Source organism: Dryobates pubescens, chromosome 4 (genome assembly GCF_014839835.1).
Source record: "Dryobates pubescens isolate bDryPub1 chromosome 4, bDryPub1.pri, whole genome shotgun sequence".
Taxonomy (NCBI): Eukaryota; Metazoa; Chordata; class Aves; order Piciformes; family Picidae; genus Dryobates; species Dryobates pubescens.
In genome coordinates, this window is record NC_071615.1 from 24465287 (window position 1) to 24531261 (window position 65975).

The 65975-nt window shown below is 40.9% G+C and overlaps 1 protein-coding gene across 1 annotated transcript; it reads right to left on the bottom strand.

The window, feature by feature from the left end:
• Window positions 1-2443: 2443 nt before the first annotated feature.
• LOC104298314 (solute carrier family 12 member 7) lies at window positions 2444-59587 on the bottom strand. Its single transcript, XM_054160959.1, has 26 exons — window positions 59434-59587; window positions 44457-44551; window positions 42839-42961; window positions 40282-40428; window positions 39584-39638; window positions 38221-38351; window positions 36404-36645; window positions 34152-34363; window positions 29881-30048; window positions 28665-28763; window positions 27943-28000; window positions 25854-26028; window positions 22910-23028; window positions 21479-21577; window positions 20120-20239; window positions 17515-17619; window positions 16622-16790; window positions 14345-14540; window positions 13343-13512; window positions 13060-13191; window positions 10627-10734; window positions 7932-8048; window positions 6131-6312; window positions 5167-5181; window positions 3742-3875; window positions 2444-2569 (listed from the first exon to the last, which is right to left on the bottom strand). Exons 1-26 carry the CDS (start codon window positions 59537-59539, stop codon window positions 2478-2480), a joined length of 3369 nt encoding a protein of 1122 aa, XP_054016934.1. The 5' UTR covers window positions 59540-59587; the 3' UTR covers window positions 2444-2477.
• Between the last annotated feature and the right edge of the window lie 6388 nt (window positions 59588-65975).

The window sequence follows — 65975 nt, forward strand, 5'->3', positions numbered from 1 at the left end:
GTAACATGAGAGTGTTCCTGTTGCTGCTTTGGGGTGTTGATCATCTTCTGTTGGGCTGGCTGTGGGTCAGGGGGTGGGAGGGTAGGTTGCTGCCTTCTGCTGCCGATTCTGCATTTTGCTGTGCTTTCCTGGAAATAGGCTAAGGGGTAGTTGTGTATGGTATTATCTCATTTCTAGTACAGCTCTGTGTCTCAACCCAGAATGTGGGGTTTTGTGTTACTTTCCCTTCACTTCTGTGCTGGGGGAGGAGGGCTTGTGAGAGTGGGCACTTTGGCACCCAACCTGGGGCTTAAAAGCAGCTAACAGTTGATTGTGGCAGGAGACAAAAGGGTTGAGAGAAGCAGCAAGATAATGAGTCATGATCAGCTGCCTCTGTAGGGGAAAAAACAGACAAGGAAAGCAGCTCCTCTGGCAAAGGATGAGGATGAATCAAGGTCATCAGAGGAACAAGAGGAAGAGGCAGAGGTAATCACTTGGTCTTTATCTCTGTCCTTGGCCATCTTCCAAAACCAAACTGTGGATGAAATGAGTAGCAGGCCCAGGCAATGCAAGGGAAATCTCTTCCTCTGTCCAGGCCTGTGTTGTAGCTGTGAAGGAACTATCCCAGGAGATCCATCAACTCAAGAAGAACATGCTCCATTCCCCACCTGTATAGTCCCCTGTTTCAGCTGAGGTACAGGTGCTTCCTTGCTTGAGGGGGTGAAGCTGGGAGGCACACAACACAGTCTACCCTGTGGATTTTCTGACATGACCATGGGGGGAACATGAGGAAGCAGGACAGAAAACCCACTTCAGTCCTAGCTGCACAAGTCTGTGACTTACAAGGAAATTCTTCCCAGAACAACACTCCCTCAGTTTCCAGTGGAAAGTCACCCAAGAAGAGCAGACAAGCTGATACTGCTTCTGATCCTCCTGAAGGGACTCCCAAAGCATCTTCACAAGATGCAACTGATTCCAGCCAGGGTGCCTTCTGGGATGTAGCATGCTATTCCAAGTGCTTATTTGGTGTGCCCCAGCAGTGTTTAAGAGCCATCTGAAGTCCCCTGAGTATCTTTGTGTTCCCTCTCTTGCTGTACATCAAACTACAGGAACAGGTAATAGCTGCTTTCAGCTTTTTGTCCATTTGTAACATCTATTTTGCTTTGCCTGAGGGAGCAGTGATAAAAGTGCCAGCCTTGAGCCAAGTCTCACATTGAGCAAGAGACAGTGACTGCGTTGTAAACTAATAGTTTACATATGTTTATGTAAAATAATCCTTCTACCCAAGCACTTTAGGTCTTCAATATTTACAAAACTAAAGTGTCCAAAAAGAGGGGCAGCGTTCCAACAGGCACAGAAAGTTTCTGTTGAGCACCTGAACTAAATGGTTCAACAATTTCAAATGAAAAACCACTTAAGAGCTCGTTCAGTTCAGAAAAGCAGATTTTAAACAGCAGCACATACATTCAACATGTTCAAAATATACATATTTGAGAACAAGAGACTGCACTTTTTTAAACCAACTTGCCGTGGTTTATCAGTTGCTACAATTCTATCAGCCATGAGGTTGAGTTACTGCATCATAGACTTCCTGTGAATTGGGTGCTCTTAGTGTAATTGTACCATAGACTAACTGCTATTAGGTCATGAAAAAACCACCCAAGCAAAACAAATCTCCTACCCTACAGAACTTGTCAATTTACAAATTACTGTCAGCTGGAGGTTTCAGCTACCTACGTATTTTAAATAGAGAAATATCATTTAAAACAAAGGTGGCAAATAAAATGAACTTTGGGGAGACACTTTATGCACATAATATACAGATTTCAGTGGCTGTATACATTTCTGAAAGAAGTTTCCTGAACTAGCCCCAACAGAAGCAATAAAGCAGCATCTTGGTAAAGGAGGAAGCCAGCTTTTCCCAATACCTTTCCCTTTGGATGGATTTTAATCTTTGTTCTGCATCTAAGTAAGAAGCTGCTCACAAATCTGTTTTGAAATGCCCTTGCATTGCTATTTCTTTCCTTGTGTTTCACTACAGTTTAAGTTTCAGACTATGCTACATATAAATATCCTAACCCAGCCACCATTAATTCACTACAGAAATATTTTCTACATGAACCTATCTTAAAATATAACTCTAAATATAAATTTTTACTAGAAAAAATACCCCACCAGAATGCATCATCAGAAAATTCTGCCTGCAGGTGATTTTCCATGACCTAGGATTCTTAATGAAGCTTCACAAATTACAGCAAATAATTAAGTCTGTGGTTGTTTTTGGACATTTGTGGTTTGGGGCTTTGTTTGTTTGTCTGGTGTTTGTGTGTGTTTGTTTTTGTTGGCTTGGGTTTTTGTGTGCGAGTGGTTTTTTTGCTGGTTGGTTTTGTTGTTGCTGTTTTGGTGGATTCCCCCCCCCCCCCCCCATTTTGTGTTTGGGGCAGGGGGAGTTTTTTGTTTGTTGTGTGGGAGACTGTTGAATAAAATATACAAACAGGTTATGAATAAATGGTGATCACTTCACGTCCACTGCCTCGGACCAGGAGAACTCTATCCAGACCTTCTGTCAGAACTTCCAAAAACTCCATGTCTGAAACATCAATGTCAAGGAATTTATTCAAAAGACACAAAACAACCACTAATCTCTCAGAAAGACTGACATAATGAAAAACAATCAAGTTCAGTAATTTCATCAGGGAGTTTGCTTGGGTCACCCTTTACTTTCCCATTATGTAACCCACCTGCTTGCTCGAGTGGAAACAAGACCTAATTAGGGGAAAATTTCTAGTCTTGTCCTACTCGTGTACAGTAAAGATAAATTAGAGATGTTAAAAGAAATCAAAAACTGAGCATTGCTTTGTATCAGTTCAGTTAAAAAAACCAACAACAAAACCCCAACAAACACCATCAGCATTTCTTAAAATTGTTTGTGGAATCAAGTCCTTTTCCTAAGGGCAAACAGGATAAGCATATCAACAAGTAACCAATGGCACAATCACAAAAAACAAACTCCCATTTTCATAGAATCAAAAAGGTTGGAAAAGACCTCAGAGATCATCAAGTCCAACCTGTCACCCAACACTTCTTGACTAACTAAACCATGGCTTCAAGTGCCACGTCCAATCCCTTTTTGAACACCTCCAGGGATGGTGGCTCCACCTCCCTGGGCAGCACATTCCAATGGCAAATCACTCTTTCTATGAAGAACTTCTTCCTAACATCCAGACTAAACCTCCCCTGGCACAGCTTGAGACTGTGTCCTCTTGTTCTGGTGCTGGTTTCCTGGGAGAAGAGACCAACACCTACCTGTTCACAACCTCCCTTCAGGTAGCTGTAGACAGCAATAAGGTCTCCCCTGAGCCTCCTCTTCTCCAGGCTAAGCAAGCCCAGCTCCCTCAGCCTCTCCTCATAGGGCTTCTGCTCCAAATCCCTCCCCAGCTTTGTTGCCCTTCTCTGGACACGTTCCAGCAACTCAACCTCTTTCCGAAACTGAGGGGCCCAGAACTGGACACAGGACTCAAGGTGTGGCCAAACCAGTGCTGAGTTAGGGGCAGAATGACTTCCCTGCTCCTGCTGGCCACACTATTCCTGATCCAGGCCAGGATGTCATTGGCCTTCTTGGCCACCTGGGCACACTGCTGCCTCATGTTCAGCCTACTATTAACCAGTACCTCCAGTTCCCTTTCTGCCTGGCCGCTTTGCAACCACTCTGTCCCCAGTCTGTAATTTCAAGAAATATGAAAATATGACAGTGGAGGATACAGTTTTCATCCCCTTTTCTGTTTTTAGGGGGTCCAGGCATATTCAGGAGAACCAGGTGAGCGTGCTGTGATTTGTTAAGCACTACTCCATTCAGCTTCACAGCCGTGTGCATTCGTCTCACATTTGACTGATTCCTACAATGGAAACAAATGTTTGAAGCATGATCACAATACTTAGACATCTGAATTTGTAAATCCCATCTATATGCACACAGAATAAGGTATTTTTCACAAGACAGTGATAGTTGTACACATTCAACTTGCGAATTGAGTTGTACACAAAAATTAGAGAAAAAGGAATACCTAGGTTTGAAATCTGGTGGGTTTGGGGGTTTTTTTTTCCCCCTTTGAAGAGAACATTAAACTCTAACTCAGACAGTTCTAAGAAGATTGACAAGGTGCACACATCTTTCAATTATCAGTTCTGTTTTACAAAGAAGAGGCAAAAAAATTTTCAATAGAAATGAAGTAAAAATCACCAAGAATCCTGTTTACTGAATTATATTTAAAAGTAACTGGATTTGTACAAGAAATTCCAAACAAAAGTGTTACAAGGACACAATGGAAATATTTCAGTAATTTTGTGATACCATATGAGATTTCCCTTATGCTCTTTTGGAAACAGGAAAGGAGGCAGAGGGGAAAGAAAAAAAAAATAAAGGAAGAAAGGAGGCAGAGGGGAAAGAAAAAAAAAATAAAGGAAGAAAGGAGGCAGAGGGGAAAGAAAAAAAAATAAAGGAAGAAAGGAGGCAGAGGGGAAAGAAAAAAAAAAAAGGAAAAACGGGGGGAAAAAAAGGAAAAAAGAAAAACTGGTAGAACTGGAAACACACAGGGCATTCAAAGAGAGCTTTCTAAGTTTTCATTGTAAGCTCAGTTTGTTAAAATCAATTGGGAAAAGGGTTTAAAAACAGGCAAAGCAGTCACAGGTCAGTTCCACCCAAGAACAAAGTGTTGCAGTTTTTGCATGCTGTCACACTCTGTATTATCTGAACGTATGTTATTTCTACACATGCATGGATTGGTAGAAAAGAGGCAAAACCCAGCATTTGATGGAATATGAAAGTTTGCTTTGTGAACAAATTAATCTTTCTTTCCCAAGTAGTTATATTACATGAGGGCTATTTTTGTGTGACTAATTAGAGAACTAAATATGACACTGGTGCAGAAGAGCACTGTCAAGTTTGGCATTGTCACAGGAAAATACACACTCTGTGACATACCTTGAATAAAAATGCAATAATATTTAGAAGAAAACAATAACAGGATGTCACAGTGCATATTTTTCAGTAATAAATGCTAAATCACAGTATATGAAACAAAACATAACACATGCACTGCAAATCATGATTTAGGATACACATATGCAAGACCACAAGAACCATGAACACTGCCTATGTTGCTCAAGCAAAATGAAGTGTTGACTTACAGATTTCCCCATTCTCTAAATGGAAGGGAAGCAAATGCACAGGAGGGAAAAAAAATGCCATCAGGTACATTGATTCAACAATATTAATGCAGGCACTGCAAGTCTGAATTGTAATTTCCACCCACAGCCACATAGAATAATATCTGAAATCTGTCCTGCACAAGTCTAGGGAAGCAATAGGAAATATTTCCAAGATATTAACAACCCTTCCACACTTAAGGATTCAAATATCACGTAGCCCAGAACAAAAATGGCATTTACAGCAGAATGTGAAGTTGGGAATTAGCAGAAGACAAAACATTTCTTAGAGCTCAAAGCAAATCTCCAAAGCACCTTAGGATTTGAAGGTGCTCACTCTAGATGTGCCTTCTAACTCTGTCTACAAAGTCCTAAATTGAAGATGCTTCCTTTAAATATTAACATTTCCCTTGAAGCCACAGCTTCACTTCAGGCATGTGCAGAAACCCTAAGTCATGCTTCTAACTGCATTCTTCCAGAACTCAGACATGAGTGTGTGCCTGAAACACAGCATGAGGAAGCAAACAAGCTGATGCCTTTTTGTCAGACTCTTTCAAGACACTTAGCTTATCTGCTGCTTTGGTTCTCCCTCCAGCTCAACAGATAATAAAGGAGAAGGAAGTGACGTACAGTAATTTGTTATCAACAGGAAGAGAGAAAAACAAACCACCATCAAGCATTTTAACACGCATGTTTACTGATACAATCCAGAAGTAGTTTACAGCTTGGACTCTGTCCTATTTAAGCTTCATTCACAACATTCTTGCAAATGACTCTTTACAGCCATTGTTGTCCCACCCAAGTCCACGCTAGTTTCATAAAGACAGCACTTAAGTGAAGTGCACGGAAAAACTCTCTTAAGAAGAACAAACCCCCGAACCAACAAAAGCCCCCAGCACTCAAATACAATTAAATACACGGCTCCAAAGACTACATGGATACTTACGGCTTCATGTTGAATATATCTTTAAAGCCAGACACATTCGAATCTTTGTTTTTATGCTTTTCAGCTACAAACTTTTCTTTAGTCCAGGTCATGTGCACTTTCTCTGGTGCAGCAGCGGCCACGCTTGTTTTGACTGCTGGAGTTGAGCGTGAGGCAGTGTTTCTGTCATGGATCAGCTGAGCCTGGCCAGAAAATAAGGAATCACTTCATGACTCGGCCAAAAAGAGCATTTGTGCATTACATGTCATTAAAATTTGGAAAAGGAGTTTCACAGCAGTGTGAAACAAATGCACAGACAAACGACCCTTACTCTCTGAACAAATACCAGACTGTTTTTCACTCCCAACATGAAATAAAGCTGCTTGTAAAAACACAGTTGCTTACATCTGCACGATTACATCTGGGCTGGGATGTTAGCCTGTAGAAAAGGAGGCTCAGGGGAGACCTTATTGCTGTCTACAACTACCTGAAGGGAGGTTGTAGCCAGGAGGGAGTTGGTCTCTTCTCCCAGGCAACCAGCACCAGAACAAGAGCACACAGTCTCAAGCTGCACCAAGGGAGGTTTAGGCTGAATGTTAGGAAGAAGTTCTTCACAGAAAGAGTGACTGGCCACTGGAATGGGCTGCCCAGGGAGGTAGTGGAGTCACCATCCCTGGAGGATTGGATGTGGCACTTGAAGCCATGGTTTAGCTAATCATGAGGTGTCGGGTGATAGGTCAGACTTCATCTCTGAGGTCTTTTTGAACCTTATTGACTCTACAATTCTAAATTATTTCCCAGGTGCCTATGCTTGAGGATTCCCAAGTCCAGCTGTTCAGGTCTAAAGGTTCACATAAACATCTATTTGATGGTCTTCATACCTTCTCAGAAGATTAAATCACTAGTCAAGACTATGAATCAGAAGTTACTGTGAAAACAGTTCTATCATGAGAATGGAAGTGTCATACAGCCGTATCTAATGAACTAACATTTCAAGCTAAACAACGGTAAGGTGAATCCAGTACAATGCATCAACAGAAGAAAGTTCACCATTTTTTAAAAAGACAGCAAGGTTAGGTGAAATTCTGGACCTACAGCACTTGCTTACAAAAATGCAAAGACAACAGCAGCACATTGTGGTCAGTGCTATTTTAACACCAAATTAATTACACAACACGTTCTTCTCACACTTGATAAAAGGGAAACACAAAGCTATGCAGCATTTCTACAAACTAGGCTAGATCATCTTTAGGTGTGAGCAACACTTCAAGTGCACACTATGACCACTGAATAAGTCAGTCGATTTCCTGTCAAAATTCACCATGTAGAATATAATAATGACATTTATGAGCTTATAACAGCTTTTCAATAAAGATCTCATGCAAAAGCCTTATGTGGTCACCAAAACTTTCATTAGTTCAGTATAGGAACTATAAAGGAAAGCAATGCCTTGTGAAAGCATGGAATGTGTTCATTAATGAAACACCCACTGTTAAGACTTTTTAAGAGCTAGAAGATAGAGAAACACCTTTGCTTCTGGCTCTTAAGTAAAACAGACACTCTCAGAATCATGCATTTCTTTTATGGACAGTTAAGTGTGAGAAAAAGAGGAAGCAATTCAGGTTGCAGAAGAATCTTCTAGAGGGAAGAAATACAGGGTGACAGCATGAATTTTCAAAAATGAAAATTCATTAAGAATTTTCCTAACAATGAAGGCTCAAGCTGTCCATTTGTAGTTCAGTTTGCAGTAGTGCCACTTCAAGTGTTGCAATGGGGAGGAAAAACGACTACAATCTATCCTGCCAGTACTATGTCCAACTACCTCCTCTTCTCGATAATCATTAGTCAGCAATGCCTGTGCATCTTGGCCAAGGGACTGTGGACTGGAGAAGCTTTTTCTTCTGATTGAGCCTCGAGACTCATCAGTGATGCTCTGAATCTGGGACACAAAGGTTACCAGTGACGAAAACCCATCCCAAAAAGAGTGTCTCCCCCCAAATGTACAGAAGAAAAAAAAAAGACAGATTACAGTATTCAAACCAAAAATTGTCTTCCTATTTAAATAGATAAGATTTGGTATTGTTGCTTATTATAAAGTTGCTTTGTTTTCACAAACATGTATTGTGTTTCTATACATTGTGAGGCTCTTTGAGATGTTTAGTGGTCACTTGTGAAGTCTTTTTATAGAGATTTGTGAAACCACAAAGCAATTAGAATCTTTTCACCTACATGGGAACCTCATTACTTGTGAGGGTCATATTCCTTCACATACATGATGATTATGATGAATTAATTTTATTCAGTTACAATCAAAAGTGTGGAAAAAAACTGTAAGCAAATGAGAAAGTTGCTTTCTGATGCTGAGCAGTGATTTATTTCCCAGTGACTCACAAACTCCTCACCTACATGCACTCACATTTCTACCAGTCTTAAGTAGCAGAAGCAATCTGCACAAGAGCACTTGCTCTGTGCAACCCAAAGTGGTGGTGGCATGGATGCCTCAACTCCACTACCACCACTGCCTGGCCAGACAGACATTAGTCAGGGCTAGCCAAAGAAGAATGACAACAACCATCAGGAAGGGCATGAAGAACATGAAAGAGCCTCTATATTTTCTTTCATCTTTTCAGTGCTATTGTCATAGTCAAATAAATAAATGCTTGGCAGTTCTACCCAAGTCTGCAGATCTTACTGCAGGTATGTGCTGTATTTACCTTTGAATAGCATCAACCATGTTTCTCAAAAAAGGAAACAAAAAAACCAAACACCTATCTCATGCAACAGTTCACCTGGGGGTGAGAGAGAAATAAAGATCCATTTTCAAAATTGACAGAACAAGGGACAGTGAGGGTGATTCCTTAGGGAATAACAGCATGCCTTTGAGGGAAACATTAAAAGAACACTGTACAAAACTGAATTCTCCTCTTTGTGAAGGTCTGCACGTTGCTTGGAGAAGTACAAGCGGAAGAGTGAGGTTAAAATACTGATCTGGTGCTAACAGGAAACAAAACCACAAGCAGCACCAACTACAAACTGGAATATCAGGGTTGTATTTGATTGTCTGGAGGCAGATATTGAAAACAGCAATGCCAGCTTGAACTAGTGATACTAATGACAAATGTTTTGAAGGTCATGATAGAACTGGAGGGAATGGCTCAACTCATTTAAGAGAAGATAAGATTAAGAAAGGACCTGGCACACTGAGCGCTTATACAAAAACTTGTAGCTCTAGAAGCAGCAAAGGCATAACTCAATGTTTTCTGATGAAAATACAAGAACAAAATAGATGAAGATACCCTAATCAGAAGCAAGGGATGAATACGGTTTTTATTCTTGAAGAAAGCAGTAAAAGTACTACGTGTTCCTGGAAATACTAAGGATTTTACTTCAGACTGCAGAACACAAAAAGGCTTAGGCATAACATGAGTTGCAGTTATCAGCAGACACAGAAGCAAGAAGTAATTCTAATAGTTTTATGAGCAGTGAAACACAAGCAGAGATCTCTTACTTGGCATGGGAAAGAAACAAATGTAAGCAACAGCAAAGCCATCTCACTAAAAGAGTGCTGATGAGACAGCTAGCAGAACAAAGAACGGGGCAGAAGCACAAGCCAAAAAGAAAAGATGAGAATACTACATTTGCTGCTCCCCATCAGAGTATCACAGAGTCATAGGTTAGTCAGCCTAAATTTGGGTCCTGAAACAACAGTTAGTTGATACATAACATTCAAAATAATACAGAAACTAAAAAAATAAATAAATAAAAAATTGAACAAGATTAAGTCCCAAACAAAGCTAATGAGCCCAGTTGAACAACCACAAAACCCAACACCTTAGCTACCGATACATGTTAAGTTTGGAAGTGCTCTGGCTATATTCCACACTGACAAAGTTCTTCTGCTAAATACTTCCACAAAACAAGAACAGAAAAAACTCTAAACATTTGTTCAAACAAAAAAGAATTACTCCCCCCCATATTTCAACTTTGCAAGTGAAACCTGCCAAACGGAAAACAACATAGATGTCCGGGGTTAACACAGCCTGCTCCTCACAAGCCCTGCTCCCCCCACATAGGTGGGAGAGGAAGTAACACAAACCAACCCCTCTGGGTTGACATAAGGAATTCAGTGTGATAAGATGCACAATTACCTTAGCCTGTCTGCAGAAAAACGCAGCAGAAGCCAGCACTAAAACTGTTCCCCCATCCAAGCACACAGCAGACAGCCCAGTGGAAAAGCCCAACACCCCAAACCTGGAAACATCAACCAGAACAGGAAGCCCCTCATGTTCCAATCTAAGCTTCAAGCCCCATGACAGTTTGCTCCAGCCAGCACTTTCATTTTGAAGCTGGCATACAGCAGCATGGTATTGACTACACACCAGCAGATTCAACTCAACCCTTGACAGCAGAATATAGTCAGAAAAGCTTTGGACTAGTTAGAACTGACCAGAAGCCATGGCCAAGAAATACTGCTTTCAGATTTTTCACAGAACACCTTGCCAAGCCCAAGTCCCTACCTCTCTTTCCCTTTCATTCTTTGATAACTGCATCTGTTTCAGCATCTGAGATCGCTGCTCCATCATAAGGGTCTTCTCATATGTGAATGCAGAAATGTCATTTTCAAACTGCAAAAGACATGGGCATCAAAAATATCAGTAAAGTACTACTTGAAGAAAAATGTTTACACAATGCACCACATTAATTCAGATCTGGATGTATTTCTGGCATTCATTCCAAGCATGCAATTGGATCAGCCATTCTTATCCTTACTCTTAAAACTTCATCTTCAAACAGCAGTCTTGTGCAATGAACTATGCTACTACATCAATGTGATTTTCATTTAAATTGAGATGCTTGGGACGGACTTTCTGTTGCTCTGTTCCAACTAGGCTACAGAAATGCTGGAAACACTTAGAGTGGGTCTGCAGCGCTGCCTCCTCAGCCTGTGTGCACACTTTTTCCTTGAAAACTGTTGAGAGCCACAAAATAACACATTGTGCTTTCACCAGTGAGAAGTGATCAGAAACAGAAACACATTCTCACATGGGCTCAAAGCTAAAACGCAACAGAAAAAAATGCATAGCAGATGTGTTGTAGCTGACTCTTTAATGTGTGTCTCATTTTTTTTGGAAGGCACTCAGGGTGAAATATGGCCCAAAATTGTGTCTCTTATACTGTTTTCCAACCATGTCTGAGCTTTTTATATGGCACTCTGTTCATAGCCTGCATGTGCATGCATCATAGTATTTTAATCTTACATATTCAGCACTCCAAGCAAAACAAAAGGATTTATGTTACTTCCTAGCTCAAAACAGTAAGCAAGGTTTTTTTGGTGTTTGTTTGGTTGTTGGTTTTTGGTTTGGTTTTTTTTAATGAGAAAAGAAGAATATCTAAACAATTCTTAAAAGTTGGTTTATGGCCTATTAGAATGATATATCTTTTGGACAGCTTTTGTTCAGTTGCAGGAACTGGTGGTAGCAGAAGTTCTGAAGCAGCTGACCCGCCTCCATCCCACTTCCGAATGAGTTTACAAGCTTCTTGTGTTGTACAGGTTGGACACTGTACTAGCCACCTTTGAGCACTGGAAAGAGTTTTTCCCCTCCCTATCAAAAAGCAGATCTAGACAGACTACAGCTTCAGTCCTTTCTCTCCATCAGTTTATGACAAGTATTTTTTCTTGGGGGGGGGGGGGGGGGGGGGGGGGGGGGAAGGGGGAGCAGAATTTACAAAGTTCATTATGATCACTGTTCAACTTTACAATCTGTATTCTGTATGTTGCTGTTCAAGGCCCAAGAAGTTGGCAACACCAAAACCAATGAAATACTCTCAGAGAAGGGCCTACCATCCTTATTTCACAAGGATATTCATGTAGCAGTTGGCAATAGGCCTGTTTATTCTCTCTCATGCAGGATGCCATGGATTCTTAGATTAAGCCCATTCAGTCTTCCATGCCATTGTGTGCTAAAGGTTCAAGCTTTTTTCTTCCTGAGTGAACTATGTCAATGGACAAGTCCTCATAAATGAAGTAGGCAATAAACAAATCAAAAGGGCTCAGTTCTAGAGCAGCCAGGCTGAAAGGGACCTGGGAGTACTGGTCAACAGTAGGCTGAACATGAGGCAGCAGTGTGCCCAGGTGGCCAAGGCCAATGGCATCCTGGCCTGGATCAGGAATAGTGTGGCCAGCAGGAGCAGGGAAGCCATTCTGCCCCTAACTCAGCACTGGTTTGGCCACACCTTGAGTACTGTGTCCAGTTCTGGGCCCCTCAGTTTAGGAAAGATGTTGAGTTGCTGGAACGTGTCCAGAGAAGGGCAACAAAGCTGGGGAGGGATTTGGAGCAGAAGCCCTATGAGGAGAGGCTGAGGGAGCTGGGCTTGCTTAGCCTGGAGAAGAGGAGGCTCAGGAGAGACCTTATTGCTGTTTACAGCTACCTGAAGGGAGGCTGTGGACAGGTAGGTGTTGGTCTCTTCTCCCAGGAAACCAGCACCAGAACAAGAGGACACAGTCTCAAGCTGTGCCATGGGCTGGATGTTAGGAAGAAGTTCATAGAAAGAGTAATTGGCTATTGGAATGTGCTGCCCAGGGAGGTGGTGGAGTCACCATCCCTGGAGGTGTTCAAAAAGGAAGAGACTGGATGGGGCGCTTGGTGCCATGGTTTAGTTGATTAGGTAGTGTTGGGCGATAGGTTGGACTCAATGATCTTTAAGGTCTTTTCCAATCTGTTTTATTCTATTCAACAAAACCTTTAAACTCACTAGTACATCCAGCAGCATTGTAACATGGTAAAATGCTGCATTAAAAACCTTGTTCTTGCTGGGACTACAACCTTTCCCTTTTAATATTCAGGTTCACATCAATTTCAGAAATGGTAAATCCCTTTTCACAAATTTAGTCTTGACTGCACCTAAAGGAAAAAAATAATATATATTAATTTTAAAATGCTGTAACATACCATTTCAACAACTTCCACTTCAGCATTCAGTCTGAGGTGGTACAAGAACATTTGAAGATCCTTCTTCATTTGAATGCTGTTATCATCCATTTGAGCAACAGTGAAGATACGCATTTTACATTTCCTCCAAACCTATCAGAAACATACATTGCAATAACTGATACCACAAGTGGTTGGGATCACTGTGCTTAACCCACCAAGGTGAAAGGGCAATGAATTCAAACCCATTAGGACTAATTCATTCCTAGGAAAGGAAGTCCTAGCCATTTTCTGTTGTCCTTGCCTTGTGCTGTCGAAGGAGGAAAGGCAGTAACATCAGCATACCACCATCATGAACAATCCACCACACATCTATGCTGCCTTCAGTAAAACGTTCCTGATTTGTTGGAAATAAGTCAATGTTTTTAGCCACCAATAACGCTTGCTGAGCTGCTGTTGTTTCTCGAACAGTGTCTGCAAGGGAAAACATGACATTTCATCAAGAACCTCTAGTTTTCATTCACAGCTTTTGGTTTTGTCTTAAATTAAAAAGCTTAAATTCTCCCAGATTCTGCTGTGGTGAGTGGTTTGGAGCACAAGCCCTGTGAGGAGAGGCTGAGGGAGCTGGGGCTGCTTAGCCTAGAAAAAAGGAGGCTCAGGGGAGACCTTATTGCTGTCTACAACTACCTGAAGGGAGGTTGTAGCCAGGTGGGGGTTGGTCTCTTCTCCCAGGCAACCAGCACCAGAACAAGAGCACACAGTCTCAAGCTGTGCCAGGGAGGTTTAGGCTGGATGTTAGGAAGAAGTTCCTCACAGAAAGAGTGGTTGGCCATTGGAATGGGCTGCCCAGGGAGGTGGTGGAGTCACCCTCACTGGAGGTGTTTAGGAAGAGACTGGATGGGGTGCTTGGTGCCATGGTTTAGTTGATTAGATAGTGTTGGGTGATAGGTTGGGCTTGATGATCTCAAAGGTCTTTTCCAACCTGGTTAATTCTACTCTATTCTAAAAGAGGAACATCTGGGTTTAGTGACTGACCTGCTTAAAAGAAACCACCACCAAAAAACACCCCAATGCCAAAACTAAAACCACACAAAAAACCCCAAACCAAAAAAAAAAAAACAACACTCAAAAGGGGTCGTGGCTGAAGAGACTAAGAAAATCCACTCTGCATGAAATCAGATGTGAGGAAGTATTCAATTGTCCAGTTGTCCACTGGAAGCTCAGCATCACATTTCCTTCACACAGCAAATACATTAGTTGCATAGTTACATTAAAAACACATAGGAGAAAGTCAATGGACACATACCAACAAAATTTTTCCACGAGAAACGATTTTCTGTCTGCTTCCAGGACTGTGGCCATGCCATCAGGACCGTGTTGTGCTTCATCCCTCCTAGGCCAGCTGACTGAATCAAATAGGATATTCCATCTCTGAAACTAGGAGACACCACAATCTGGCAAAATCCTTTAGTCTTTTCTACTCCCATTAAGGCCTTAACATTCTGCAAAAGGAAGATTATGCATGGGAAACAGCATCATCAGTGATGGTAATGATCATCATGAAAAGCAACAGCACAAGAGCAGAACATTACACAGTGCATAACCAACGTCAAGAAGTTGCTGATCCCAACACAGTGAATGTGATTCTGTGACAAATCACCCACCATGAGCTTTTCATTACTTAAATTATTCAGCCTTTTATTTCCACAGAACAATGAAAAAGATACAAGTAAAACCATGTTAAGAAAGATAAATGAAGTAACACTGTTCAGAAAGTCAAAACTGCTGATTGAAAAACAATCCTATGTTTGGAATGACAAGTCCTTTCTTTTTGGGATTGGAAGTGTTTGGAAAAAACCCACAGTGCCCAAGCCATTAGAAGAGGCTGCCACAGCTCCTTAAACAGCTTTTTCAATATGGTCTCCCTTCATTTAGAATAGTATTAACCAGGTTGGAAAAACCTTCGAGATCATCAAGTCCAACCTATCACCCAACACTATCTAATCAACTAAACCATGGCACCAAGCACCCCATCCAGTCTCTTCCATTTTGAGCACCTCCAGTGATGGTGACTCCACCACCTCCTTCGGCAGCCCATTCCAATGGCCAATCACTTTCTGTGTAGAACTTCTTCCTAACCTCCAGCTGAAACCTCCCTTGGCTCAGCTTGAGACTGTGTCCTCCTGTTCTGTTGGTGGTTGCCTGGGAGAAGACACCAACCCCCACCTGGCTACAACCTCCCTTCAGGTAGTTGTAGACAGCAATAAGGTCTGCCCTGAGCCTCCCTTTCTCCAGGCCAAGCAACCCCAGCTCCCTCAACCTCTCCTCATAGGACTTGTGCTCCAAACCCCTCCCCAGCTTTGTTGCCCTGCTCTGGACATGTTCCAGCAACTCAACATCTTTCCTAACTACACAACCAAACAATTTAAAAGTAACATTCAAAACTACACCAAAATTGACTAGAGAACATCAGCTTGGGCACTGATTATGTTTTTATGACATGACTTTAAAAATCCCATTATCAATGGCTTGTGTGGGAGACCAGCATGCTTTCAGAAGGAAAAACCAGCACATCAAAAACTGGATTTCTGAACACACCAAAAATTCCTGTCAAATATCATCAGGGTGAGATTTGATCACAGGAACCCTGGCTCTGGGTGGCTTTACATCAGAAAATTGGTAAAGAAAAAAAAGTCTTCAGAGAACTTGGTATCAAAGCCAACCATTCTGTATGTAAACAATATAGTTTAAATAGATGATGGGTTTCTTTTTCAACGAAAGAAGAAAAAACTTGATTTCCAACAAATCTCCTGGAGACAGTTTTCTGGTTCAATTTTTCCAAACCCAATGAGGTCTCCAAAAGCTCAAAATTCCACAGTTCATCTTCATTTCTCTTTAAAATCAAGTTAACACCAGGTCTGACTTTCTAGAGAACCTTGGAGATCAGGTCTCCCTTAAATTCATTCCCGTTCCATCTCTCAAAAATTTATTTTCTACCTCACCCTGTCTTCACTGGAGATATGGGATAAGGATAAAAGAGAAACAATGGATCTAAGGATAAATGCTGCTTTGAGTGATGGAACAGAGTAAAGACTGCTCCTACTCCTCGTTCTGCTGTGTATTTCCAGAACAGTAACTTCGTTTTCTGGATGTATACATATATTTCCAAGTTATTAATCCCTCACTGACCTAAAGTAGATCAAAGTTACACAGGTCAAACATAGGCATTTGTTAGATACATTTTTAATTAATTAAATCCCTTGTCTTTAAAAAGAAATTTTGTTTTTAAATCCATGACTTGGCTTTTTCAAGAACATGATTGTGAGCCTAGGGCTCTCAATGTTCAACAAAAGAAGCTAAGAAGTATCAGCATTGTCTCACCCTATTGGGAAATGTTACAAAACATTTTGCTGCACAACAATCTGTTCTTTATATAAAAGTTACTATTAGGGCAATCAATGAAAATTGATGTTTTATTCAGGACTTCACAATAGTTTGGCTTAATGCAAGATACAAGTTATCCAGACTTGACATTGCAATACTAATAGAAACCACAAGTGTTTGTAAGCTGCCTTTTACATACCTCTTCAGCTTTCTGAGTTTCTGTACATTTATCCAAGTAGATTCCTTGAAGCACAGAGCCCACAATTGTCAGCCCTTTGCCAGCTTTCAACTGAGAGGTGAAAGAAAGCAATCTAGGATGTTTCACCAACTGCTCACTATCCAAGTTTAACAAGACCAAAAGTTGAGGTCTGCCAAAAAAAACCCAAACAAAAAACCAACAAAAACTCAACTAGTTTCAGTTAGACACACACTTAGACATACAGAAAAGCATGAAAAAATGGGAAAATGAAAGTTAACAGTTTGTAAAACACACATCAAGAGCTTAATTTGATGGAAAACATTCAACTACCAAGCAAGGAAGTCACAGAATCTTCAGTTTTAACTGCATACTTGAGGATGCATTACATCAATCAATATCCAATCTGCTTATTGGTAATTTTCAGTTCAGTTCTAGCAGTTACATTAGGACAGCAGAAGGATAACTCATTCATAAATGAATCAACATCAGACATTTAACAGGAATGCTGTCAGGCAACACCGCATTACATTGGTGCCTCTGAGACGAGTTCAGACTCACAGGATGTTAGGGGTTGGAAGGGACCTCAGGAGATCGAGTCAAACCCCCCCTGACAGAGCAGGGCAACAGAATCTAGCACAGGTCACACAGGAATGCATCCAGATGGGTCTTGAAAGTCTCCAGAGAAGACTCCACAACCTCTCTGGGGAGCCTGTTCCAGTGTTCTGTGATCCTCACAGTGCTGCATTCTGTTACAGTAAAATAATAAGTGTTTTGATGACATCACTGCCATGTCCAAGTTCAGACATTAATGGTGAATTTTACTTTGGCATTAGCTTTAACAGTAGTACTCCCAAGAATATATCAAAAGTTGTGTGACCTTGGAATGCACTTACCTCCAGTTCTTGGTGTGAGGAGGACCATCTTCAACACGAAGCAGAGCATAGCGAGCTGCATTCAGAGACAGTCCTCTGATTCCATCACCCCATTCTTTTTCCGCTCTTTAGGATGCAGAAAACATTCAATTAACAGAGCCTCATGTATTTAAACAAGTTAAGTATATTTTCTCATGTAAGGGATAATAAGCCAAACAACTTTGCATGACTGCACCAAACCCCCCCCCCCTTGTCTTGTAGATTTAAATCAAGAATGAAAACTAACCAAGATACAGTAGTCTCATGGTCCCTTCAAGAGAGCCATTTATTAATATTTACCATGGTTGATTATATTCATACTTCAAAAGGGTTTGTTCGTAATCATAAGAGCTACTTAAGTTGCTTTTTAGTAGTAGAATGAATAAGTGAGGGCTACTGTAAAGGAACTGGTTTTTAAGCAGCAGAATAAAGTTTGACTGTGTACCAACACCACCACTACAGCTTACTCGACTTCCTTTCCTTCCCTGCTTCTCTCCCAAATAAGCCTAAAGTTTTATCTGCCCTCCTGACCACTTGCAATCTCACTACACTTTCCATTCCTCAATCTCTCCAATACAAATCTATTCAATATGCCAGGGGGCCAACCAAATAAGAAGGAACTGTTAGGCTAACACATCATTTTCCTTTGTAGGTATTCTACTACAGCATGGGGTCCACCTCCCTCCCTCTTATTTTCATTCATGAATCCTCAGTGAAATGTTACCCCTAGCCTTCTTTGGCTTATTTTGTCTAAATCTCAAATTAAAAACCTCTTACAAAAAACCCACAATGTGACAATCAAAATGTACCCAGGCAGAATGACTAATAAGCTCTTTACTTCGCTATCCAAAAATTAAACCTGAGGTTTTCTCCAGACAGCAGTTCTTAGAACTTTTCAGGGTAAGTTTCTCCCCACTGCCATTTGTAATTTGTACAAATTTCATTTGGAATGAAGTCATACTTCTGAAAAAACCCAACATAACAACAACAGCAGCTTCTTTCTACAGGGTGGATGTGCTGGCTAGGTACCAATATCACAGTATCACAGTATCACAGTAACTAAGGTTGGAAGAGACCCCAAGGATCATCAAGTCCAACCTGTTCCAACAGACCTCACAACTAGATCATAGCACCAAGCGCCACGTCCAATCTCCCCTTGAACACCTCCAGGGACGGCGACTCCACCACCTCCCTGGGCAGCCCATTCCAATGACGAATGACTCGCTCAGTGAAGAACTTTTTCCTCACCTCGAGTCTAAACCTCCCCTGACACAACTTGAGACTGTGTCCCCTTGTTCTGGTGCTGGTTGCCTGGGAGAAGAGACCAACCCCCACCTGGCTACAACCACCCTTCAGGTAGTTGTAGAGGGCAATGAGGTCGCCTCTGATCCTTCTCTTCTCCATCCACATATCCACAGAATCCATACGCAAATTTGGATGCAGATATGATTTCATGCACGTGCGTGTCTAAAAACATACCAGCAGAACCACCACCATCTAATCTGACTTCTTGGCTAAAAACAGGTAAATTATTTCCTTATTTACTGGGTTGAGAGAGCTGTTGCAATTCAGGAAAGCACCTAAGCTGGAAATGGAGTTATCAAAAGGTGGTGAACCCATAAAGTGGAACAGTTTTATAGCAGCTGACCCACTTAAGATCTATGCTTAATCACTGATCAGAACAACAGGCCTCACTCCAATTTCCTGTTTCACTACCTTACTATTACTATATATTAATATTTTTTTTATATAAACAAAATCTTACTAGTCTTGACTAGAATGTTTCAGCATGAAGTATCTTTCCTTAAAAAGGGAAAGCACACACACATTACATGGTTTAGTTGGTTGGGTGGTGTTGAATGATAGGTTGGACACGATGATCTTGAAGGTCTCTTCCAACCTGGTTTATTCTATTCTATTCTTCTCTAAAAAACAATCACTTGTGGTTGTGTACGTTATTTGGGAAGGGTTATTTTGGTTGGGGATTTTGTGTTGTTGTTTTGTTTGATTTTTTTGTTTGTTTTGGGGCATGTTGCTTTTATTATTACTATATTTCAGAAGAACTCTTCAGTTTTCTACTTGAAGAGAATTTCTTACAGGTCTGGCTCTGTGCATCTTTTGTCAAATGCACACAATGCAAAGTATGCTACAATTTAAAGGTTATCTGAACCTTGGGAAAACAGGTAATTTTCAGTAGGTGCTCTGGATTGTTCAGTGTGAATCATTCTAGTAAGCGCTAAATTATACACCGCCACCACCCCACCAAAAAAAAAAGTAGTAATAGTTACTGCTTGATATTACAATGTGACATTCCTGAAGTAGCAAAACTTTATACCATAATCTCTACTCAAATGACAATTTCCCAGCCTTATTATTTTTATTAGTTCCAACTATCAAGACGTCTGGAACAGAGCCTCCAGAGAAATTAGACCTCAAAAACCTACAATCCTTAACAGCAACATCATCTTACCTTGTTTCAAGGAATACTCTTAATTCTATTACTTCAGTTGTACCTATTTAACACCAAAGATTTTTGCTGAATATTAAAAGATATTAAATATAGAATAAATAAGATATATGGTCTTACCCTCTATATTCTATGTATTTGTATATACATCCTGCGATTAGCATGGCAATCAAAGCATAGTACCAAGAGCAAATGAACATCAAGGCAAGACATAAACTCATCCCCAGGAATGAAAGAGTCCTAAAAGAAACCATTTTTTTAAATAGGCATGCAAATATTCTACAAAGTCAATTTAATTTTTCTTTCTACTTATTTAACTTAACTTCCAGAAAGGTCTCTCTTCTTCAAAGACCATTTCATAACTGCTATATACAGTTTAAAATTTACATTCTGAACCTGTGTGAGACAACTAATTTAAGTGAACTAGGTATAACAATTTCCTACAGTTGTCAAACTCTATCAGTACCTCCATAAAACATCAATGGAATAATAAAAAAGGCAACAAACAAACAAGAAAACAAAGCACCCGATAAAAAACAGCAATAAAACCAACCCACACAAACACCCACCCCTTGAATCCCCAAAGCAACCAACCAACACCAGCAGTCCACATGCAAGGAGGCAGTGCTCCTCCATTTGCCTCCTTGATTATTACCAGGTGTTTGCAGTGACAGGCTGAGAGACAAGACAGCAATGTCTTTGGATGTTTAGGTGCCCAACCAGCAAGTCTCTGCTGAGCATATACAAAAAGATTTTCCTGGGCTAGACCTGGGACATTTCATGTTCACTCAATTCATTGAAAGGAAAAATAATAAGCAATTCTCAAATCTTTGAATTGGGCCAGCTTCTCCCCTAAAGCCTTTACTCTCCTAATGCATTTTAGTACTAAAATTTCTCTATAGAATTGCTGTTAACATGCACATTTTCAACATGTGGTAAAAAAAAAAAGGTCAAGAAGGTTCCCAGCCTTGGCTTGACATCTTTGAACTCTTAAGCCATTTAAAAAACCTAAACCAAAATATGGACTCAGGATTTTTTGTATAATTGACCTTTACTGACTCTGTCAAGTATCCCTGTATCTACCACAGTTAGCAAACAGTGTCCAAAGCATGACATACTTTAAAACCAGTAATCATATCATTAAAATTGAGTGTTTCTCTGGATTTTTTTCGGCTGATTGAGGTTTTTGTTTGGGGTTTTTTTTGTTTGTTTTTCATAACTAAAATTAAAATCAGCCTTCCTGAACATTTTATTAGTCCTGCTTGTCTTTAAAAGATAGGTGGTTGTTTTCATCATCTTTCTCACATACTCAGAAGCTCTCTTGGCTTATATGCAATATTGAACCATCAACCCAGAGTCCATTCCCAAGCCCTCTAACATTTTTGTGAGCTATTTCACAACACATGAAAACAAGTGCTTCTTCTACTCAATGTATTAATCAATTAATTTAACTCTTGTGAATGATGGAATATTCCCTACCAATGGTAATACTTGAAACGAGGTCTCCAGTTGGGAGTCCGTAGAAGCGTCTGAACTGCACAAGCCAGATTGACAAACATGTAGCACATCAGAAAAAACCTGTTGAGAAAAAGGAAGAAAAAAAGAAAAAAGAGAACATTTTCTAAGTGCCGGGTTCTACACATTGGCCTCAACAACCCCATGCAGTGCTACAGGCTGGGGTCAGAGTGGCTGGAGAGCGGCCAGGCAGAAAGGGACCTAGGGGTACTGGTTGATAGTAGGCTGAACTTAACCCAGCAGTGTGCCCAGGTGGCCAAGAAGGCCAATGGCATCCTGGCCTGGATCAGGAACAGTGTGGCCAGCAGGAGCAGGGAGGTCATTCTGCCCCTGTACTCAGCACTGGCCAGGCCACACCTTGAGTCCTGTGTCCAGTTCTGGGCTCCTCAGTTTAGGAAAGATGTTGAGTTGCTGGAACGTATCCAGAGAAGGGCAGCAAAGCTGGGGAGGGGTTTGGAGCACAAGTCCTATGAGGAGAGGCTGAGGGAGCTGGGCTTGCTTAGCCTGGAGAAGAGGAGGCTCAGGAGAGACCTTATTGCTGTCTACAGCTACCTGAAGGGAGGGCTGTAGCCAGGTGGGGGTTGGTCTCTTCTCCCAGGCAGCCAGCACCAGAACAAGAGGACACAGTCTCAAGCTGTGCCATGGGAGGTTTAGGCTGGAGGTTAGGAGGAAGTTCTTCACAGAAAGAGTGATTGGCCATTGGAATGGGCTGCCCAAGGAAGTAGTGGAGGGAGAGTGAGCAAGTATATGTGTGGGGTTGAGCTGCATAACGTACAAGAGCCCATAACGTGTAAGATAAACTTCCAAGACAAAGTCAGTAAAATAAACTTCAGTTCCTACCCTGCAGAATTGCTTTGAGTGTATCCATTAGATAAATTCCTGTTATTTCAGCTGAAGTATATTTCAATGTGCAGGTTTTTAAAAGTTCAATGCTAGTAAAAATATGTTCAAGAGCTATCATAAAGAAAGGTTTTGTGCCTAGAAATTAGCTCCAGTCAAAACATTTTGTTCTGTCACATTATAGATTCATAGAAGTCATAGAATCACAGAATCAATAAGGTTGGAAAAGACCTCAAAGATCATCAAGTCCAAACTGTCATACAAAACCTCATGATTACTAGACCACGGCACCAAGTGCCACATCCAGTCCCCTCTTGAACACCTCCAGGGATGGTGACTCCACCACCTCCCCGGGCAGCACATTCCAATGGCTAACAACTCTCTGTGAAGAACTTTCTCCTCACCTCGAGCCTTATCTCCAAGATCAAATAGGAATAAATCTTATGAGAAAACAAAGTCTATCATGTCTTATTAAAAAAAAATAAAATCATTACCCAATTGAAAAATAAAGTACTGTTTAAATTAAAAACCACAAACTACCACATTGATACTTACATGGAAAGAATTGGTGCCACACTGTCCAGTGAAGCTATCAAAATTCCTATTTCACAAATACCAGCAGTGAGGAGCAAAGCCCATGTAGGTTCTCCATTTGCTTTTCCATGACCAAATACCTAGGCAAATTTGTGTCAACAGTAAGATCAGGGAAAGTTGTTCATTATACGGTTATGAAATACGTGCAGATTGTAAACTAACAGGAACCAAAAGGTAGTCATTAGTTAAGAAGGAAAAATGGAGTAATCTACACTACAAAAACTCACAAACAAAACTGCAAACCCATGCATTTACAATATGAAAATGTTTACTGAATGAGCAATGACTACATAATGTTGAAGTACTACTGCACTTGCTGTTTTAATCTGAAGTAACTTAAAATCCAGATGGTTTCTCTATGAAAAGCTAATGTAGCTGAGGGCAGTATTTTTTTGTGAGGAGAAAAAAAAAAAAAAGGACATCAGCTCAGTACTTGCAGACTTAAATATTGACCTCTGGAGAGGATTTAGGTAAGCCTATGATCCTGCAAAAAACCCTGCTAAAAATCATTTTGCATGTGGTAATCTCTTCTTGGGGATAATTCTATCCAGCTATACTGGTCAAGCAAAATGCTTCAGCTGAAGTTCCAGCTATATTTAATCTCCTCCATGCAATTATAAAGACTAAGCCCTCCCTCCCATTTTTCATAATGTCCTCCTTTCCAAATATTTTGGCTCTTCCCTCACTCTCCATATGATCTCTTTCCCTTTGCTTCCTGTAATACAGTAGTCTTCCTTCCCTTATATTAAAAAAGCCATTTTCTCTGCTCATGTTTTAAGTTTGTTTGGTTTGTTGCTTTTCTTTGGTCTTCTTAAATATGTCATACCACTTCCCCTTTACTAAGCTGCTTGGATTCCATTCCTTCATTGTCCCTGGAGCACCTATGTCACTCAAAGTGCAAGCATTTCTCAAGTCCCAGATCCGTCTTCAGACATCCTTCTTCAGATACCCTGCTTCTCCAGGATTCTCTTCTCCTCACTTCCCAAGCCATACAAAATTTTTCCTTCCAATCTTAACTCCTTTTAAATCCAACCCTGATTAAACAGAAGCATGCTCTCACCAAGTATTAAATTTTTATTTGGGATAGAGGTGAAAATTTTCATTTGCCTCTCTCAAAACAATCCAGCATACACAATTCATTGCATTATAACCCCTTCCCAGTTGAAAGTTGAATTCATCAAGATTCTGTCCCCCCACACCAGCATACTTAGTATATTCCAGTTACAGATCTAGGTCTTGCAAGTCAGGGAACATGTCACTGCTCAACTGTGAAATAAAACAGCTGCATGTTTGATATTCTTGCATATCCTCATCATCTTTCTCCAACATTGGTAGAAAAGCTGCTCCTAAACAAAGGGAAGAGCAATATAGCTTTCCAACAGACAAGCTGCCAAGGCTGTGTGGGCAGAGTAGCTCAAGACAGCAGAATCTGCAACAGGGCAGTTGCATTTTCTGCTAGCAGCAGCACTGCTGGCAGAATATACAGGCAATTGCTGTCATTTTAGCTTGTTTACTTCTTGATTCATTAACCCTTCTAGCTCTGTCTCCTGGCAGAAACAGCAGCATAAATTTCCACTGACCATTTTCTCCTTTAGCCCAAGAGAAGGGAAAGACCTAAGACAAAACATTAAGGATATATCCCTACTGAAACTAGGCTTTAGCAGACAGAGCAGGAAAGCAGCAGCAGGAGAATGGAAAAAAGTGATTAAAGACTAAGAAAAAAAGCTGGCAACAGCAGTATGACCTACTTTTAAAGAAAACCAACCCAACCCCTCCCACACACAAATGATAATCACCACCACCCCCAAAGCCACTAGCATTGTATTTTCTACTTTACTCTGCTTCTCAGCTATTCCAACCATCTCCTCTGACCCATTCCTTGTGCATTCCTTCCCCCTCTTCACAGAAGTCCTCTCCTTACTTTCTCATTCTCACATACCCTTTATGTCTTCCTTCCCCTCAGGTATCTCCCCCACAACTCAAATTCTCCAGCTAACTCATTCGTAATAGCCTTAGGCATAGCCTAGCTGAGGAATCTTCATGTCACACAATGTTGAAACTCATAACACTTTCCCCAAACTGAAGAACCAAACCAAGCTGCTGCTGTTCTATACCTAGTCCTCCCTAAAGACACTTCATAGATAACTCTGAAGAGAGTCTTAAGTTACTCACAAGGAGTAGCAGCCCATTTTTCGTATTACATACTACACCAATCTCGTATGTGAGAAAGTGACTTAGAGGTCACATCTTGCCAAAACTCTAGAAAGAAATTTAGGTAGAATAGGGAGTACTTGAGCACAACTTTTGTCACAGAACTGGGGTGTCAAAACCACAATATAAACCTCCTAGGGAGATATAAAACCAAATGCTCCAAATCATCCTTAGGACTCCCCACACAAAATGGCCTACTGTCCCAGATTCAGCCCTAGCTACCTTCAGTGTCTGGGCTGTCTGCAATTCCTTTGGGTGATAAATTGGACAACTCTGTTCCCCAAATATTAATTTACTTAGACACAATCCCGACTTTCATTCTCAAAGCTGGTTTCGGTATGTTATCATTGTGCTGTGCTGGCTACTCTTTGAAATTTCACCTCAAACTGCCAACTGCAAACTTAATCACAAAAAATCACAGCTTTGCTCTCTACACATTGAAAGTTCTATTCTATTTTCAGTTCTGAACCACTAACTTTCACATGCAAAGGTAAAAACAATTGAATTGCATTGCCCAGGCATACAGGACAAAGTTCAAACCTTGTCCTACAATGGCATGATCTATTATTGTTCACAGTTAAACCCGAGCTGCAAATCTTTTGCTCACAGTTCTACAGGAATAGCAAAAAAGTCTCTCTTGTCAAAACATTAGGCATATTTGATATAGGGTAAAGAAACAAATTAAAAATCTCACTTGAATAAATGGTACAATGCCATCTCTTGCAATGGCCTGCAGCAGGCGGGGTGCACCAGTGAGACTCTGGAGACCAGCACCACACGTTGAAAAGAATGAACCAATCACAATAACCCATGGAGAAGGCCAGGCCAGAGTACCAACCACTAGATTTCCATTAACTGCTTCTCCAAACCTTAGAGAAGGGAAGGGAGAGAGAGAAAAAAAAAAATAAACCATTAAGCATTAAAATTACTATGGCTTCGAGCACTTTTCAACAATAAAGACAATGTCACAATATGTACTATAAGATTTCCCAACCAGTGTAATACAGTATTAAACAGCTAAGTTTGTACATGTGCATGTTTTAGATCCTTGTGACTACTAGGTATTAGTTTGTAGAAGCCTGTTCTACAAGTAATATGTGTATACCCTGGGGCATAAGCAAGAGATTTGCAAACCAAAGTATTGGCCTTTCCTTTTACTAGTGTAATGCTGACATACGGACAATATAGAAACTACTAGACGCCACCACCTCAAGTTATCCATGTGCCTTTTGACTGCCTTGCTACCTGCTGCAGATTTTAAGAGAATATGGTAAGAGCAACTGAAAGGCTATAAAGAGAAATAAAATGTTTTATCTCTTCTCAGATTTGCTCTTAAACAGGGTCAAAGCCAACACAGTAATTGGGTTAGTATAATAAGCCAGTGGTGCACATGCCCAAGCTTGGAGGCATGGCTACATACTACCTTCAACAGACAGAAAAAGAAACAACCATACTCTTCAAAAATACAGAGGAAAAAACAAGCAGTATAATCCTTTCACATTTGTACTTATACAGCTGCACATTCTTAATTCAAATCCTAATGTCTGCATTTTAGTTAAACATTGGGTAGAAACAACATGAGAAGCTGAGTGACAAACGCTGAGAAGCGTACAACCTACTGTTTCCCATGGCAGATATGACAATCCAGGAGATCTACCCCCAAAAGTGTCTTTAAACCATATCAAAATTCATGCATTTTACTGTTAACGTTGCATTTCAACTAAAGAACTGGCAGCAGTAGATGCAAGAACATGGATTCAGTGCTCTTGCTACAATGCATCATGCTCCAGGGACAGATGACCTGCGCTCACAGCTTGCAAAAACACATACCACACCAAACCTCCCCCCCACCAGTAAATTTAAATATGTTGCTTTCCAACATTTGAATTTAGTAGATACTAACTCTGTGTTAATTGATCATTCAGAATTAATTATGTCTGAAGCATCAGCTTGAGTTGGTTTGTGCATTTACTTTGAAGAAAAGGAAATCAGACATTTTTCACTGATGCACTGATCATTGTAAAAGTAAAACTAATCCCTTGGCGCTTCTTTTATTAGCTTTGGTTAGCATCCGGCTTTCAAGTTATGGTTTTCCTTCTAGACTAAAGATAGTGTTTTGAAATAAGCTGTGTCAGCACCATCTCCATAACCTTCTAAACAATGGCTCAATGCCACTGCTTCATCATCAAAAGCAGTGAAAAGAAAACCAGACACCATCAAGGAAACAAACATAAGACTTGCCAATAGATTCATCTTAGCCACCTCAGCTTTTCCTAGGAGAGAAATGTATCAAAATCCAGAGATCTGGGTTCATGTCTATCTCCATTACATTTCTTACCCTTGTGCTTCATACTGTGCCTCAAATACCCTCAAGCAATTACATGGGCAAAAACTGACACAACTGCTGATCATTTAAAACACAAACAACAAAATAATGGTACATCCAATGGAAACTATATGCCTGATCCTGCACTGCAGTCTCATTCAGGAACTCTTCCTTGTCATGTAACTGTCAAAACTGTTTTCCGGTCTCTGTTCCTCAGAGGCATGTTACGTCTCCAAGAGTAATACTACTCTTTGCCCTCACCTGTCAGCTCCACAGAGAGCAGCAATGGTTTTTTATTTTGAGAACATTTATTTTGCAGCGATCTCAGTTTAACTGAGAAGACTTCCCCTCCAGTTTTAACCTAACTAGATCACACAGACATTGCCCAGAAGAGCCACTATTAAGTCCTATGAACATAACCCACTTGCTGTAAAACTAGAAATTGAACATGACTTACTTATCTCTTAATATCACACCTTCTATACAGGCACCAAACAACACTATACAGGAGAGATCTGTTATAGAGAGTGAAGGAAGAGTGAGCTATAAGTAATTATAGAGAAAGAGAAAGCACATCATTTTTCACCTAGGGATGAAATCGAAGTGCCCATGATAATAAAATGAGGTGGGTTTTGTTTTGGTGGTTCTGTGGATTTTTAGTTTTGGCGTTTTTCATTCTTCCATGCTACAACTTTAGTTTATGGTCTCTGTGACTGCATTTGATGTGCAGTTGATTTGTGAAATACTGAGGGTAACCAGGTCATACATCATGTAACAGAACAGATATTTTCTCATATATAATAAGCATTTCTGTCTTCTAGGTATTGAAGGACTATCAGTTTCTATTATTAGTTTGCTTTAAGACATTCACTGGTTATACCCAAGCTTAAGAACAAAGCAATCTGCCAGCTGAAGCAAAATGCTAAAAATCTCTACATTGCTTAATTAAACTCACCAATCATGTCTTGGAATTTGAAGCACTAGTAGAAGATATATTTTTATAAATGCAAATAAAATTTGATATTTTAATACTATTTGGGTTTCAACAAATACTGTTTTTCAGTTTAGATTTCACGCATTTTATACTCAGGCAACGCTAATAATGTTTCAATGCAAAAACTACACTGTTACACCTACAGAATGAACACCAGGAAAGAAAGGTCACAGCATAAAGGATACAAATAAAAGATGTAGTTGCAATGGCCAAAATTGTTCCAGTAGGAATAGATTTCTGAGCATCCTTAAGATCTCCAGATCTGTTTGAACCTGCCATAATACCTTCAGAGAGAACAAATTTATTTGTCATAAAACCAGTTAACACCAGCTTCATGTAAATACCTAATAGAACACACACATGGAAATTTAAGCCTAATCTAAAACATCATTACCAATAGAACAGGCTGCAAAAGTGTATTATAATCCCGCACAAATCCTCAAATTATAGCTTAGTTGTCTTCATAAGCTTATGTTACCATCCATTGTTGCCTGAATAAATTCCAGATAATTTAGTAAAGAAACAGGAAAAAAAACCCCAAAACCATGGTTTTGAAATGTACCTTCAGAATTATTTTTAAAGCTAAGAAATAGAGTAGCAAAATTTTGTGGTTAAATGTTATAAACCAACAGGATTTACCCATTTTATGCAGCATGACCAACTGCAATGTCTCCTAAATAGAGCTATAATCTATCTTATCGCTAAACTATTACTATGCATGCATTAAGATATGCAAGCAAATCAATAAAGTAAATGATAGAAATATAGAAACAAAAGAGAGAGGAGCAAGCAGGAAGCACCAAAACTTTGATGAACTTGCACATACACATCTCTCTGAATCCAACTAGAGCACAAAAATATTTTCCAGCAAATGCTGTTACTCTACATCACAATTTTCTGGTGACAGGTTGGACTTGATGATCTTTGAGATCTTTTCCAACCTTGGTGATTTGGTCTCGTAAGGAAAACCGTTTCTGGTTATTTCAGTCATACATGACCTAGCAAAACACTGAACAGCTAATCTAAACCTTAAGCTGGACAAAAAAAGTCTCTACTAGTTACAGCTGCAAGACAAATTTTGAACATTTAAACAAACCACAGGCAGTCATAGCTTGAATGCCTGAGTCACCTTAATATTCAACTGTTCTCTCATGCTTGCATCTTATTTTGATTAGACATTTAATAACACATGGAGCTTTAGTTTTCCTTTCATGAGCAGAAAGCAGCACTTAAATCCATTTCTTGTTTAAGTCCTATAACCCCCTAAAATAACCAGCTATATCTCTCCAGCACCAGAAGGTTTTAGGTACATAGGGACTTAGTGACTTATTATCAACATTCACACACTACCCCAAAAAAATGTCAGCTGTAAGTACACATCCGCACAAGAAAAACATCTACCTGTCACAGATGGGAAATAAATCCCTACAAGCATTGTGAAGTAGGTCATGATGTCTGTAAAAACATAAGGGAGTCCACTCATTTTTGTCTCTTCTGATCCAGCAACTGATGGTTGGTCTTTTTTCTCAACTATAGATCCTTTTTCTGAATAGGCACTCCATAGATTATCTACAAGGGGGGAAAAAAAACCAACAACCAAGAGTCAGTCTCAACTCTCCGTTCAAGGATTTTAAGTAGTGATAATCTTTTGAAGCTAAAATCATGATGTCTCCCCATCAAGTCAAAAACCAGCAAGTCAAAAGGAAAAATGCTTCTTATCTCCAGTACTTTTGATCTGCTGTACAGAATAACATTGGACAACAGTTCAGGACTCAGTTATTCATGGCGAAGGTATTCTACGTGGTGATAAAAACAGAGTAAGACTCCAGAAAAGAACTGATAAGCAAAAAACCAACCAAACAAAAACCAACACAAAAAACCCCACAGAAAAACCAAACAAAAAAAAAAAGCCAGACCAAAACAACCCAAAACCCCAAACAGAAACAAACAAACAAAACCCTGAAACAAGCAAAAAATGTGCAGAATGCAGCTCAGATTCCCAAACTCAGGATGGTTGCTCAGTGAAGATTGCCAGGTCAAAGAACCAGTAAAACTTTTGAAAGCTTACATTTATGGAAACACTGCTTGTGTCCCTTGACAAGATGGTGAGAACAGCCAATACTGATTCTTACTTAAAAATAAGAAAAGCTGTCGTTGAAAAAAGCTGACGGAGCTGAGGTTGCTTAGTCTAGAAGAGAGAAGGCTCAGAGAAGACCTTTTTGTGGCCAGGTGGAGGTTGGTCTCTTCTCCCAGGCACCCAGCACCAGAACAAGAGGATAGAGTCTCAAGCTGCGCCAGGGGAGGTTTAGGCTGGATGTCAGGAAGAAGTTCTATACAGAGAGAGTGATTGGCCATTGGAATGTGCTGCCCAGGGAGGTGGTGGAGTCACCATCACTGGAGGTGTTTAGGAAGAGGCTGGATGGGGTGCTTGGTGCCATGGTTTAGTTGTTTAGATGGTGTTGGGTGATGGGTTGGACTCAATCTCAAAAGTCTTTTCCAACCTGGTTAATTCTATTCTATGTGTTGAGAAACAAAGTAGACATTCTCCCTCCTCATGAGAGCCAAAGGATTTTACACCACAGAAAAGAAAACAACTCCCATGGGCTGCCAGAACAATGATCTCATAGCCAATTTCCATCATCTAGTACAACTTAAGGCAATGAAATACAATATTCTTAGTCTTCATAATAGCACGAGGTTACCTTGAGCACAGCAAGAGATTGCATTTCTGTAAATGTCCCAAGATAGAGAGTTCATTGAAACAAAGAGGAACAAAGTAATCCAGAGTTAAAACCAAAGCCATAAAAGAAAGAGTTAATTATTATTATTACTGCTATTGGGGACTTACTCTTCATGGGCATGTTTGGTCAGCTATTCGTAGAATGATTCACCATTAGTACAATAGTTATGGAAGGAGCCTAACAAATGCATACTTAACTTACACAAGTGCTCAGTAAATGGTACAAGGACTCCACACATGCTTCCTGAGATGCTCAGGCATGATATCTGAGTATTCCCAGTCACAGCTGAACAAACCTGCAAGTGCAGAGTCTGCAGCTGCAATGTCTTCACACAAACCATGACATACACCATCAGTGGAGGAAAATCCTTGAGGAATCGCCGTCAGTCAAGTTCAAGTTTACCTTAGGCATCGGAATGTGTGCTCACAATCAGCAAGCAGGACATGTGATCCACTCAATGTATTCTTAGCATTACGTGGCACTAGGACAATTGAAATGCACTGTTACACATCAGTGCTGGTTCAAAGCAACAATCATCAGCGAAAAGAACTACAGCACACACTTTGCCCAGAGTGGAAAATAATCAGCACTTAGCCTGAAACCTGCAAAAACAGTGAAAGGCCTGAGCTAACTTCGAGTTTACCTGAAATCATATTGCTAACCAAGGACTGAAACATGACAAATATGAGGCCAACTTTCTAAAGAGAGTTTCAGAGATATCAGGAAACTAAAAGCTCACAGGTAGCATCTGCACATCAACAGTTCATAGCAGTAAGAGCAACAGATAGAAACAGAAAACAGATGGGTGCTATTTTTGAGTTCTGACAAAACCAGCATCAATTCACAGGGCTTTTTCCCCCCTTGAGTTTTGAGGAACTCAGGAAGTCCCAGCATAGCTTTAGGAAAAGAAAGTTGTTGAAAGCATTCAAGTTCTTAGACAAAAACTTAAATTAAGGTGATCCACTTCATTAAGTCCACTTGCATTCCCCACATTTCTGAAAGATTCCTCACCCAAGGAATCCATAGCAACCGTAGGATAAGAAGAAAAACATCAAAACTTCTCACACAGATTAAAAAAAGGCATTTCAGAGACAGATAACAACTACTAAATGAATGTAAATGCAGTTTTAATAATTCAGGGAAACAACCAGTAAGCTTCCACAAGGGTCAGTAGCAGGATGTAACTAGGGCTCTCCAGTACACTCAAAGAGGCTGGAAAAAGAAGCTAGTAGTACGATGAGAAAGCCTAGAGGTAATACTCAGATACCCAAAGTTGTAAAAGCAAAACCCATTGCAACACACAAAAAGCCAACACACTACACTCAGGGAGTGCACAGAAGGCAATCAATGAGCTTCACTACAGGTAAGTATCGAGCAATGAGCACCAGAAAGTGTATCCCTCACAGTGAGCTTTCAGCAGACTCTAAATGGTTGTTAGAGATCTCAGCATCAATTAACAGCAGAACAGTGAAATGCACTTTTACACACCACTGCTAGTTCAAGGCAATATTAGTTATTAGCAGAAACAAAGCACATTTTCCCAAAAGAAGAAAAATGAGTTCTCAGCTGAAACATGCAAAAGCAGAAAAGCTTACACCATAGCAAAAAATTAGAACACACAGATGCCTTCTGAACATAACAAAAGTTCAGTAGAAAGGTTTCATGCTGCATTCACTGAAAATAAACATGGGGTAAACTATAAAATGCATAGAACAAGGTAAGTCACATTTCTTGGAACAAACAACTCAGCTGAAAAGAACTTCATTTCTCCTTGAAGAAACAGATTAAGTCTGAATTTGTATGCTTAAAAAAATATAGAGAAGCCTATTGCCTCATTTAGTGTGTTTTTATGTATTCATACACTTTATAATTGATATTTTAAACTGAATTAGTATGGCAGCAGAGACTTAGTTTCCTATGCAGAGCTACATATTTACATACACCAAACCTTATTTTAAGGGGAAGTAGGAGAGATATCAGAACATTGATTCTGTCCCCAGAAATAGTCTTTGTATACAGTACAATCCATCACCTGTTCAAAATGAACCCTATGACCCAGTGCAACTGCAATCTCAAGCTGCCACAACTGTACAGGAACAAACAGAAGAAAATCTGCACACTTCCTAGAACATCCTGTCCAAATGCTAGACAAGACGCTAGAAAGCCTGCTTTTCTCCACATCCACCACTAACTGGATGCATCACATAGGACAAACCACATGACTTCATTCCTCAAGGCACCCTCTATAAACTGTAAAGAGCTTCTCTTCAAGGACAGTTTGAGAATGTCCTAACAAAGAGCCCTTTTTTTTCCCCTTGATAGAACAATGGTTTTTGAAAGAGTGCTTATAAAGCTACAATGCTGCAAACTAAAGCATTAGATACTAAGCATCTAAAAACAGGTAGAAGCTTTACAGGAGTTGCTCCAGGTAGCAGTGTTGCACGCAAGCAGATTAGAGCTAAAGACGCATTGACAGACTAGGCCTGAGGAGGGAAGGGTTATACCCTCACCAGGAGCATACTGAAACCCTGGCCAGTCAGCCAGTTACTACATTACTGGGGACAAGCAGTACTCCAGGATGGGCTGCGAGCAGGTTGTGGCCAAAATCAACCTGCCGCAGGGATTTACTGCGGAGGCCAAGTCCTGCTCTCAGAATCTGCAAAACTCTGGGCTTATGGAGGAGTAAGCAGGCTATGATCAAGGTGTCCTTTCTCAGGCCTGCACAGGTTCTGTCCTGGTCAAGGTAAAGGGATGGCAGCCTGGTTGGATGAGGCCTTGAGACACCTGGTCTAGTAGATGTCCCTGCCCATGGCAGAGGGGTTGGAACTAGATAATCTTTAAAAGGTGCCTTCCAACCCAAACCATTCTATGATTACTGAACAGCTACAGGCCAAAGGAACAATGTTCAAATGATTGTGCTTTCCAACTTACCAGATAGAACTCCACTCATTATTCCTGGAATTCCTTGAATTTCTGTTACGTTATTGAGATTAAAGTAGTCATCACAGGTAGCATTAAGCGAAGGACTATCACAGAACAGGCTCCAAAGAGCTGTAGTCTTTGTTTCATTATTGCTCTCAGTAAATTTGGCACACACATCAAAGCTGCGTTTTGACAAGGTACGGTTTCCAAGCAGACAGATGCTACAAACAAAACAGATAAAACCAACCATGATCCTTCAATATAGTGTTGATCATTAAAACATTTTATCTCCACTGGACTTCTTCAGAAACTTGTTATTCCATCCATATTCTGGCCTATACTCATCCACTAAAATAGTATATAGGCTCTGCATATAAAACTATCATCAGTCATACTTAAAACAGCGATTGCACATTTCTACTTTAAGATATTAATCAGCTACTTGGCCCTCTGATTTATTACTTGGAAAATACAATCAAAACAAGCAGCTTAGCCACTGAAGAGATGGTGATTCAGTCAGTCCAAGAAAGAAGTAAAATTAAATTATACTTAATATAATGATGAGCCTGACCAAGAAAATAAACCAGCAAGATTAAGCAAGCACATCATACCCTTTTCTAGCAAATAAAGATTTGACATGGTCCTAAAAAACAGTAAAATCCAAGGGGTAGGAAATAAGCCAGGAGGGCTAAACAGCAGAATTCAAGCACATTTATGGGAATACAATTTAAAGAATCACACAGCAGGAAGCAATTTAAAGACTCGAAAATGAAAGAAAATTAGAAAACTCAGAAGAGTTTCCAAAATGCAGGTTCATAACAGGAGAGACTATGAAGAGCTAGGAACACTTCCACATGAAAGATGCTTAGGAGTTATCCTTGCCAGGCTTGCTTAAGAATGAAATATATCTAATATTTATGAAGACAACAGAAGGAAACAAAAAAAAAAAATCAAATAAAACATTTGTGTTAAGCATATAAGTCAGAGAGAACAGTACACATCTGATACCCCTGAAGCTCAGTTACAAAGCTGATAAACAGTACAAAGACAATACACTCGTTCTAATGCCATGTTGTATGTCAAACAGAACACTGTCCTATTACAATAGGCTGTTCCTGATAGCAATTAACAGTAGACTCCCTGAGTACAGGACACCAGTGTACAGCATCACATGGAAGCTGAGCAGATTTAAGAGAGCTCTGGTGATAAACCAAAACAAACATCATCTTGCCACTTGCCTTGCTCATTTTACTTCTAAATTGCTATTGATTTGTGGACCCTACAGCAGCATGTGTTCCAATTCAAACATATTCCAGCTTGATTCAAATGAGAAACTGTGAAGTAAACTATTTTAACATCCATACAATGGCACAAATCTGACAGAAGTTAGTGATGCCAACCTAACTAACCAGCTAAGTGGAAACTGGCCTTTGTGGTGACCATAATAAGAAAACTCACTTGAGCTTCTCATTTTGAGGCAGACTGGACAAAATTTATTGGAAAATGACCTATAATTTTTATTACACACAACCCCCCTCCCAAGACAATCACATATATATCCTACAAAACAGATAGCACTCCATAACAAAACTTACCAGGCTGTTCTGCTCATGTTGTAAGCATTACTATTCTTTTTCTCTCCAAATAGAAAGACTCAAAAATACAAGTCACACAATTAAAATTACACAAAAGTAGCTCTTGATGAGCCAAGAGAAACACAAGCTAAAGGTGTTGAGAAGCAACATGCTAAGTGTAACAGTAACAGCATGGCAGAAAGCCTTCACAGACAAGTGAATTTAACAGCGCAACATCTACATTTTAAGTAGAGAAAAATGGAAGTTACAAAAATTTCCTCATGATAAAGAAAGTTTGAAAGCTTTTCTTAACTGTGGTTCATAGCTACATTTCAGTAAATTTTACTTTGTTCTATTAGTTTTTGTTAAAAAAAAAAAAAAAAAAAAATCTGTTTACTACCAGCAAAAAGCACCTTCCTGTTCTTCTGCTGTTCATGGAATAGCAGCCAATAACTAAGTAACAAAACATTTTCCAGAGTACCATATCTCGTGAACGATGAAAGATTCAGACAGGCATCAACTCAGCACATAAATGCCTAAGCCACACAAAACCTACCTTTGAAGCCACTGTGCTTGTATTTTGAGGTTTACCTTAAAACAGGAGATGGTTACAACTATTCCCTTCCTCCAAATGTTTTTTGTTTGTTTGTTTTTTAACATAATCCAATCTAAAAATATTGCACTTACGGAAAGTCAGGTGGGTCAAAAGCAGTCTTAATAACTCCAGCATATATGGCAATGATGGAAAGAATCACACAGGCAAGGAAGACCAGTGCAAGTTTGTTGACATACTTTACTCCCACAAAGACTACTATGGCCATCAGAATGATAATACAAGTTCCATAAACTCTCATGTTGTTCAGCATGGCCTCTGTTTCTTCACTAACCTCTTCTGCTTTAAATATAGCAGCACTTGGAGTAATGTAGGTCTGCAAGAGATATGGCAAACTATCATACATGTAGTAACAAATGTATTCACATGAAAATTTACTTGAACTTCAAAAAAATCTAGAATTCTATTACAGTATCAGGTTCACTCCTTCACAAACCAGTTCAGCCAATGATGTGGGCATTTAGAAAAGTGTAGAGGGAAAAGGAAGGGGGGACTGGAGGATGAAGAAAAAGTAGTTTTGAGAATAAGATACTGCCTATGAGGAGAGGCTGAGGGAGCTGGGGTTGCTTAGCCTGGAGAAGAGGAGGCTCAGAGGAAACCTTATTGCCATCTACAACTACCTGAAGGGATGTTGTAGACAGGTGGGGGTTGGTCCCTTATCCCAGGCAAGCAGTACCAAAACAAGAGGACACAGTCTCAAGCTGTGCCAGGGGAAGTTTAGGCTGGATGCTAGGAAGAAGTTCTTCCCAGAAAGAGTGATTGGCCGTTGGAATGGGCTGCCCAGGGAGGTGGTAGAGTCACCATCACTGGAGGTGCTTAGGAAGAGGCTGGATGGGGTGCTTGGTGCCATGGTTTAATTGATTCGATAGTGTTGGATGATAGGTTGGACTCGATCTCAAAGGTCTTTTCCAACCTGGTTAATTCTATTCTAACCTAGCTGCTTCTCTCCCCTTTAAGAGCTTACTCTCCTCAAATGCAATCATCTGACTGACAGAAAACAAAACTACTAAGGACCTGAAGGGGTGATAGCTATTGACAAAAATTAAGAAACCTAAAAACTAGCTCAAACACATCTCAAACCAGACAAATCCATCACCAAAAAAAATTGTGATCAGCAAATTGTAGATTCATAGAATGGTTTAGGCTGGAAATGACCTTTAAAGACCATCTAGTTCCACCCCTCTGGCCACAGACAGGGACATCTTCCACTGGACAAGGTTGCTCAAAGCCTCATCCAACCTGGTACTGAACACCTTCACAACCTTCCTGGGCAACCGGTTCCAGTGTCTCACTAAAGAATTTCTAACATGCAGTCAAAATGTGCTGTCCTCAAGCTTCAGTCCATTCCCCCCTCATCCTATTAACACCAAATTAAATCTAAACACTACCTCCAAAGTCTACCTCTTGATGTGATATTCTTTTCTGCCAAATATGATGAAATATTTCCATTTTCCCCCTCCAGTTCAGTTCTATACTTTTGATTATGGAATTTTAGGTACATCTTACCAAGTTTTCCTTGTCACTCTGTAGGTGTACAGTAGCACAGGCATAATTTATAGGACAGTTGGTATTCAGAACATGTCATAAAAGAGTGCAAGATACAGTGCATCTGGTACAAATTACCAAGTGTAGAAATCAAGTAGAATTTGATAACTAAGTAAAACAAACTTACATCAAAACAGCCTTAATTTTTGTATGGCTGATCAGAGTTCCTTGAACTTTTCTAAAGTCACAGGCATGAATAAATACTGACACACTGCAGATAATAGTATCAAAACACTCTTAAAATTTTCAGAAATCACCACATGAAAATGTATTTTAGGCCAAGTGCATTCCTCAACCTCTCAAAACAGCCCAAGCACAATGAATGTTAAGAGAAACTAGTACTTACCAGTAAAATTTCAATGGTGCCAAGAATGTACATTGCTCCTGCAAAAGTTGTGCCCAAGTAGAAACAAAGTCCCACTGCTCCACCAAACTCTGGCCCTAAAGATCTTGAAATCATGTAGTAAGAGCCTCCAGCTGTGAAGTAACAAAACCAAAAAGACTCCAGCCCTTTAGAGGAAGGATAGCCATAATGCACAAAAATCTGAATCAATCAACAATCAAGCCAAGTACTGCATGCATCTCCATTGAAACATTCACACCAGAACTGTACTCAATGCCACCAAAATGAATATCCCCATGTGTATTTGCTGGGAAACAACTAAGGCAAAGTGGAAAAAAATCTGAAAGTAAATTAAGAAAAGGATATGCAGGTATAAATAGATGTGAATCAATCTTTTGTGAGCAACCTGGGGTTAGAAGCTATCAAACAATAAAATTTCAGACTAAGTTATTTGAGATAGGGACAAAATAGAATTTGTTTCACTAACATACATGCTTTTTCTTTTCTGTATATGAAACCATTACTACTTTCACTACAGGCTTTTTTTCAGTACCATTTAAAGAGTGTTAGGGAGAGACTGCATTTTCTGTTCTACTCATGTATTGACTCTGCCCCTGAATTTTTCAGTTCACCTTGCTCATTTTTCCAATATACATGCATCATCTTTAAGTCATGAGACACCCATCTCCATTTTCACTGTATCACTTCCCTTTCAACAAGGCTCCAAGATTCAAGCTGTTTGCCGCTTTACCTAGAACTTCTCCAACCCCTGTCAGGCATGTTTCTCTCTAGTTTCCTCTCTATCTTTTCTTAAATTCATATTTTCCCCACTTATGGCAACTGAGGAAGAAAGAAGAAACAAAAAGTGATTTCTTTTAAATAAAGATGCACAAGGCTTGTGCAAAAATCAGTAGAACTTTAAGCACTTAGAAAAAGATTTCTGCCAGCAGACTGGCTGCTGTTCAAACAGAAAGCAATATAACCAATTCCAGTATTTAGAAATGGAATCTAGACAAATTCAGGTGGAAAACACACACACACCCCAAATCAGCAGTCTCATGTGTAAGTTTGCACAAAAAAAATCTGCTTTGCATGAACCTCAGCCTCCATTAGTTTAAACTTTTAACATCTTTCATTCAAACAGAACCAAAAAGCTAATGACAAGTTTGCTACAGCTCACAGTTCCCAGAAGGTCTGGTCAAAACATTGTATCTCACCTTAAAAAGGTCATTTATACACCAGTTAAAAGAACATGTGGTCTTGACAAAAACATTACTTCTGGTATCTCAGACTACAGTACATTTTATCCCAGCTTTAAACTTTCATCATTTGACCATTTGCCATTAATGATAAAATTCTTCATTACCTGGAACTACACCATTTGTTGCTATTGCACTCATGGAAATTGCTGTTAGCATGGTCTGTGGAAAGATGAAACAGAGGAAACTTAAAATGCCACAAGTTTTTCAGAAAGACAAGGCAAGACAAAGGGATGCAGGGGAAACTAGATTTTTTTAAACATTCCACCACCAAAGTTGTTACAGCAACCAAAAATGATCACATCTTTGGTTAGACATATCCATGTAAACTAAGCACTCCATTTTTCCATAGAAGATTCAGTCTTATGCAGTCTAAGACAAACAGAATACAGACCACTGGATATACTTCAAATAATACACTCATTCCAATTAAAAGTGACAACCTATGTGTTATTGTTATGACAACATAATGTTCTTGTCTCTCGTTCCAAAAGATTGATTTATGGACATAATATTGTGGATTGATTTGTAGTCTATTATTTCGCTTGGTTCTGGAAAGCAGATCTCCACATAAATCATTAAATATTTGCCAAAAGCTGATTTAGTAAAATCCATATAATAAATACTTCAAACAAAAGCTTAATCAACTCAAGAGATTCTGAATAGGCTAGAATGACGTTTCGCATGCATCTCAGTTGTGCTGATATTTAATCAGTACGGAGTAATCTTTCTCTGCTACTCATGTTAGAAGGCTGCAGTACTACTGTATCAGAGATTTGCCAACAGTAAAGAAAGATTAACTTACACAAGCACAACACATGAACACAATGATGAAAGACTCAAGAACTCCAGCTGTTCCCACAATCCACGTTAAACGTAGGAAAAGGATGACTCCCAAGATATTTTGCAAGCAGGGCAAGTACACACCAATACAAGTGCCCATACGTGGAACCTGGAAATGAAGTCACAACATTAACTGCTCTGCACTAAATTTAAGTCCATAAGCACTTTCTCACAGAAACACTTATCACAAATACTCCATGAACAAATGCCAAATGAAACTGAAGGGTAGCTTGAGAGTGCTCAGCTTTGCTAGGCTATTCAGAGTGACTCCTGAAATACAAAAATTTGAGACAGCAAACCCTCTTGATCCACAGGAGTCCAGATTAAATATTCATAGGGGTAGGACACTGCTTGATCTGTTGATTAAAAAGCTTTACAAACTTCCTTCTGAAATATCAGTTATGGACTACTGTTGAACAGAGGTTCCTGCCATAATCAAAATGTCAAATATAATCTCCAAGAAGTTGATCACCAATTGCCCTGCAGCTGGTCCACAAAAAAAATGTTTCTTAAAAAAAAGAGGCAGACAAGACCAGAAGAAATGCAGACCTGACTACAGTTTGGTTTTGCAAAAGGTGTAAATCCTGCCACAATGTAGTCTATTTGTTTGTACTTTGTTTGCAGGTGATCATCATGGGTGTCAAGATCTACACAAACACATTCAGGCTTCATCACTAAAATTCCAGCCTCCTACAATTCTGAAGTCAGGCCTTGGAATACTCAACTTCGAAGCAATAGTTATACACAGTAAGTTTCCAGAAGTTCTTAAATTACAACTCAGGTTGTGAAAAGGGGCAGTCAATTTAAATATGCAAGCAGACAAGTATTGGTGCTTTAGAAGTTTAAAAAAAAAAAAAAAAAACATTAACATTTAAGTACTTGAAGGAATCATGGAATACCACTAGACTAATATTTTTGGCATCATGGGCAATATCCACATACATCATCAATGCTATGGTCTCAATTATGCCACTAAAAATGTTCCTCTGCCAGGCTACTATTGAACCATCACTAAATTCCAGACAGGGAACTGAAAAGACACATGCACAGAAATTGTGTTTTCAGGCCAGCATATGGTGCTCAAACAAGGTTAAGTACACATAAGGACATGGTGTTCATTTGGCTGATCAGCTCCAAAGGGACTAACACTGTGTTGCATTAAACAGCAGCTGGATGGAAGACAGGGATCACAGTAAGGATCAAGTAAGTTGATCAGTTTTGGGGTTTTTACATCTCAGGCTGTACCTTCACAAATAAAGAATAAGCACAAGACAAAAAAAAAAACCAACCCACACTAAAACTAAACAAAAACACCACAAAAAAACCAAACTCAGACAAAGAACACCCCACACAAACAATTGCAGGATAAGCAGAACCCTAAGACAGATTTAATTTCTCACCCTAGCCCATTGTCCTGTTACCAACTTCCTGTATTAGTCAAGTCCTAATGTAAACAGTTCCACCATAAATCTCCCTTTCAGTTGAATGAGCTCCAGTTCTAATCTGACTTTCAAGCACCTTTTCCTCAATCTGCATCTTCTGCTATGTTTCTGTTACTCATTCTTAGGTGCTTCTCCTTTCTCCACAGCTCAGCATAAAAACTCTGTAGCATCAGCCCTTCCCCTACACAGATAAGGGACTCACAGTATGCTTTCTTTCTCCCAGTATCTACCTTAAGCTTCTTTATTTCAGTCATTATGTTCAACCACTTCCAGATCATCATCCCTCCTTGCCTGCAAATGTTTTCACTTTGTCAGGTCACATGTTTTTGAGCCAAGCTTTCCCTTTCTGAAACAGCTCCCTGCTTGCAGGGGGATCAATCCAACATCTAATTGCAGACTCCAACTTTTGCAGACTTCCCATTTCTTCAGAGCCACTTTGGATATCCAGTACACAATCCTTGAAGCTGCCATCTTCTAGCAAGTGTGTTTAGGGATGTGGCAAAGAGCCTTTTCCTTTCCTTACTCCACACCCCTCGACAATTATATTTGTCATGTAAGCAACAAAGTTTTCTTGAAATATGTCCTTTAAGCTTTAAAAATACTTACTCCAACACACAGAAATGTGAAAGCTGCTCAAAAACTACTACCATGTTAACAGGGGCCAATATGCTTTGAAGGAGTGGTGTGTTTCATCACAAGTTTTTCTTAAATTTCAAACAGGTTAAAAAAACCCAGCCAATTAAAGTGTATTAATGAACCAGTAAAAACAAACAAACAAACAACACAAAAGGAAATCATACTGTATCCTCACTAGAGGTAGAGAAAAGGTGCCAGGGCTCATAAAAGGACAGAAGGAAAGAAAGAGGAAACTGGATGGACTACTGCCCTTACAGCAACATCCTGCTAAAACAATGCTAACAAGAACAGTGAATTAATACATTTCCCACTGCAACATGATTTTAAGTACAGCACTACAATATTTGCTCCAGATAGCATCCACATGTTTTCTTTTTAGGTTGCAAAATGCTTCTCTCTGTGGCTAGCGTTGTCTCAATACCTTATTAGAAGTTTAAATACCTTGACTTCCTTTCGCTTGCTGTCTTCATCTGCTTCATGTTCCACCACCCCTTGAGTTAGGTTAGTGTAGTTTGCTAGTTTATTAAGGAGAGATGACACCATGGGATTGCTATCCATTTCTTCCTATTGAGATTAAGAATACAGTTTTTATTATTAAGTCATAGTTTTATGATACTATTTCAAATACACACTCAGCATGTCAGTCCCGATTCACCAAAATCAGCATGACAAACCAACAAGAGTTCTAAATCTTTTCTAGAAGATACATGACTATCATGCAGTGTTTCTTCTACTTTTGTTTACTCTATCCTACATTCTAGCTGTACAAGCTGGTATATCATAAAGGTACTAAAAGGAAAAGGTGATTGTTAGAGGTAAGAATCTTATCTTGTCACAACACAGTTTTTAGGGTCAAGCCCAGCATCTTGCTTTTATCTAAAGAGTGGCCTCAAATAATTCCCTCAGGTACCAAGATACTCAGGGATCACTCTGAAGTCTACTGCTGCAGGCTTACACAGTTTGCACACTACTTACAAAGTATTGATTTGTTGAAAATGCAGGCACATAGGCATACCATATGTAACTGCACACACAAAGTATCATTTGACAAAAGTTAAACCATCTTTCTTTAGCAAATTATCTGGTACAATACAAAAGTATGCTGAAACAAGTAAAATCCAGGGGAAATACAATAAAAGGATTCCAAGCAAAGCTGAAGCAGAGCATTCATTCATGTGTGCAAATTCAAATGCTGGAAGGAAACTCTGGATTGCAAATGGAAAGGCATGAACTAAGGCATCTCTGCCTGAGGCATTAGGTCATGATACTCATGGTTACAACAGCCATGCTTATACAAAAAAACCAACTAAACACATCAGCTGAAAACATGGTAAGAATAACACTGTAGGAAACACTATGAAACATGTTTGCTACCAAAAAAGATGCACTTCTACAACAGCAATGGTGACGCAGTCACTAGAAGGCTTTCAAGGCAACACTGTAACAACGGCCTATGATCTGAGATACCTGAAAGATATCATTATACCAACAGCTATGGATTTAATGTCAGCCACTCTTCAAAGTAACTGATATAAGCACCTCTTCAAAGAAGATTAGGGACAAAAAGCAGCTATGGTCAATTTAACAACAATGAGTGAAATACAACAGCTAGTTGGTTTAGTTTCACTGCTTTATGAGGTCTTTAACTTCCCCTGTTCAACATAATAGTACTGCTAATCCTTTTAAAATTGGTATTGCTTCGTTAAAACCACTAGATTTAACTTCCAGCAGCTTTTGCTAACAATTTCTAGATCCCAGCCCAACAATTTTAAACACAAAGCTTATTTCAGATCTTCACATCAGCACATACCAAAATTTACTCTTCTTGCCTGTACAGATGTACCAAAATATAAAGGAGGGCAGGGAGGGGTAAATCCCTTTGTTACATCATTCAAATACACCGAAATGGAATGTTAGCAAGAACTAAAATACTGAAGAGTTACCAACATGATTTCCCCCCCCTCCCCTAAATGTCAAGAGACAGAAAACTGGAGTTGGTTTGTTTTGATCATTTCGCTTTAGTTGGAGGGGAAATGTGGTTTGGGGGTATTTGACTTACCTCAAAGAGAGCCATATTCTTCCCTTCATACACATTTCCTCTGTCCATCTCTGCACTGTTAATAAATGGACTACTTTCCCGGGCAACCCCATCTCCTAGTGAAAAAGGGCAACAATTAGAAACAAAAGGTTAAACCTCACAAGGTACACTCTAAGAGAAATAGGAAATACTGGTTTAAGAACTGGTTCTAGATAATTCTGGAGGTGGCTGCCAAACATTGTTGCCTTCATCACAGACACATGGATCCAATGTCCCCATTTAAGGAAATTAAAGTTTAACAGTCTAACCTTTGTATGGTGTTCTGCCTCTTCACTATTACTTATTGTTCTTTAATACAGACACTGATTTCACCCCTCTTCCCTGACTCATCTTTCCAGTTTACTTACTAGCACTCAAGAACGGAGCTTCCCACCAACCTCCTGGGCAATAAGGAAACAAACAAAATAAACCCCTAACCAACCAACAAAACAGAACAACCCAACATACCTTTTCATTACTTTGACTCCCTCTAAGTGTCTCTAGTAGTTGAGGCAAGAATGTATGAAAAAAACAGTGTAAAAGGAATTATCTTGTAAAGGTTGTGAGTACTCCTCCATGACATGTTATTCTTCATCAAAACACAAATATCTTATTAATCCCCTGACCTGCACACCTCAAAAAAACACAGCCTCACTGCTTCCTCACTCAAGGAATACACTGTCACAACACTGGCATTTCTAAAGGAGTACCCTTTTGCCTACGTCCTCCACCCTGCCCCAGCCAGGTCATAGAATTACGTAAAACAAACCAGGTTGGAAGAGACCTTCAAGAAGTCTCAGAACAAAGCCCTTGCAAACATGGACACCAGTCTCAGCAGAAAGCATTACCTAAGTTGTAGTAAAGACAGGAATAGATCTCAGTTCCTCAAGCAGATGAGTGACTACAGCCCTGACATACTTCCCACCACTCCCTAGAGCTCCCATGGTATCAATACCCACGCAGTGCTACAGGCTGGGGTCAGAGTGGCTGGAGAGCAGCCAGGTAGAGAGGGACCTGGGGGTACTGGTCGATGGTAGGCTGAACATGATCCTGCAGTGTGCCCAGGCAGCCAAGAGGGCCAATGGCATCCTGGCCTGCACCAAGAACAGTGTGGCCAGCAGGAGCAGGGAGGTCATTCTGCCTCTGTACACTGCACTGGTTAGGCTGCACCTCGAGTACTGTGTCCAGTTCTGGGCCCCTCAGTTTAGGAAGGATGTTGACTTGCTGGAACGAGTCCAGAGAAGGGCAACAAAGTTGGAGAGGGGTTTGGAGTACAAGCCCTATGAGGAGAGACTGAGGGAGCTGGGGCTGCTTAGCCTGGAGAGGAGGAGACTCAGGGGTGACCTTGTTGCTCTCTACAACTACCTGAAGGGAAGTTGTAGACAGGCGGATGATGGTCTCTTCTCCCAGGCAGCCAGTACCAGAACAAGAGGACACAGTCTCAGGCTGCACCAGGGGAGGTTTAGGTTGGATGTTAGGAAGAAGTTCTATACAGAGAGAGTGATTGCACATTGGAATGGGCTGCCCGGGGAGGTGGGCTGGACGCAATGATCTCGAAGGTCTCTTCCAACCTGGTTTATTATTAATATACTTACCAGTATCTGACATGAAAGCCACATACTATAGTGGGACTCAAAAAGGTAACTACCGTCCATTAGGCCTCTAGAATTACACAGTCCAGAGAAGACCTGAGATGAATTCACCTACAATCGCTGTTCTTATCCAATTTATCCCCTCCTATCCATATTAACCAGCTTTCATTTTTCTGTTTCTCTACAGTTTATAATTTGTCCCCCATGGCTGCAAGTCCTATAGCCTGGCTAGGTGCCCCTCCTTCAACGACACTCAAAGCAAGGTCAGCAGAAGGAGCACTCAAAGAGCAGCACTTCAGATTGTTTCAGAGTTCATGGAACATCTGGTTTGGCACAAGATAGGCATTTATCCTTTAATTGGCTCCATCATACTTAGAGAAAGGTTCAATTAGTTTTTCCACAGACAACAAAAGGCAGCTCTGTCCCCAAGCAAACACCTGCTGATTCCTCTCATTATCTCACTAAAGCATACAAACCCTAGAACGTCTTCATTAAGACAATACACTGTCTTCAAGACTTTTGGAATAACGTTTTTCTTTTAGCTCCATTCCCTTGTAATGTCCACATAGTTTTTGGTAAACATTTTACCAAGCATTAAAAGGTACACCCCCACATTAAAATAAAAATAAGGTTGCTTGATGTCAAAGACCACACATCTGCTGATTTTCTCGTCTATTGACAGCTGGTAGCTGAACTTACTATCTAAATATTATTACTCCCTTTAGGGTATTTGCAAACCTTTCAAAAAGGATTACTCGTCAAAAGCAACCCAGAGAATTGCAAATATTGTTTTGCATGCATGCAGAGTGTAATGTCACTGGAGTTACTTCCTGAGTGGGTATCATTAAACTAATCAAAACATCAAAAGGGTAGTCAAATGAATACTGTGACTCAATAGTCACAATTCCAAGGTTAAAGATTATGGTTTTGTCTTAACCAGTTCTGGAGGTAAAATCAGCATAACAGCACTGTAAAACCATAGGTAGAAGAAGAGTGAAGTCTTCCTTTATGTTTGTCCAACATAAAAAAGCTCAGAACCCAATGTCTCTAACAAACAAGTTTTGTCGAACCACCTAACAGACTTCAAACTCCACTTTCCTATTCTTCAAAACCTTTTCCCAGTGCTTCCTATCAATATTCTAACTATTTTAAAGCTTTCTAATGATAGTCTTCAAAATAGCTCATCACTACCAGACTCAAGTCTCCTGTTTATAATAGTTTTCTCTTGTCATGTTTTGTGAATGTTTGGTACAGCATTTTTAGTCTGTTTAACGTGATCAGCTTTATCTGTGTTAACTCAATTTGAAAGAGGGTCAATGATGAAAAAGTGACCATATGAACGTACTGAGAAGCACTCTCATTTGCAGTTTCATGACTAACCCAACAATTATCAACACCTTCGAACAAGCTCCTTTGGGCTTTGAGTATGGCTGTCAACAAAATCACATTGACTGTAAATTAAAAACACCCCCTTGAGAGTGTGCTCATTTAACATGCACAGAAGTACAGTGTGCCTTATGGCATGCAACTCAAATTGAGATGTATTACACTATCCAGTAGGAAGGACCTCAACACACAGTCCACAGCAATGACAAAGTTCATGAAATAAGCACTGTCCCAATCTTTAAGTCATTTATTAGAAAAAGACAGCACTTATGCTTTCCACAAATGCTGCAAACACCATCTCTGGCACGTCAGGTGCAATGGAGCAAATGGTAAAAACCCACATCCAAACTATTCCAGTTGCTTTCACTGCAGTCACATGGAATATGAAAAATAGGTACTTGATCTCAGGCCATTTACAGCTTTAGTTTTTAACCCTATTCCCTTGAATTCTGAAGCTTAAAGATAACTAAATTGATCTTAAAAGTCTTTTCCAACCTAAATGATTCCAAGTTCAACCACTAACCTAATACAAGCAAGACCATCACTCACTGTCCCTCAGCACCACATCTTTTAAATCCCTCCAGGCAGGTGACTCAGTCATTTCTCTGGCAGCCTGTTTCAGGGCTTGAAAAGGAAATTGTCTTTCCCTCAGGCTTCTTGGAAATTGTGTCAACTCAAGCTCTTCCTGGGTGTGGAGTTGGGTTAAACATACCATAAAAAACAATAGCTTCTAATGTAGTTTTAGACATTCCTCCGAGCTGCACGTATTTTCTGGAATTCAAGTAAAATTTCTGCAACTGAAGTACTCCAAAAATCCATGCTCACTGTTGCTTGATTTCTGAAAGCAAGTTACAAGGGCTTACAGACAAAAATTAGTAGTCCATGTGAGGCAGTATTGTGGACCACCACTGGTGTTGAAATATCCATAAGGATGGTAAAAATCAAACACACGCAAAAACTCTTCCCTGGGCTTGATTGCAGCACGTTTCCTCTGTCTTATACATGCACAAAACCCCACCTGTTGGCATGGCACTCCATTCAACCCAACATAAGGTGATCAAAGACCAAGCTCCAGAAACTAAGTCGGCTCCCCCTACCCCTACTCCAAAAACCATTATTACTAATAGTTTTTTCATCTGCTGTGGAATGTTCACTCATCATAGCACAACTTAGTGCATACTGATGGGCCAGCAGACAAACCAAAGCCATACATTTCCCAGAAACCTGTCTGGCATTTTCCATCAGATACTCAAGCACTGTGATGAGCGTAGCTATATTCACATGGAAATTAGCTGCAACGAGTTGAGTTTCTTTCCTACACGAGATAAACAGCTGCAAGCAGAGAAAGTAGGAGTTATCTCAAATTCAGGAGGTAATATTCAGTGTTGATGCAGATGATCACAATATGCACTCCCATTTACCTCAGCCCTGCAACTGCCAACACAGTGCAGCTCACACAAGTTATCACAAACTGCCCCAGAGCTGTGCTAGCCTCAAGTTCAGAGCTGCCAATGCCACCAGATATTTTGTCATTTTCAAACACTAAACAAAACTAATATCAGAAGTGTGCTGGCAGATCACAATCCAAAGCGTTGGTCAGAGGAACAAAAATAATGACAGGTAGAGTGTACTTTACAGGTATTTTTCAAGTTAAAAAAATCAGGCTGATCTATTTTATACAGTGCATGACAGAATCCAAAAGCATAGCTCAAACAGGCAGAAGCCACCTTTGCCATCAAAAGAGGTGACCACCTCATTCCTCTCACACTTACTACCCACCCATTTGTGTCCCTGCATCACACTGTTCTTCACACAAACAGAGCTATTTATCATAAATGCAACAGTGGTGCGTGCTTAATAGCATGCTGTGAAAGAGGGCCTCTGCCTTTTGGGGGTTTTGTGTGTGTTTTTAAACCATAAGAGTAGTGGAACCCCAGAACAGATTGCCCAAGGAGATAGTTGAGGCCCCACCCCTGGAGATATTCAAGATGAGGCTCGACAGAGCTCTGGGCAGCCTGATCAGCTTGAGGATGCCCCTACTTACTGCACAGGGCAGGGGACTAGATGACCTTTGGAGGTCCCTTCCAACCCAGACCATTCTATGCTTTTGTTTTCACCCTTGCTGCAAATTCTAATCCAGTTGCTTTGTGTGTTCACTACACAAATGTCTGTGGTGTCACTAGAGACACCACAGTACAGGAATGAGCAATTAGTGTAAGGAAAGCTGCTTCCTGAGCACTGATACCACTATTACTAAATCCTAGAGTGGTTGGCTTTCCTTCCTCTCACCCCCACACATCCTCAATCAAAGGAAGTAGAGCATGAAAAAAACCAACAACAAACAAACAAAAACACAAACATGTCGCAGATAAAACACAAACATGTTTTGTCTTAGGGAAAAATGGAAGAGCAGGGGCTCGGGGGTAGAAGTAAAAGATCGTTTAAGTGATCCTAAATTTTCACTAGGATGTCTACTCAAAGGATTAAAGACCAAAGTATTAGACCATCTATTTTGCTGTCTTTCCACAGATTGCAGAATTTAATTTCTGCATTATGCTCTTTGAAAAAAAAAAAATATACTGAAATTTGATAGTTTCAGGACTGAAAGTAAAAACAAAGCCTATGGATTTTTACAAAGATTCAGGTTTCTTAAATTACTGGAATTCTCTCAAATTGTTCCTTATTTCTATTTAAGTTTGGCTCTTTCCAAACTTCCAGCTATAACACCCTAGTATGCCTTCTCAATGTAACCATTTGCCCTTAGTGTTTTCTATCTGTGATGGGAACTACACTTACTAAACCATCTCAAGCTTCTTTCTGAAGATCTGAAACAGTTAAGTCTGTAAAACAACTTTCTAACCTTCAATATATTTTTTATGGCAACATTCTGTCCAGTTTAAATTATGCATCAATTTTTTTTTCCTTTTAGCTTCACAAATCAAACAGAGCCTTCTACCACATCTCAATCATGCTATTTACAGAAGTATAATCAATCGCCTCTACTCCAAGGATCAGGATAGCCCTCTTTACCGCAGCATTAAATAAAGCTCATACCATTCTATTCCAGTCTGACCCCTAAATCCTTTCCTTGCTGTCCCATAACATACCTGTCAGTGTTATTCACATTCAAGAAACGTTCCCATTTGCCTTGCATTCAGACACATTTTGTCCAAAAAGAAAAAAAAGCCAGCATCTGTTTCTCCTGTCCTGCTGCAAGAGTTTAACATCTGTATGAAATACAGAAGCAGGCTCTTTTTATATGCTTTAAACTAAGTATTTGGTCACATTAAGAACAACCCACTACAAACTGAGAATCTGGAGATAAGATTGTTTGCACAAGGGTAAACAAGCATTCAGTGTTAATACAAAGAAGCTTAAGGCAAAAATATGTAGAATTAAAAACTCACTTGAACTGATGTACAGAAGTGTCACATCCAGTAAAGCTGTCTGTAGCAAAAACCTTCCCTATCATGTGTATTTATTTCCTACATATTCAAAAGTTTTGTCTGAATCTTCTTTAGTTGGCCTGCCAATCAATCTTAAACTCATTTCTTCATTCCTTCTAAGGAGCTCTAAGGAATTCTTCTAACAAACACAAGTCTTCAGAAGCCACCACTTGTTTTAATTCAAATTATGGAAGGTCATCAACAACCTTGTTTTGATCACATCTTGCCTCTGAATTTTTGCATTGCATGGGTGTAAGAATTCAGTGCAAGATACTTCAAACTTGCAGGTTATTGGGTTTTTAAGTAAAGAAACATGTAAATGCACTTACTATAACACCACTTTCTTGCATTATTTTTAATCGATGACTAGTACAATTTATGTACGCTATCTTGTACAGCAGAACAAGGTGTACTTAAGCTCCTTGTAAACCCCCCTTACATAACTGAGGATTTTAATACTACATCCATCACTCCCCTCATCAACATCACTACATTTTACTTTTTCTTTACTTAGTCTACTATGACAGTCAAGCACAACCTACTTCTAGTAAAAACACACAGCAAAAGCTCTGTACAAGTTCTTTATATAACATCGCTGGAAGGACGGAACCCGCTATTTCAGCAGAGACATTAAAATCACATTATTGTCTTTCATTTTAAAGAGACTCACTTGGATTTTGTCCACTTTCTTCATAATCGTGTTCACTCATGATAAAGGCAAAAAAAATCAAGTCATTCCCCCTCTGCTGATTCCTCACGTATCAAGAATTGAAGCAGGAAACTGACAGTTGCTTCCTCCCAGCTTTGTGTAAGACCTTAAATCCTGTTTCTTACTAGTATTGGATTAATCCTGAAACAAGTCATTAAGCCTTCATGCGGTGTGAAGCATGCACATGACACAGTCAAACTACAGGACAGCCACAGACCTCTCTAAAGGGAATTAAGCTGGAGGATTTCCGTCAGCAATAAACACCATGCTTAGTGAAATGGGCAGGGTCATGTTACAAGAACATCCCACATCTTTGCCTAAGAACAAATACACACTCTTGAAGTGAGTTTGATGGAAAAATACTTCCACCACACAGACCTGTACACACCAACAAGCAAAATTAACTTATTCCAAAGATCTTTTTAAAAAGCCAATTTTATGCTTAAGATCTAACATGTCCTTGATGCAAGTTAACAAAAGTATAGTCACTAAGCATTTATTTTACATAGGAAGTCCTTGTGTTAATTGTACTTAAGATGCAGCAGATACACATTTTAAAATGCAGTTCTAGTTACCCTTCAAGCACTCTTTTTAAAAACAAAGTATTTTGAAATTGTATAAGGGTCACAGAATTGTCAGGGTTGGAAGGGACCTCAAGAATTATCTAGTTCCACCCCCCTGCCATGGGCAGGGACACCTCACACTAGATCAGGTTGCTCAGAGACACATCCAGCCTGGCCTTACAAACCTCCAGGGATGGGGCTTCTACCACCTCCCTGGGCAACCTGTCCTAGTGTCTCACCACCCTCATGGTGAGGAGCTTCTTCCTAACATCCAATCTGAATCTATCTGGCTGCATAATTTTTTTTATTTCTCTTTCAAATTAGACACATCACTGTTTTCTAGTACATCCATTAAATGTTTCACACATTCTACACCAGCCTTAAAAACTTCATACAATTCTATCAAGGGGACTTTATTGTTTAAAACAGACCAGTTCCTGTGGCCAACCCTTTGAATTGCATTTGAAATTTGATTTTCACTGATATCCTAACAGCTACACCATAAGCAAGTTCAGCTGTGGGAAGGCTGTGAAAGAGGTGAAGACTCCTTTCAAGTCCATTTCCCAAAGTTCCTCCTTCCTAGAACCAGCTCTAGCACTTACTGGGCTCCTAAGATCATCATTGTAGAATCATGGAATGGCTTAGGCTGGAAGAGACCTTAGAGATCATCTAATCCAACCTCCCTGCCATAGGCAGGGATGCCACTCAACTAACCAGATTACTCAAGGCCCCATCCAACCTGGCCTTAAGCATCTCCAGGGAGAGGACATCTCCAGCCTCTCTGGACAATCCATTCCAGAGTCTTGCCACCCTTGTAGTGAAGAATTTTTCCCAAGATCCAATCTAAACCTGTTCTCCTTCAACTTAAATCCATTTCTCCCTGTGCTATTGGTGGACATTCCTGTAAAAAGTCCCTCTCCAGCCCTCCTATAGGTTCCCTTCAGGTATTGGAAGGCAGTTATAAGGTCCCCCGGAGTCTTCTCTTCTCCAGGCTGAACAATCCCATTCCCTTCGCCTACCCTCATAGCAGAGGTGTTCCAGCCCCTGGATCATCTTTGTGACCCTCCCCTGGACTTCTTTCAATACATCTATGTGCCTCTTATGGTGGGGGCACCAGAACTGGACACAGCACTCGAGGTGGGGGTCTTACAAGAGCAGAGCAAAGTGGGGAGAATCACCTCTTGATCTGCTGGCCACAGTCCTCCTGACGCATGCCAGGACACAGTTGGCCTTCCAGGCTGCAAGAGTGCACTGCTGGTTCCTGCTGAGATTCTCATTAATAAACACCCCCAAGTCCTTCTCTTCAGCGCTACTCTAGACCCACTCTTTAGTCAGTTTATATTTGTGTCTGGGATTGGCCTGACCCAGGTGTAGGACCTTGCACTTTGACTTGCTGAACCTCATGCAGTTTGCACCGGCCCATTTCTCAAGTCTGTCAGGGTCCCTTTGGACAGCATTCCTTCCCTTAAGCGAGTTCACTGGACCACACAGCTTGGTGTCATTGGCAAACTTGCTGAGGCTGCAGCTGTAACACATGTAGCTATATTAAACAGAAGAATAAATAAAATTAAAGCACCTTGCTAGAGCTTGGCATACATCAGGAGCTGACCTGGACAGCCACCACCTGTCAGAGCAAAGAAAATCCCTGTAACTCCCATGCCTGTGATCAAATGTCAGATATGTACATTGGCAACAGGACTCTCACTCTCCATTCTAACACAGTATTATCTAGTATGACAGGGGGGCTGCAAGGGAGTACCACAGATGTGGCTTCTGTAAAGGGAAAGTCTCACATGCCTAAAAGGTCTTTGGATAATGGAAACCTGATTAATACAGTTTGCCAAAATCTCCAGAAGACTTCTGATGAAGCCCTTCTCTGAACATACCTAGGAAAAGAAAGCACACATGGAACAGTAGAGAAGATACTAGATATACTATAGGGAATTAACTGATAAGAAAACAGAAGAGAAACTTGGTCTACTCTGAGATCTAGGTGGTCAATGAAGTTCTGCTGGGACCCATGCTGTTCCACACATTAATAAAAACCAGCAAAGAAAAACCCAGCCAAACAAAAACCCCCCACACACACACCCCAAAACCGAATGCCAAACCAAAAAGAACACCCAGCACGAAGTGACAAGAGACCTAACAGTTTGAAACTATCTCAAGCTATTTAGGCTAGAAGTGTCTCATCACAAGACAGATACTTTTATGAAACAATGATAACCAAAGTATCAGTTCAGTCATCCCTTTTCAAACCTCTGCCTGAGTGTCAGGAACGAAAACAGAGCGGGGAACTCTGTGTTAGACAAACAGAATGGAATAGAATTAACCAGGTTGGAAAAGACCTCTGAGATCATCAAGTCCCACCTATCATCCAACACCATCTAATCAACTAAACTCTGGCACCAAGTGCTGCATCCAGTCTCCTCCTAAACACCTCCAGTGACGGTGACTCTACCACCTCCCTGGACAGCCCATTCCAATGGCTAACAACTCTCTCTGTGAAGTCTCACCTGGAGCCTAAACCTCCCCTGGCACAGCTTGAGACTGTGTCCTCTTGTTCTGGTGCTGGTTGCCTGGGAGAAGAGACCAACCCCCACCTGGCTACAACCTCCCTTCAGGTAGCTGTAGACAGCAATAAAGTCTCCCCTTGAGCCTCCTCTTCTCCAGGCTAAGCAACCCCAGCTCTTTCAGCCTCTCCTCATAGGGCTTGTGCTCCAAACCCCTCCCCATCTTTGCTGCCCTTCTCTGGACACATTCCAGCATCTCCACATCTTTCCTAATGTATGAAGTCATTTTCTTTTTTTAAAAAATAAGCAAATCACTATTTCTTCACAACTTAATTATGTGCAAATCCAAAACTTCCCTCATTTCAAAATTAACAGAAGTGGGAAAAAGTTCAGAGACAGAATGTAGAACAGTAAGCATGAAATCACTTCCATGTAAAGAACAGCTAAGTAAGAGACTTCAGTTTAGAGAACTGCTGATAGGGTTATGATGAGGTAAGATTTACAAAAGTCTTGAATGACCTAGAGAGGGACCTGGAAAGTATTAGCGTGATTTGATGCCTTTACTCTGGTGACTGGATCAGAAAACAGACGAGGTAATTGGTCTTAGAGCAGCATATCTGTCACAGCACCTGAGGTGCCAAAACCATACACGAATTCCTGACTGCACAAGAGAATGGAAGAGGAATCCACTGAGTATATTTAGACTACAAACAAATTTAGAACTCATTCTAAAAATCTAAACTCACTATAAACTGAGAAACTAATGCAGTTTCAGAGAAGGCTCACTGGAGCCAGGGCAGTAGAGAGTAACAAAGCTGGGGAAGGGCCTGAAGAGTAAATCTTACAGAGAGCAACTGAAGGAGCTGGGGCTGTTTAGTTTGAAACAGAGGAGGCTGAGGGGAGACCCTCACTCTCTACAACTACCTAAAAGGGCATTGTAGAGAAGCTGGTGCGGGTCTCTTTTCACAGGTAATTAGTGATAGAACAAGAGGGAACAGCCTCAAGATGCAACTGGGTAGGTTTAGATTGGACATTAGGAAACATTTTTTCCACAGAAAGAGTGGTCAGGTACTGGAATGTGCTGCCCAGGGAGGTGGTTGAGTCACCAACCCTGGATATGTTTAAAGGTCATTTAAATGTGGTGCTTGGGGATATAGTTTAGGGGTGAACCTTGCAGAGTAGGGTTCTGGGTTGGACTTGGTGATCCCGACAGTCTTTTCCAACCTGAATGCTTCTGTTATTCTCTAATTATTTTTTTTTTTACTACAAGTTGTTGGAGTGTGAAAGAACACGTGGAACACAGCATCATATTTGACAACTCTTCTTCCCAAGTGTATCCCTAAACCCAGCCTTCAGCCAGTACTGGAAGCATTGCATACTACTGGCACATGATTGCAACTAGGTAAATACTGCTACGGGGTGCTAGAAATACTAGTTCTGCTTTGAAACTCCTGACATGCAGAGCTGCTAATGAAACAGAGATCTGGCAAACTCTGAAGTATTAGGGGCCTACCTATCTAATAGACAGTCACTACTGATGCATAAAAAAACCCAAACCAACCAACCAAAAAAAAAAACCACCCCCCCACAACAACCACCACCAGCAAAAAAACCTTGACACATATCAAAGCTAGAATGTATCATAAAACTTTATCCATGACTGCCTGCAACAGACTCCTGTTTTCTTCTCTTCTTTAACCAGCTGCTGTTTCCTGGCTATGCTTCCCTTGTAGTTTATTGTAAGCACATTAAAATACACAAGCACATATGCTTCTGCACAGGCACACAGGCCTTCTGCTGCTTTGTCCATGTTTGAGTCAGCATGCTCCATCCCTCAGCGATATTGTTCAATCCACGCAGTAGTGCTCGGGACAGTGCTATAATCCAACCAAACAGGCACTCACCCAAGTCTCCTTCACAAATGTGAGGGTGTTGCATGACCAGAAAATATAAGACACTAGAATTTCAGATGATTGTGATGGAGTAGAGAGCATAGAGTAGGAACATAGCAGTTTACTCCATTATGGCACAGGTGAGTATCAATAAAAAGGCAGGAAAGGGCATAAATACACAGAATAACTGGTAAGTGCCTCAGTAACAAGATACCAGAACTACTTTATTGGTGATCTAATGACTACACAGCCTACAGCCCACTTTCCTCCAACAGCAGTGCTGTGAGTTTGGTGGGGGATTTTTGTTGGGTTTTGTTCTACTGCAGTTAAAACTCAAGGAAATTCCAAAACAATTGTCTGGCTTAAGTCAAACAATTCTAAACTGATAAAACCCTAGACTCCTGAACAATTGGAACAAAAATCATACATTGAGCTATAAAAGCATGGGTGAGCCAAAAGGGAAGTTCTCATTCTCTTTTACTTCCATTTTTGCACTCAGCTGTACACCACTCCCACCCTGACAACTCTAGTCATCCTCAGACTTTTTGTAGCACTTGCTCACCTTCAACTCCAAAACGGGGAAGGCATGTATTTCTCTCTGCAGTTCAGCTTTCTGCCAGTTTAGCAAGCTGAAACAGCCCAGTGAAGTGCCTGATGAACACCAACATCAATTGCAGGAAAAGGGAAGAGAACACACGGATGTGGGGGAGAGCAGGGTAGGAAATGTTTTACTCACTATCCTTCTCCTCAAGGCTGGAGCAGGGAGAAAGGCAAGCACTCGCCTTTCAAGCAGCAGGCTTTTGGATGTGCATTACTAACAGCAGCCTTTAGCTGTACTGGCATTTCAGAATTCCTCAAGTTTTCAGAAGAATGAATCAAGGAGAATTACTGTACTACATAGCATTAACTTAACAATTCTAAGCATTACAGGTTTACATACCACAAACATCCAAATAATACCTGAGGCAACATTAAAGCACATCTTTCCCTTACCAAACCCCTATATCTAAGCACCAAACCCCTATATCTAAGCACAATATTTAATTTATTAATGAAGTTGAAGCTCTTTGACTGTATCTTCAAGTCAATGCCTTCTCTTTTCAGAGCTTTCCTCTCTATTCCCTATGTTACAAGTACATCATATGTCATACACAAATTTATTTGCCTAAGTGATATAGATCCAGAACAGAAGACTTAAATGTATTTTGCAAATGTAACTGCTAGTCCACATAAATTCTACCTAATTGGATGAAGACTTTCTGTTGGCTTTTTGTTGTTTGTTGGGTTTTTCCCCTACATTACAAACCCAAAGGTTAGAAATAAGCCACTAGAGTGCCAGCTCCACTCTTCTCCTCACCCTCCCAAGATTTTCAAATATTCCAAGCATTCCAGAAGCTTCATATAGCCACAATTTAACAACTCCTAACCATGCTTTTATGTATGCTCAGTATTTTGAGATGCCAACTGACCCTCTGTGCTTTTGACTAGTTGTTCTACTGTGAGAAGAACTGTCCCGATTAACAGGGCTGTTATGCTCCTAGTACGGGGGGGGGGGGGGGGGGGGGGGAATCTCTTGCCACAGGTAGTATACAACTCTTACGGCTAGGTTTGAGGGGAGAAAGCTCCAGGACAAAACAAACCAACTTTCTCAGACTGGCATTTTGCTGGATGATCTTCCTACAGATTCTTTATTAAAGAATAAATAAAAAAATAAAGAGTTGATCAAACATTTGTTTTCATCCTTTTGCATTCACATCCCACACTGCATAGTTGTGCCCTTACTTATCTGTGATCTTTACCACAAATGAAAGAAGCCGCCATTAGGAGGAACTGCCTTTTGCAAAAACTCATCTTTTCACCTACGATCCCCCAACATTTAAAAACTAACAGCATTCAGAATGAGTATTGACTGTTAGACCGTGTCTAAGATAACGTGCAGGATCCTGCTAGCTCCGAGTGCCCGCGGCGCTTCCCACACCATACTTGGTCTTGCCGCTGCAGCACGCTTCAGAAAAAGGAAGTGTTACAGGCTTCCGAGCCAAAGCAAAACCGAGTTGCTACTTTCCTAGGAGTGCCTTATGATTCAAGGGAGAAGAGTACTCACTCCGCCACCGCGACTTGTAAAAACACCACTCATCCCGCCGCAGAAGACGGTGCCCCACAGACCCCTTACGCGCCAAGACCAGGCTTCATCCTGCTCCCCCGGGCGGCTCCAGGGGCGAGGCACACACCACCACGCCACCAGGTAGCGAACACTTCTGTTCGCAAGTCCCGGCGGCTGGCGCAGAAACACACGACCAGACACCTGGAGCAGCCTAGTTGTTCCTCGCCAGTCAGAGTCTTCCCTCTGCCCTATGTCTCTAAGTGAGCTGAGACAGGAACCCACCCGCTTCTAAATAAACGGTTGGACTCAACGACTTCAAAGGTCTTTCCCAACCAGACGACTCTGTGGTCTCTACGCTCGCCTTTGGCACTGCCGGCGGCATCGGCTACGGCTGCTCCTCCAACCACGGGGCGCCCCCCACGCCGCGCCCGTCTCAGGGCTGCTCGACTCCCCCCGGCCGCCGGAGCACTTCCTCCTCCCGGCCGTCTCGACGGCTTACGGAAGCAAAGCGAAACAAGCTTTCGGCCGCCCCCGGTGCCGAACTCTCGCCCTCTCCCGAAACACACTTTTCCACCTGGACAGGTAAGCCCGGCGGCGCCAGCCAAAGACAAGTGACGCGGCCCCTCCAGCAGCTCCAGGAGCCCATCGCCGCGGGGTGGGGGGAGCAGGCGACCGTCCCTGCGCGGCAGCCCCGCTCCGCCACACAAAGCGCCGGTGCTGCCCCCAGGCGCTCCCCCCTGCTCCCCTCTCTCACCGGAGCTCCGGTCTCTCTCGTCCTCTTCCTGTTCTTCCTCCTGAGGCTGCCCATCCTGCTCCTCGCTCTGCGCCTCCACCGGCACCACCGTGAAGCTGGTCGGCATGGCGCGGACGGCCCCAGGACCCGCCGGCGCCTGCTCCCCGGGCAGCGGGCAGGGTGAGCGCAGCGCTGCCGCCTCCCTCACGTGAGCGCCATTTCCTCACGCAGCGGGGGGCGGTGGCTCGGGGCTGGCCGCCGCCCGCGCCCGCCCCCGGCTGCCGCCGCTGCCAAGCGAGAGGCAGGGGCGAGACGGCTGCTCGGCAGGATGGGAACATCGTAGGTACACCCCCGATGGAACCAGCTACACCCTCGACTGAACCGGTTACATCCCCGACTGAACCAGGTACATCCCCGGCCGAACCAAGTACACCCTGACTAAACCAGCTACATCCCTGATCGAACCCGGTACACCCTGACTGAACTAGCTACGTACCTGACTGAATCAGGTACACCCCCGACTGAACCAGATGCACCCTGACTGAGCGGGGCACAGCCAGATGGACTTCTAGGAGGGCAATCCTTTTGTCAACAGAAGTGAGTTTGGGGGGTGAACACTCTACTGAGTGCTCAGTGCTCCCCTCTGCACTGACGCACCCCCAGGAAATCCTCAGGCTAAGTTGGGCTGCTTTATCTCGTCACTAGTTTACGTGATGGTAGTTTATGGTGCATTTTACTCCTTGAAGTTGGGTACACTCCTAAGGTGCTATGACAGATGGCAGCATTTCTTACACTTGCGGCTTCGGTTTACTGTATGATAATCTGCCTATTGTCTGATTTGTGGAGAAGTTCAGATGGATTAAACAGCAAAGTGAAAATGTGTGTGGGCTTAGTCAGCGCAGTGTTTGTCACATGGACCTCTCTGACACTGGAGGCTGGAATAGGGATTCTGCCTTTCTGGACAGTAGCTCAGACAGATCAACAAAGTTTCCAAAGTAGAAGATATCTCAGGCAGACAAGTAAAAGTCATTAGCTGAGAAACTCCTCAAATGATAAGAGGGTCCGATTATTCCAAGGACTAGTACCGATAGTCAAGGAAGAAATAGATGCACAGAAACCAGATGGTATGTTTGAACTTCAAGAATACCATATAAAGCTGCTGAATTGTCCAGCAGGATTGTTGAAAAGACCATATTAGACAAATTTATTTTGAGACTTCAGATTGATTTGTTACAACCAGCAGACCAGAAATTCCTCTCTCTTTGGAGAGTGGTCTTCTTCTAGTTTAGTATCATCATTTATGAAGAAACTTAGTGAAGAAAGCTATTTCTTCCAATCCTTCTCCATCCTTAGCAATGTCTAAAACTTGCTGTCAGGACCCCAAGTGCACTAATAGGTCTTAATTGGACTGACCAGTCCCATCTGAGACATTTCTGCCTGCATACCTTCTGCCACTGGACCAAGCTCCATTTAAGGAGGCCTGGGCCTTCTATTCCTGTCTGATCGATGCCACAGGTATTCTTGCCTCCAGTTCCATCCCAGCTATGCCTCACCATAGGCTTTGTTGATCCAGAGCCTGGTCCGCTTCTCTCACTCAAGTACTGTGGAGCTAGTCCCTGGCTGGTGAAGCTCCTGGCCTGCTAGCTTTGTTACTGTGCTTGGCTTCTCTCTCCTAAAGGGAGCAGACAGTCCTGCCTGTTCCTTGGTGCTAGTCTGGAGGAGGCCCTGAGTAACTTGATCTACCCTTGAAATTTGTCTTTAGTATAGGAGGCCGAACTAAATGACCTCCAGAGGACCTTCACAAACTACTTCTTTCTGATTCCCTACAAATGCAGCCATTAGCCTGCATTAACTAGGCACAACAGAATGTGCTCTTTAACAAAACAAGAAAAATAGAAGGGAACTAGAAACCTTCATATATTCTCTGTTGCCTTCAGCCTCTGCACGCGCTCTCTTCCTCTCCTTTGGCCTCTCCTTGTCTGTGTTGTATGTTGTGGGGACCAAGCTCCCGCGGTTTGCCATGCCATATAGGAAACACCAAAGGAATATTAATGGTAACAGATCTCTTGTGGTGATAGAACAGAATGAGGAGGACAGTTAAGCTCCTACTGTCATTAATGTGCAAAGGTATCATTTGTTGGGTTTGCTTGATTTTACTTAATTCCAGAAATGAAAGTCACAAAGCTATGGTTTTGTGCCTTTTAGCTTGTTTGGCGTGCTGCTTTAACACATTTGCAAGCAGCCAGTGTTTTCGAGAAAATACCAGAACTCCTAATGGAAAGCTGTGTTTCTTTGATCTCTGCATTAAATATTGATCCCTCCAAATAGGGCTTGTTCTATCAAAAGGCAGCAGTTCAGTTCATTATAGCACTAGCATGATTTTGTTCCTTGTCCACTCGATGTAGTGTTTCATGTGTACCTCGAACAGAGAGATTGCAGCGTGGAAAAGATGCCAAAACCACTGAGAATGCATCCTTAGAATAAGCATAGGAGGGGTTTCTGACTGCACATTATGTGGTAGCTGGAGTTATTTACAGGAGTGAGATAAAACTACTGTTGCTGACTAAAACAAACCTGCAGTGCAAACCTCTCTCTAGGATGGAAGTAAAAATACCAACATGTTTGCTTAGTACACTAGCATACCTTTCACATACACCTATTCCTCTTTGCCGTTGCTAAACCACTGTACTGGGCGAAAGAAAATTTCACTCCTCATGGAAGTGTGTAAAACAGCTGTGCCTCCTGAACTCATCCTCTGACAAAATTAATGGCCTCTCCACCCTGTCAATGGTGTCTGCTCTCAGACACAGTGATACTGACTTGCAACATTAGCATTGCAGGTTAATCATTGCCACGGTTTAAATGAATTGTGAAATAAGTTTCGTAACGCCCAGTAAGTGAGGGGAACATAGAAGCGTGTTAGAGAAAATGCCAAGAGTCCTTTAAAGAGCAATCCTTTGTCAGATGAGTGGCAGGTAAAAACGTCAAGATAATACAACTGAACTCAGTATAACTTTTGCTTCAATACTACTTTGTTTTAACTGTCTTTTAGCATTCTGCTGACAAAGTACTTGGCAGAAAAAAATCCAGTCGCATTGCTTTTCTTCTGAGGGGAAACTAAGATCAGCTTTGCACTGGGGGTCCCTTCTGCCCAGTGAGAATCCCTCATCACTGAGCAGCAGCATTGTCTGGTTCCCTGATACTCACTCCTCAGAAGAATGACTTCTCTGCTGGGCAGTACTGTGGATTTAGTAGGAAGGGTGGGGAGTTGCTTCTTGCATACTCATTAAGGATATTATTTTGGGAGATGGGAATAGGATACTTGAAATCCCTCAGGCAAGAAATGTTTAGAATCTGCCTGGAGGAGTACCCTAAATAACAGATTTCTATGCCAAAAGTAGGCACTTCTCCTTCTGTTTTTAATTTAAGTAACTCTTGACTGTTATATGCCATCTTCTTCACCATGTCTGCTGGATGAAGGCCCCTCAGAAGACATGGTCAAAATTGGATGTTTTTCTGCTTTGTCTGAATTGCAGCAGCAACTCTGCAAACTGGCTGTGTGAAAGTGTTCAAATGCCAGCATTAAGGAAGCTTTGCAAACTGAAAATCATTTGATAGAATATCATATTGATCGAATCAAGCAAGACACTTAGAGTGTTAGAAGTATTGCTTCTCAATTGCCACCTTGGACACAGGCACCTGAATTCCTTCCATGTGTTATATTAGATGCCAAGGAATACAGTCTTAATGTCGTTAATTTTTTTTAATATAATTGGCCTTTTAAAGCACTGGAGCATTTGTCAGAATGAGCTGCTCCAGAAATTATGTCAATCTACTTAAAAAAAAAAAGCAAACAACAAAAACCAACCAAACAAACAAAAACCCCCAACAACAAAAAAACAACAAGCCAACATCAAGGATTCATCTTAGATGAACATTATTGTATCTTATAACTTCTCCATCACCATCAGCTGGGAATATTTCCCCTATAGGGGATTACACAGGCATGGTTAGGAGTGACACAGTAAATCCACATATTTTACATCTTCTGTACATTATAAATGGCTAGGTGATAAAATAAGTATTTTTAAATTGCTTCCAAAATGATTAAATGAAGCCCCTCAGATATTAGTTATAGTTTCTCTATCTTCCTTCTCATTTTCTTATGCTTCTCTGCTAACATCTGTGATAAAAGTCAAGCTGAACGCACACAAACATATCTGTCAATTTATTGTGGTGTTTGCATCTAAGAGGACTCTGCTAAGTTCCCTTTTTAGTATTCCAACTAGAGGCAGTTTCCTAGCAGCTTTTCTCAGGTGCCATTCTTTCTTTCCATTACTGGAAGTTTGTAAAACAAAGGTGGAAACTGTTCTGTGAGCTGTAGTAACAAGCTGCCCAATTATTTCTCAATAAAGAGAGCAAGTATCTTTTCTGCATCAGAAAAGACAGACAACCTGGTAAGCTTGTAAATGGACCGAAAAAACGCTGACCTAAATGAGGCCTTTTCTCAGCTTACTGCAAAGGCTACAATTACAGCTTCACATGTGATTCTTGATTAAAATCATAGTACACCTTGTCATGCTGAAATACTAAGCAACTTTATTCCCTTTTTATAATTGTGTTCAACTAAGAGAATGGAAAAAAAATCCCTCTCTGTATTATATTTACTGCTTTTCTAAAATAATGATTTTCACAGTAGTTAAGTATAGGCTCTGTGAATGATGGGGGTTTTTGGTCATGACTCAGCATCCCCACATTGTGGAGCACAGTTGGACAGTGCCTATCAGAGCAGCCTGAGGAATTAAAAGAGGAAACAGCACCTTTCCAACAAAGAACCAAATGTATTTTTTCACCCAGGTTTGAAGCAGGGAGGCAGCTGCTGTTGAAATGACATCTTTTGGTGACCAAAGAGCATGGAATTAAGAGCCAGGTTTTAGAAAAGATCTCTTTAGGGGTTTTGGGTTGGTTTTTTTTGGGTGTTTGTTTTTTTTTTTCCAAGCCATGGTAGAGTCCAGGAAAACAGGCTAGCTTGTGCCTGCTACATGGACTTTGACCACACTTATCTAGAGACTGCATGCTGCAAGCTAACTGACTAAGAGATGCTAGTTGCATTTAGAACAGTCGTCTCCAAGTCCTGATCTGATCTGCAACAGAAATTTTGTTGCCTGAAATAATACCTTTTTTTTTTTCTATTTAATATTAAAAACTGGAATATATAGAATTACTATTATTGTAGTATTTGTTACCTGCTATCTATATGCAAATAGTTTATAAAACATATATATATATATGTACACACCCTGATATGTGAGTCTTGATAAAATTCCTATAGGATTAGAACAAGGAGACCAAATACCTCCTTATCCAGTGCTGATTGTTTCTCCTGTCAATGCCAGGGAAATATGCATCAATTTGTATCAGAGAAGGAAATAAAAAATTAATTAGCTCAGAAGCTGCTGCAAGACTCCCCTTTAAATGCAGACTTTGTGAAGAAGACCTGTCCTCACAATTAGACAGGAGAAAAATGGAACATAGGTGGGGTAAACTGCCCATGAGAATGAATCCATAGGAAGAGGCTAGGAGGAACCTTTTATCCCAATTGTATACGATGTGTTTGAGCTTGACTGAGTGGGTTCCTGTCTAACTGAGAGAATGGGAAACCTGGAAAAGTCAAGAAACAGATGAAGCTTTGATCTGAGTGAGGGCAGGGAAGAGGAAAGAGTTGCAGCTGTGACTATCACATGGTTCCTCTAGAGTACAGTGCAGGTTTACAACTATGCCCATCCTCTGGTTTTACTGAAATATGGAGATTTCACCACTTTTTCACAAGACTAAAAGCTCTTTATCAGCTCAGTATCGTTTACCCTTTAGCTCAAGATCTGGAACTTGTTACTTTATATGACTTCTTCACAGGGTTGAAGTTGTATCAAAACCAAACAGTAGAGATGGTCCGTAGACTATGGGTGCAACCAGAGGGGTTCACTGCCCCCATCCACCTGTGTGGCTGCTGCTGTGTTCTCCAGTATGCCATTTTGTTTCTTGAGCATTCTGCTGTATGCTATTGTTCCCTAACAACTCCACACAGACATACTCCTCTCTCTTTGCATGTAGTCTCCAGGCCAGACTCATACCATCTTTAGCAGAGGGGTTAGACTGGATGATCTCTAGAGGTCCCTTCCAACCCACATCAGTCTGTGATTCTCACAAAAAGTCACAGCCAAATAAAGAATTTGGTTCTTAATAGCCAGGGCCTCATGCTTCAGAAAACATTCCCTGGCTTGCACATCTGTCTGCAGCCAGGGCACCTTACTCTTGCATATCTGTCAACTGTACAGTTGTGCAACACATAGTGCTGGCAATACATATGGTTTTATATGTGATGTACAAATACCAGACTTGCTTGCTCTAAATAACTTTGTGACATCCTTAATCTCGTGATAGGTTTGATTGTGTGAAAGGAGAAAGGGTATCACCTATGGTGACTGTTTGGCTTTATTATTGTGGTGTTTTTTTTTCCCTCAGGAAGAAAGCTATTGCATATTTAACATGCAATGGGTCTTCAG

What these genes read in the sequence shown, in the direction of transcription:
- LOC104298314 (XM_054160959.1), bottom strand. Translation starts at nt 59,539, where the DNA reads ATGCCGACCAGCTTCACGGTGGTGCCGGTGGAGGCGCAGAGCGAGGAG. An exon ending in AATGAGTGGAGTTCTATCTG is followed by an intron (nt 30,049 to 34,151) that starts GTAAGTTGGAAA and finishes CCCCCCTTGTAG; the next exon opens with ATAATCTATGGAGTGCCTAT. An exon ending in TTATTTCCCATCTGTGACAG is followed by an intron (nt 28,764 to 29,880) that starts GTAGATGTTTTT and finishes TTCTCTCTGAAG; the next exon opens with GTATTATGGCAGGTTCAAAC.